The 70,582-nt window shown below is 46.3% G+C and overlaps 1 protein-coding gene across 1 annotated transcript; it reads right to left on the reverse strand.

Annotated features, from left to right (window-relative positions):
* Positions 1 to 17,708: 17,708 nt before the first annotated feature.
* LOC130493991 (E3 ubiquitin-protein ligase TRIM7-like) lies at positions 17,709 to 58,833 on the reverse strand. Its single transcript, XM_056867625.1, has 8 exons — positions 58,414 to 58,833; positions 48,107 to 48,271; positions 40,574 to 40,669; positions 39,389 to 39,619; positions 37,904 to 37,926; positions 34,960 to 35,078; positions 23,298 to 23,330; positions 17,709 to 18,229 (listed from the first exon to the last, which is right to left on the reverse strand). The coding sequence occupies exons 1-8, from the start codon at positions 58,831 to 58,833 to the stop codon at positions 17,709 to 17,711; spliced, it is 1,608 nt and encodes a 535-aa protein (XP_056723603.1).
* Between the last annotated feature and the right edge of the window lie 11,749 nt (positions 58,834 to 70,582).

Here is a 70,582-nt window from a genome sequence, read left to right on the forward strand (position 1 = left end):
ACCCACCAGGGTAAGGCTCTTTTAATCTGTGGGGGGGCATAAGCTATCCCTTTGCTTAGCCCTTGCTGCAAAGTCTCTGCTAGGGGGTTCTGAGTTATATCCTTGGCTCAGCCCTAGAGACTATTTCCTTGGCACCTAGCCAGCACAAAACAGAACAACTACTCAGGCTCTCTGGCAGTTTAAAAGGGGTAGCCTTGCCTATCTCCTTCAGCTAAGGGTCCCTGACAATTCAAACTGCTCTCCTGGCTCTCCTGGCCAGTTTGAAATGGACTCCTGCTTTATTTACTAAGCAGGCTTCCACTGGGCAGATTCTGTGCTGTTTAGAATCTGGGCTCTCCTGGCCGCTTAAAAGAAACTGGGGGCAGGTATTTTAACCCTAGCAAAATGCGGGGGGAGGTTTTTCCTATCAAGCGATCTTCCAGGAAGGGGATATTATATTTGCCTACGTGTAGGTGCAGAATGTCTACGTGCAAAACCTACTCTGCAGTAACCCATCCCAGATAGCCATTCAAAATGGGGAATCTCAAGAAAGAGATGCGGTTTCCAGGGCGACACACACCCGTCTCCATGGCATTGCTGGGAAGGTGGCCCGGCGGGCGGCTGAGACGAGTGGTGGGCAGAGATGAAGGGGGGAAAAGTCAACCCACAAAATAGTGCTCTCTAGAGCCACACACACATACACACACACGCTTCCTTGCCAAATTTACAAGGTCATGGACTTTCTCCTACGTCTGTGTGCCTGAAATGCTTACAGGGTTGCCCCGCTTTCTCCACAAATAATCTGTTAGCCAAAATGCCCGGTTATGAATTGTTATATGGGGAAATTAGCGAATCAATAACCGGCAATGGGCATAACTTGAGCTGGGATGCAACCTTTATTTACCAGAGTCCATACCATGACCAGTAAAGAGGCGGAAGCAATGGAATTAGGTTAAAAATAATTTACTCAGATTATATGTTCACACGCACATACAAAACTACACATACACATCACACAACATACAGAGTCTAGGAATCAAAGAGAGGAATAAAGAGAGTTTTGCCATGTGGCAGGCAGAGGAGGAAATATACTGCACCTCTCTTCAGAGTAATTGTCCGTCCTGAATTCCATGCAGCTTTGGGGGATAAAAAGGGGACAGGGGGGGGGGGCTAGGTGTCCAAGCATGAACACCCACTCTGGCAGAGTGCCAGGCAGTATGGAGGGGAAGGCCCAAGGGAGCGAGAGAGCGAATGGGGTGGGAGCTCTCCAGTTATACTGTTTTTCTGGGGGCAGGGGGGGAAGGGTTTAACCCCTCCTAGGTTCCCAGGTGGCAAAAGGGTGACAACAGACTTAATCTGTGGGGTAGTGAGAATTTGGAAATCTATTATAATTCCAATGGCTTTTGCAATCCCAGGAGAAGTCAGGAGTCTCACTGATTGGCTTATTGGCTTGAAACAAAAGGTGCGATCACTGCTAATGTCTGGAGATCGTTGCTGAAGAGCGAGTCATTGTTATCTTAATGTCTGCTGAATGGCTTTGCTGAACTAGTCCGGATGTTGCAAGAGGGGGGGGGGTGCTGCTGCAGGCTACATGCCTGGACATATTCCCTACAATATGGCTTTCACTAGAGCAGGATACACAGGAACATGGTTGCCCTCTGGTTTGCTGGAGGGACTGCTTTGGCTGCTGCTCTTTGACTGCTGGTTTCGAGGGATGAAGAGAAGTCCTTTCCATGGCGGCACAGGCTTGCCGCTTGGTCTGGAGAGGCTGCTGCACACATCTGCCGGGGTTGCCATGACAAGTCCAGGAGATTGGCAACCCGTTAGGCTACAGTGTTCTTAGGTGGTGATGACAGATCCCCAAGGGGAGTGAAAGCCTCTGGGACCCCCGGAAGTGTTCTTGGGTGAGGATGACAGCCCGTGGGACCCCTAGAAGTGTTCTTAGGTGGTGATGACAGATCGCCAAGGGGAATGAAAGCCTCTGGGACCCCCAGATGTCTTCTTGGGTGGGGATGACAGTTCCTGAGACCCCCAGAGGTGTTGTGAGGTAGTGATGACAGATCCCCAAGGGGAGTGAAAGCCTCTGGGACCCCCGGACGTCTTCTTAGGTGGGGATGACAGCCCCTGGGACCCCTAGAAGTGTTGTTAGGTGGTGATGACAGATCCCCAAGGGGAGTGAAAGCCTCTGGGAGCCCCAGAAGAGTTCTTGGGTGGGGATGACAGCCCCTGGGACCCCCAGAATTGTTCTTAGGTGTTGATGACAGATCCCCAAGGGGAGTGAAAGCCTCTGGGACCCCCAAAAGTGTTCTTGGGTGGGGATGACAGCCCCTGGGACCCCTAGAAATGTTCTTAGGTGGTGATGACGGATCCCCAAGGGGAGTGAAAGCCTCTGGGACCATAGGAAGTCTTCCTGGGTGGGGATGACAGACCTTGGGACCCCTAGAAGTGTTCTTAGGTGGTGATGACAGATCCCCAAGGGGAGTGAAAGCCTCTGGGACCCCAGGAAGTGTTTTAGAGTGGGGATGAAAGCCCCTGGGACCCCTAGACGTATTCTTAGGTGGTGATGACAGATCCCCAACGTGAGTGAAAGCCTCTGGGACCCCCAGAGGTGTTCTAAGGTGGGAATGACAGCCCCTGTGACGCCCAGAACTATTCTGAGGTGGTGATGACAGATCCCCAAGGGGAGTGAAAGCCTCTGGGACCCCCATAAGTCTTCTTGGGGGGATGACAGCCCCTGGGACCCCTAGAGGTGTTCTGTGGTGGTGATGACAGATCCCCAAGGGGAGTGAAAGCCTCTGGGACCCCCAGACGTCTTCTTGGGTGGGGATGACAGCCCCTGGGACCCCTAGAAGTTTTCTTAGGTGGTGATGACAGATCCCCAAGGGGAGTGAAAGCCTCTGGGACCTCCAGAAGAGTTTTTTGGTGGGGATGACAGCCCCTGGGACCCCCAGAAGTGTTCTTAGGTGGTGATGGCAGATCCCCAAGGGGAGTGAAAGCCTCTGGGACCCCCGGAAGTGTTCTTGGGTGGGGATGACAGCCCCTGGGACCCCTAGAAATGTTCTTAGGTGGTGATGATGGATCCCCAAGGGGAGTGAAAGCCTCTGGGACCCCAGGAAGTCGTCCTGGGTGGGGATGACAGCCTCTGGGACCCCTAGAAGTGTTCTTAGGTGGTAATGACAGATCCCCAAGGGGAGTGAAAGCCTCTGGGAACCCCAGAAGTGTTCTTGGGTGGGGATGACAGCCCCTGGGACCCCCAGAAGTGTTCTTAGGTGGTGATGACAGATCCCCAAGGGGAGTGAAAGCCTCTGGGACCCACAGAAGTGTTCTTGGGTGGGGATGATAGCCCCTGGGACCCCTAGAAATGTTCTTAGGTGGTGATGACGGATCCCCAAGGGGAGTGAAAGCCTATGGGAGCCCCAGAAGAGTTCTTGGGTAGGGTTGAAAGCCCCTGGGACCCCTAGAAGTGTTCTTAGGTGCTGATGACGGATCCCCCAGGGGAGTGAAAGCCTCCGGGACCCCCAAAACAGTTGTTGGGTGGGGATGACAGAGCCTGGGACCCCTTGAAGTTTTCATAGGTGGTGATGACAGATCCCCAACGGGAGTGAAAGCCTCTGGGACCCCAGGAAGTGTTTTAGGGTGGGGATGAAAGCCCCTGGGACCCCTAGAAGTGTTCTTAGGTGCTGATGACGGATCCCCCAGGGAAGTGAAAGCCTCCGGGACCCCCAAAACAGTTGTTGGGTGGGGATGACAGCCCCTGGGACCCCTTGAAGTGTTCATAGGTGGTGATGACAGATCCCCAAGGGGAGTGAAAGCCTTTGGGACCCCCAGAAGAGTTCTTCGGTGGGGATGACAGCCCCTGGGACCCCTAGAAGTGTTCTTAGGTGGTGATGACAGATCCCCAAGGGGAGTGAAAGCCTCCGGGACCCCCAGAAGTCGTCTTGGGTGGGGATGACAGTCCCTGGGACCCCTAGAAGTGTTCTTAGGTGGTGATGACTGATCCCCAAGGGGAGTGAAAGCCTCTGGGACCCCCAGAAGTGTTTTTGGGTGGGGATGACAGCCCCTGGGACCCCTAGAAGTGTTCTTAGGTGGTGATGACAGATCCCCAAGGGCAGTGAAAGCCTCTGGGACCCCCATAAGTCTTCTTGGGGGGATGACAGCACCTGGGACTCCTAGAGGTGTTCTTAGGTGGTGATGACAGATCCCCAAGGGGAGTGAAAGCCTCTGGGACCCCCAGACGTCTTCTTGGGTGGGGATGACAGCCCCTGGGACCCCTAGAAGTTTTCTTAGGTGGTGATGACAGATCCCCAAGGGGAGTGAAAGCCTCTGGGACCTCCAGAAGAGTTTTTTGGTGGGGATGACAGCCCCTGGGACCCCCAGAAGTGTTCTTAGGTGGTGATGGCAGATCCCCAAGGGGAGTGAAAGCCTCTGGGACCCCCGGAAGTGTTCTTGGGTGGGGATGACAGCCCCTGGGACCCCTAGAAATGTTCTTAGGTGGTGATGATGGATCCCCAAGGGGAGTGAAAGCCTCTGGGACCCCAGGAAGTCGTCCTGGGTGGAGATGACAGCCCCTGGGACCCCTAGAAGTGTTCTTAGGTGGTGATGACAGATCCCCAAGGGGAGTGAAAGCCTCTGGGAACCCCAGAAGTGTTCTTGGGTGGGGATGACAGCCCCTGGGACCCCCAGAAGTGTTCTTAGGTGGTGATGACAGATCCCCAAGGGGAGTGAAAGCCTCTGGGACCCACAGAAGTGTTCTTGGGTGGGGATGATAGCCCCTGGGACCCCTAGAAATGTTCTTAGGTGGTGATGACGGATCCCCAAGGGGAGTGAAAGCCTATGGGAGCCCCAGAAGAGTTCTTGGGTAGGGTTGAAAGCCCCTGGGACCCCTAGAAGTGTTCTTAGGTGCTGATGACGGATCCCCCAGGGGAGTGAAAGCCTCCGGGACCCCCAAAACAGTTGTTGTGTGGGGATGACAGAGCCTGGGACCCCTTGAAGTTTTCATAGGTGGTGATGACAGATCCCCAACGGGAGTGAAAGCCTCTGGGACCCCAGGAAGTGTTTTAGGGTGGGGATGAAAGCCCCTGGGACCCCTAGAAGTGTTCTTAGGTGCTGATGACGGATCGCCCAGGGAAGTGAAAGCCTCCGGGACCCCCAAAACAGTTGTTGGGTGGGGATGACAGCCCCTGGGATCCCTTGAAGTGTTCATAGGTGGTGATGACAGATCCCCAAGGGGAGTGAAAGCCTTTGGGACCCCCAGAAGAGTTCTTCGGTGGGGATGACAGCCCCTGGGACCCCTAGAAGTGTTCTTAGGTGGTGATGACAGATCCCCAAGGGGAGTGAAAGCCTCCGGGACCCCCAGAAGTCGTCTTGGGTGGGGATGACAGTCCCTGGGACCCCTAGAAGTGTTCTTAGGTTGTGATGACTGATCCCCAAGGGGAGTGAAAGCCTCTGGGACCCCCAGAAGTGTTCTTGGGTGGGGATGACAGCCCCTGGGACCCCTAGAAGTGTTCTTAGGTGGTGATGACAGATCCCCAAGGGCAGTGAAAGCCTCTGGGACCCCCAGACGTCTTCTTGGGTGGGGATGACAGCCCCTGGGACTCCTAGAGGTGTTCTTAGGTGGTGATGACAGATCCCCAAGGGGAGTGAAAGCCTCTGGGAACCCCAGAAGAGTTCTTGGGTGGGGATGACAGCCCCTGGGACACCCAGAAGTGTTCTTAGGTGGTGATGACAGATCCCCAAGGGGAGTGAACCCTCTGGGACCCCCGGAAGTGTTCTTGGGTGAGGATGACAGCCCCTGGGACCCCCAGAAGTGTTCTTTTTTTTTCTTTTCTTTATATCATTAAGGGTACAGGGAAGGAAAAGGGGAAGGGGTAAATGTTAACATAGTAAAAAACAAAACAGTATTATAAAATGATTTCTGAATAAAATATGGTTACAAAATGACTTTAGTTTGTTGTTCTTGCTTCTAAGTAGTCTCTGGTATTTAAAAAATTCTTGTTCTTTTTTTTTTTTTACAATTAACTAAGATAAAAAAGTTTAAAACAGGGTTGGTTATAATATTTTGGCATCCATTATTCGTGATAATTGGACTTCATATATGTATAAAAAGATGCCCACTTCTCCTGAAATTGCTCGGTGGATTCACTGGATTTAGGGTTTAGTTCATCTGTCATTTTTGCCATTGCTGCATATTCTAAAAGTTTTTCTTTCCAATCATCAATTTCAGGTATGTGGATTTGTTTCCATGTCCTTGCTAGAATTATTCTAGCGGCTGTTGTTCCATATTTAAAAACGTCATGCAGTTTTTGAGGTAGACTTAACGGTACTATAGTGAGTAGATAAAATTTTGGATCAAGTGTAAATTTCGTATCTAGCATCAATTGTAGTTCGCGATGAACTCTTTTCCAGTATAGTTGTAACTTTGGACAGGTCCACCAAACATGGAAATAGGAGCCGTCTGATTCTTGACATTTCCAACATGCACCTTTTTTCCCAGAAGTTGTCATCTGAGAGAGCATATTTGGAGTCAGGTACCATCTATAGAAGGTCTTGTACCAATTTTCTTTCACTTCTTGAGAAACTGTATATTTCAATTCGGAGGAACAAAGTTTTTCCCATGAGTCCATATTGATCATTTCTCCGAAATTTTGCATCCACTTTATCATGTTTGTTTTCACTTGTTCTTCTTCTGTGTCATATTTCAGGAGAAGCTTATATATTTTTCCTAATATGTGTGAGTCATTTTTAGATATTAGCTGCTCAAATTCAGTTGGTTCACGAAATGGTTGTGGATATAAGCAATCTTTTTGCAAATTGTAAAAAAGTTAACCAATTCAACTTTTGAAATTTTTATTGAAGTTTAATCATATCCTTGATTTCTCCCGTAGGCTCTATCATATCTCTGTAAGTAAAATGAACACCCGGTTTTAGTTTAACATTGTCATGATAGGCTTCAATTGGTGACATTATAGAAGGTGGAGAAGGACTTATTCTCTTTTTATATCTTTTCCAGACTTTCAGTAACGCTAATTTGACATCGCAATCTTCTTGTGCTTTATCTTTTTGAATTTTTGATTTAGAGTCCCACAGAACTTTATGAAAGCCCTGTCCCAAGTCCGCCCGTTCTAATATAATATGCTGACTTTTGGGTTGTTTTATCCATTCGGTTATCCAAGATAGGCAGGCTGCATGGTAGTATAATTTAAAGTTGGGCATTGCCAGCCCTCCTCTTTTCTTTTCATCTTGAAGGACTTTGAATCTTACTCTCGGTTTTTTTCCGTTCCAGACAAATCGATTAATTTGTTTTTGCCAATTTTCTAATATCCTTTCGGGAATGTCGATTGGCAAAAATTGAAATAAAAAATTTAGTCTTGGAAGAACATTCATCTTTATCGTCGATATCCTTCCTAACCATGAAATGTTCATCTTTGACCATAAATTCAGATCTCTTTCTATTTCACCCCAGATTTTTAAGTAGTTTGACCTTAAAAGTGTATTATTTTGTGAGGATATGTTAACACCCAGATATTTCACTGATTCTTTGGCAATTCGGCATCCGGTAATGTCTTCAATGTGCTTGTCTTCATCTGCTGTTAAATTGAAAGTCAAGATTTTCGTCTTTGTTTTGTTAAGTTTATACCCGGAATATTTTGCATATTCGATGAGGTGATTGTAAACGTACGGAAGTGTTTGCTCAGGATTTTGACAAATTAAAACGACGTCATCTGCATAACTTTTAATTTTATGTTCTTCATTACCTATTGTTAGACCTTTGATTTTTGGATCGTTTCTTATATAATTGGAGAGGACCTCCATTGATAAGTCGAATAAAAATGGAGAAAGAGGACAGCCTTGTCTAGTACCTTTTTTGATGTCCAATTCTGTGGACAGCTGACCGTTAATCAAGAGACGAGCTCTTTGCACCGAATATATCGAATTGAAAACTTTAAACAAGGTTTCTCCACAGTCCATTTGTTGTAGTGTTTTACCAATAAAGTGCCAGGAAACATTATCAAAAGCTTTTTCTGCATCCAAAAATATCATTGCTGTTTTTAATGATTTTGACTTTGCATATTTTATTGCACTGAGAACCAGTCTCACATTATCTCTCATGAGTCTTTTAGGAATGAAACCTGTTTGGTCTGGGTGTACTAAATTTCCGATATATTTCTGAAATCTTTTAGTGATTATAGAAGCAAAAATTTTGTAATCAATGTTCAATAATGATATTGGTCTGTAAGCTTGGGGATAACATTGGTCTGCAGCTTCTTTTGGGATTAATGAGATATGTGCTTCTTGCCATGACGAAGGAATCTTGCCGTGTTCGATTACCTCGTTGTAAAGAGAGAGTAAGACCAGAGTTAATTGATGTTCTAACAGTTTATAATATTGTGGTGTTAAACCGTCAGGTCCGGGTGCTTTGTCTAATTTTAAATTATTAATGGCATCTACAATTTCTTGAGTTGTTATCTTCTGGTTAAGTATCTCTTGTTCATCTGATGAGAGTTTAGGTAGTTGTGCATGAACTAAATAAGTTGAAAGTCCTTGTTCTCGCAAATCGTCCTTCGAGTAGAGTTGCTTATAATATTCCAAAAATATTTTTTCGATTTCCTCTTGTTTATTATAAGTTATCCCGTCAGCTTTGGCACCGATTATCTTCCTTTTCTTCTCTTGTTGTCGAAGTTGATTGGCTAAAAAATGACCTGGCTTATTTGCTCTTTCAAAAAACCTTTGCTTGACATATTTAACTTTTATTCTGATTTCTTCTGTTTCTATCAACTCTATTTGGTGCTTGGTCGTCTTAATATCATGTAAAGTCATTTTATCTGGCTTGAGTTGAGCTTTCTTTTCCAATTTTCTTAATTGTTCTTGTAGTTCTTTGAGTTTCTTCTGTCTTTCTTTTTTTTTTGGAATTCAAGGCTATCATTTTCCCTCTTACAAAAGCTTTACTGGCATCCCATATAACAAGATCAGACATATCTTCTGTTTTATTTAAAGTAAAAAATTCTTTCAAATCATGCTTGCATTGTTCAAATATATGCTTATTCCGGAGTAATTGATCGTTCATCCGCCATCTTCTGATCCCTATTTTGCCTCTTGTTAAGGTCAGTTCGATTGGATTATGATCTGACAATATCCTAGGTGCTATAAGTATCTTCTCCACACTTGTTGTCATTGATCTGGAGGTCCAACACATATCAATTCTTGAATGTGATTTATGACGATTTGAATAGAAAGTGTAATCTTTTGTTTTTGGATTTTTCGTTCTCCATATGTCAATTAGATCAAATTCTTTCATTAATTTAAAGACACTCTTCGGAAACTTCCCAGATATGCTGCTGTGGGTCTTGTCAATCATAGGATTCACGATTGCGTTGAAATCTCCTATGATTATGATTTCTCCTTGATGATATTCTGCAAGATTCTTGAACAGTGTTTCATAAAAAGTTTCTTTTGCAGCATTCGGAGCATAGATATGTGCTATTGTAAAACAAACTCCATCTGATCCAAAAAGGATTAAAATCTGGTAACGTCCGTCCGAATCTGCTATATGGGTTTTTACCGTCAGAACTTTCTCATTGATGTAAGTTACAAGACCTCTCTTCTTCACCTTCGCCGATGCCAAATAAGGAGTTCCAAGGTAATTTATATGTAGAATTTTTTCATGATTTTTTTTTATATGGGTTTCTTGGAGACAGATGATATCTTTCTTTTGCTTTTTTAGGCTGTGAAAGACTCTTTTTCTTTTATTAGGAGAGTTAAGACCATTGATATTTAATGATGTTATCTGGAGATGATTCATGGTGGGATTAGGATTCTATTCTATAAGGCAGCTGCTTGATTTAATTTGTCTCCTTCGGAAGCCTTCTTGTTTTTTCTTAGTTCTCGCTTCTCAAGCGGTTGTTTTTTCCCCTTCTGAGTTGGTTGAGATTTGCTGGGGCCTTCTCCTGGGGAATCTTCGGAATCTTTTGGAGCTATGTCTCCTTGAGTTTTTATTTCTTGAAGTAATTCTTTTGCTTGGAGTTGATTGTGAATTATCCTTTTCCCTTGCGGCAAGGAGATCTCTAAAGAATATGGAATAAGCCAGCGGAACCTAATTTGTCGCTTGTCCAATTCTTGCTTCAGATCGTTATACTCTTTCCTTTTTGTTAGGACGCTTCTCGGAAGATCGGTTAAGATCTGTATTGAGTTCCCCTCCCAAATCAATGGGTCGTCTCTTTGTGTCTTCAACAGTAGGTCTCTAGTTCTTTTGTGGACGAACCTCACCAGTATATCTCTTGGTTTTTTATACTTGGTGGCATAAAATGAGTTTATTCTGTAGCAAAATTCCAGGAGAGTATCGTCTTCTCAGAAGTGTTCTTAGGTGGTGATGACATATCCCCAAGGGGAGTGAAAGCCTCTGGGACCCCCGGAAGTGTTCTTGGGTGAGGATGACAGCCCCTGGGACCCCCAGACGTGTTCTTAGGTGGTGATGACAGATCCCCAAGGGAGTGAAAGCCTCTGGGACCCCCAGAAGTGTTCTTGGCTGGGGATGAAAGCCTCTGGGACCCCTAGAAGTGTTCTTAGGTGGTGATGACAGATCCCCAAGGGGAGTGAAAGCCTCTGGGACGCCAGGGACCGCTTCCGGGGGTCCCGGAGGCTTTCACTCCCCTTGGGGATCTGTCATCACTACCTAAGAACACTTCTGGGGGTCCCAGGGGCTGTGATACTCACCCAAGAACACTTCCGGGGGTCCCAGAGGCTTTCAATCCCCTTGGGGATCTGTCATCACCACCTAAGAACACTTCTGGGGGTCAAAGGGGCTGTCATCCCCACCCAAGAACACTTCCGGGAGTCCCAGAGGCTTTCACTGCCCTTGGGGATCTGTCATCACCACCTAAGAACACTTCTAGGGGTCCCAGGGGCTGTCATCCCCACCCAAGAACTCTTCTGGGCCTCCCAGAGGCTTTCACTGCCCTTGGGGATCTGTCATCACCACCGAAGAACACTTCTTGGGGTCCCAGGGGCTGTCATCCCCATCCAAGAACACTTCTGTGAGTCCCAGAGGCTTTCACTGCCCTTGGGGATCTGTCATCACCACCTAAGAACACTTCTGGGGGTCCCAGGGGCTGTCATCCCCACCCCAGAACACTTCTGGGGGTCCCAGAGGCTTTCACTCTCCTTAGGGATCTGTCATCACCACCTAAGAACACTTCTGGGGGTCCAAGGGGCTGTCATCCCCACCCAAGAACTCTTCTGGGGGTCCCAGAGGTTTTCATTCCCCTTGGGGATCTGTCATTACCACCAAAAAAACTTCTAGGGGTCCCAGGGGCTGTCATCCCCACCCAAGAACACTTCCGGGGGTCCCAGAGGCTTTCACTCGCCTTGGGGATCTGTCATCACCACCTAAGAACACTTCTGGGGGTCCCAGGGGCTGTCATCCCCACCCAAGAACTCTTCTGGGACTCCCAGAGGCTTTCACTCCCCTTGGGCATCTGTCATCACCATTTAAGAACACTTCTAGCGGTCCCAGGGGCTTTCATCCCCAACCTAAAACACTTCCTGGGGTCCCAGAGTCTTTCACTCCCCTTGGGGATCTGTCATCACCACCTAAGAACACTTCTAGGGGTCCCAGGGACTGTCATCCCCACCCAGGAATACTTCCTGGGGTCCCAGAGGCTTTCACTCCCTTGGGGATCCGTCATCACCACCTAAGAACATTTCTAGGGGTCCCAGGGGCTGTCATCCCCACCTAAGAACACTTCTGTGGGTCCCAGAGGCTTTCACTCCCCTTGGGGATCTGTCAACTCCACCTAAGAACACTTCTGGGGGTCCCAGGGACTGTCATCCCCACCCAAGAACACTTCTGGGGGTCCCAGAGGCTATCACTCCCCTTGGGGATCTGTCATCACCACCTAAGACACTTCTGGGGGTCCCAGGGGCTGTCATCCCCATCGAAGAACACTTCTGGGGGTCCCTGAGGCTTTCACTGCCCTTGGGCATCTGTCATCACCACCTAAGACACTTCTGGGGGTCCCAGGGGCTGTCATGCCCACCCAAGAACACTTCTGGGGGTACCTGAGGCTTTCACTGCCCTTGGGGATCTGTCATCACCACCTAAGACACTTCTGGGGGTCCCAGGGGCTGTCATCCCCACTCAAGAACTCTTCTGGGGGTCCCAGAGGCTTTCATTCCCCTTGGGGATCTGTCATCACCACCTAAGAACACTTTTGGGGGTCCCATGGGCTGTCATCCCCACCTAAGAACACTTCCGGGGGTCCCAGAGGCTTTCACTCGCCTTGGGGATCTGTCATCACCATCTAAGAACACTTCTGGGGGTCCCAGGGGCTGTCATCACCACCCAAGACCTCTTCTGGGGGTCCCAGAGGCTTTCACTCCCCTTGGGAATCTGTCATCACCACCTAAGAAGACTTCTAGGGGTCCCAGGTGCTGTCATCCTCACCCTAAAACACTTCCTGGGGTCCCAGAGGCTTTTACTCCCCTTGGGGATCTGTCATCACCACCTAAGAACTCTTCTAGGGGTCCCAGGGGCTTCCACTCCCCTTGGGGATCTGTCATCACCACCTAAGAACATTTCTAGGGGTCCCAGGGGCTTTCACTCCCCTTGGGGATCTGTCATCACCACCTAGGAACATTTCTAGGGGTCCCAGGGGCTTTCACTCCCCTTGGGGATCTGTCATCCCACCTCAGAATGGTTTAGAAACCTTACTGCGAAATCCATTCCACGTTTTCTTTGCAACCGTTTTTGTGCTGTAATGTCTTTCAGTGGAGTCAATGCAAGTCAACCGACTTTTCCCATTATCTGCAATGGGCTGTGCAGCCTCTCCCATTGCTTCCAATGGGCTGTCTTGTCATTCGTAGAGGGGAGCAACCTCGTGCAGCATCTGCCCCTTTGCAAAACAACAGCCAGGCGCGGATCCCCCCACCCCTCTTACGGGGGGGGGGGGCAAGTGGCAGAAACTCTCCAATTTCCCCTGTGAAGCTGATTTTTTTAATTTTTTTTTAAAGGAACAAAGGTCTTTGCCCTTTTCTACACGATTGTTGTTCCCACAACAGAAATTGAAAATAATTCAGCAGCAACACAGCCACGTTCCCTGCAAACCGGGATCTGGATGCGGACGCCAGATCCGCAAGAGGGCGGAATGGGTGTGGGATGTGTAAGATTTTAATTAATTTAATTCTAGAATATTAGAAAAATGTTATTCTTCTATTATATTTGTAAGCTGTGGTTATTTATATAAGTCAGTAGAAAATAGTCCTGTCTAACTTAAACTGAACAGAGCAGGTGATTTTTCGTATCTGGAACAGGGTATCACCGAATAACAAGTGAGATCATATGCATGTGACCACGGAGATGAGATCAGAGTTAGGGTGGATTTGAGAGGAGGAGATATTCAAATCCTCTTGGAACAAAGAACTCTGGAAAAGTATAAATATGAGAAAAAGGCGAAGCTTGTTAGAGGAAGAGTTTCACTTTTGTGGCCTTTGGCTAAAATCTTTCCTGTCATTATTTTTGCTGCAAAAATAATTAAAAAATCTCTTGCTTTCAATCCTGAGGTTGGGTTTCTGTTATTCAGATCTAAATCTGTTAAAAGGAATAAATCTTTTTATGTCCAACATGGGGGGGCACCACTCCGGACGGTGAGAGAGGGGCGTCCCGTTTCTGAAAATCCCACGCAGACAGAAAAGCACTTCAAGGGGTCCCAGGGGATGTCATCCCCACCCAACAACTGTTTTGGGGGTCCCGGAGGGTTTCACTCTTCTGGGGGATCCATCATCAGCACCTAAGAACACTTCTAGGGGTCCCAGGGGCTTTCATCCCCACCCTAAAACACTTCCTGGGGTCCCAGAGGCTTTCACTCCCGTTGGGGATCTGTCATCACCACCTATGAAAACTTCAAGGGGTCCCAGGCTCTGTCATCCCCACACAACAACTGTTTTGGGGGTCCCGGAGGCTTTCACTCCCCTGGGGGATCCGTCATCAGCACCTAAGAACACTTCTAGGGGTCCCAGGGGCTTTCAACCCTACCCAAGAACTCTTCTGGGGCTCCCATAGGCTTTCACTCCCCTTGGGGATCCGTCATCACCACCTAAGAACATTTCTAGGGGTCCCAGGGGCTATCATCCCCACCCAAGAACACTTCTGTGGGTCCCAGAGGCGTTCACTCCCCTTGGGGATCTGTCATCACTACCTAACAACACTTCTGGGGGTCCCAGGGGCTGTCATCCCCACCCAAGAACTCTTCCTGGGGTCCCAGAGGCTTTCACTCCCCTTGGGCATCTGTCATCACCACCTAAGAACACTTCTAGGGGTCCCAGGGGCTATCATCCCCACCCAAGAACACTTCTGTGGGTCCCAGAGGCGTTCACTCCCCTTGGGGATCTGTCATCACCACCTAAGAAAACTTCTGGGGGTCCCAGGGGCTATCATCCCCACCCAAAAACACTTCTGTGGGTCCCAGAGGCTTTCACTCCCCTTGGGTATCTGTCATCACCTCCTAAGAACACTTTTAGGGGTCCCAGGGGCTGTCATCCCCACCCAGGACGACTTCCTGGGCTCCCAGAGGCTTTCACTCCCCTTGGGGATCCGTCATCACCACCTAAGAACATTTCTAGGGGTCCAGGGGCTGTCATCCCCACCCAAGAACACTTCCGGGGGTCCCAGAGGCTTTCACTCCCCTTGGGGATCTGCCATCACCACCTAAGAAAACTTCTAGGGGTCCCAGGGGCTGTCATCCCCACCCAGGACGACTTCCTGGGGTCCCAGAGGCTTTCACTCCCCTTGGGGATCCGTCATCACCACCTAAGAACATTTCTAGGGGTCTCAGGGGCTGTCATCCCCACCCAAGAACACTTCCGGGGGTCCCAGAGGCTTTCACTCCCCTTGGGGATCTGTCATCACCACCTAAGAAAACTTCTAGGGGTCCCAGGGGCTGTCATCCCCACCCAAGAAGACGTCTGGGGGTCCCAGAGGCTTTCACTCCCCTTGGGGATCTGTCATCACCACCACAGAACACCTCTAGGGGTCCCAGGGGCTGTCATCCCCCCAAGAAGACTTCTGGGGGTCCCAGAGGCTTTCACTCCCCTTGGGGATCTGTCATCACCACCTCAGAATAGTTCTGGGGTTCACAGGGGCTGTCATTCCCACCTTAGAACACCTCTGGGGGTCCCAGAGGCTTTCACTCCCCTTGGGGATCTGTCATCACCACCTAAGAATACGTCTAGGGGTCCCAGGGGCTTTCATCCCCACCCTAAAACACTTCCTGGGGTCCCAAAGGCTTTCACTCCCCTTGGGGATCTGTCATCACCACCTAAGAACACTTCTAGGGGTCCCAGGGGCTGTCATCCCCACCCAAGAAGACGTCTGGGGGTCCCAGAGGCTTTCACTCCCCTTGGGGTTCTGTCATCACCACCTGAGGACTCTTCTAGGGGTCCCAGGGGCTGTCTTCCCCACCCAAGAACACTTCTGGGGGTCCCAGAGGCTTTCCCTCCCCTTGGGGATCTGTCATCACCACCTAAGAACACTTCTAGGGGTCCCAGGGGCTGTCATCCCCACCCAAGAACACTTCTGGGGGTCCAAGAGGCTTTAACTCCCCTTGGTGATCTGTCATCACCACCTAAGAATACTTCTAGGGGTCCCAGGAACTGTCATCCCCACCTAAGAAGACGTCCGGGGGTCCCAGAGGCTTTCACTCCCCTTGGGGATCTGTCATCACCGCATTAGAACACTTCTAAGGGTCCCAGGGGCTGTCATCTCCACTCAAAAATACGTCTGCGGGTCCCATAGACTTTCACTCCCCTTGGGGATCTGTCATCACCACGTCAGAACATTTCTAGAGGTCCCAGGGGCTGTCATCCCCACCCAAGAAGACTTCCGGGGGTCCAAGAGGCTGTCACTCCCCTTGGGGATCTGACATCACCACCTAACAATAGTTCTGGGGGTCCCAGGGTCTGTCATCCCCACCCTAAAACACCTCTGGGGGTCCCAGGGGCTTTCAATCCCCTTGGGGGTCTGTCATCCCCACTTCAGGACGGTTTAGAAACATTACTGGGATATCCATTCCGCGTTTTCTTTGCAACCGTTTTTGTGCTATAATGTCTTTCAATTGAGTCAATGCAAGTCAACCGACACTCTCTTTCCCCATTATCTTCAATGGGCTGTGCAGCCTCTCCCATTGCTTCCAATGGGCAGACTTGTCATTCGTTTTAGTACATCCCCTTTTCTATACGAGAGTTGTTCCCACAACAGAAATCGAAAATAATTCAGCAGCAACACAGCCACGTTCCCTGCAAACCGGGATCTGGATGCGGACGCCAGATCCGCAAGAGGGCGGAATGGGGGGGGCACCACTCCGGACGGTGAGAGAGGGGCGTCCCGTTTCTGAAAATCCCACGCAGACAGAAAAGCAGCACAGCAAAGACAGGGCTGAGGATGTCACCTTGCTCCTTGAGCTGCTACTTTTCTACTGGAAGAGGGGCAACGTGTGTGTGTGTGTGTGTGGTACAGCCAGCCTTTAGAGGAGGAGTTATGCAAAGCAGGGACCCGCCCATATTGACCTTGGAGTGGGTGGATAGGCCAGCTTCACCCTCATACCCTTTTCTGCTGCATTGTTTACATTGCCAAGTTTAATATTTATACTGTGTTTGAGATTTATGAAGTCCTAGGATTACATGGAGAGACGGCATGGTGTGGTGGTTAAGGTGCTGGACTGGGATCTGGAAAACCCGGATTCGAATCCCCACTCTGCCATGGAAACTTGCTGGGTGACCTTGGGCCAGTCACACACTCTCAGCATTGAGCCTGGCAAGAGTTTGGATGGGAGACCACCAAGGAATACCAGGGGCATGATGCAGAGGCAGGAAATGGCAAACCACCTCTGAACATCTCTCGTCTGGAAAACCCTGTGGGTTTGCCAAAGGCAAAAATTTTTTTAAAAAAATTATGTGGCTTGTTACGATCCTCATCCTGTCAATTGCATTGGTTTCCACTGTGTAATCTGCCTTGAGTCTCAGTGAGAAAGGTGGACCGTTAAATAAAATAACACTAAGTACCTGGTGTTGCTGTCCTGCCTCAGTGACTCAGCAGTAGGTCTAAGCACGAGTTTATTCATTCAGTAGTGGAAGAGCTTTTCCTGGGCATCCCGCAGGTAAGGCTTTTGCCTGTCTCTGAATACTTTCCTGTAGCTGAGTGTGTCTCAACCTTTCCTACCTTCGGACCCACGAATTACTCTTATGAAAGAACCTGGGTCCCACCAGGATGGAATTTTTTTAAAAACATCTTTTCTGAGAAAGACATTTATGTGTCTGTACTTGCAGGCATTATAACTGAACCACAACCGCCATGAATGGAGCAGCCTTGACAGGGAGAGGCAATTTCCCAACAGGTGCTGCTTCCCAGTGAAGCACAGAAAAGAGAAAGGCCAGAAGATCATCTCAGACTTGCAGGGGCCTCTTTCTTCCTCTCCACGGTCTTTGGTTGTTCCTCTTGCGCTTGAGAGGAATGGAGGCCAGAGGAGAATGGCGGGTGGGGGACACGAACTATTCACAGCTTTCCTTGACCACAAGCCAGTTACTCTTTATAAACTGAAATGTGTCACTGTTGCTTTAAGAAATGAGATACACATTTTAAAAAGGAATGTTTGGAAAATGTCTCCCTTTTATTCCAGTCAGTTTTGGGGTCTGGGAGCCCCGGGGAGGCCTCATTTGGTGCTCCTGGTGTGAAGAGAAGGGTCTTAAGAAGAAGAGATTTTGAGGTGGGCTTTTGAACACACCTCAAAGTAGGGCAGGAGGGTCTCTCCACGGAAGGGGGCTCCGGAGAACTCGTGGATCAGGGATCCTCGGTCAGCGTCCAAAAAGGCCACTCGGCCCCCAGCGTAGTTCACGCAGACTCGGATCCTCTTGGGCTCCCCGGTCAGGGTCAGGGGAGGGTGTTTGTCTTTTAAGGCAGCCCTGTAGCATCCACACCACTTCCCCACAGCCCAGATCCCTCCCTCAGGACTAAAAGATAAATCTCCCTTCCTCCCCACAGACTTTCTGGCCACCCCCACAGTCCATCCTTCCTCACTTCCCACAAGGACTTCCCAGAAATGGCGGCCTGCTGTAAATCCCTCACGGCCCAGCACAGCAGCATATGTGGAAAATCTCTCAGGATTGTCGGGCAGAGCTTGAGCTTTTTCTCCCCATCTCACGCTTTTCCGATCCTCAGACAGGACGAGTTCGGGATGGGCCGTGTCTGGATCCAGAGTCACACATGCTGTTGGGGGGGAAACGAGGAGACAAGAGGAGAAGCGTTTTCAGCCGGGAGATTTCTCCGCCTCTGCCCTGTTCTGCGTCCTCCTCCTGCTCCCAACTCTTCACAACCCTCTCCTGGATTCACAGACTCTCTCCTGCCTCCTCCTGACCTGCTAAAAGGCAGAGCAGCCTCCCACAGGTTGCCAACCTCCAGGTAGTAACTGGAGATCTCCTGCTATTACAGCCGATAGAGATCAGATCACCTGGAGAAAATGGCCGCTATGGCAATTGGACTCTATGGCATTGAAGTCCCTCCCTCCCAAAACCCCACCCTCCTCAGGCCCCGCCCCCCAAACCTCCCATCATTGGCAAAGAGGGACCTGGCAACCCTAAGTCTTCCTGTGTGCTTCAAGAAAAGGCAGGTAAAATCCACAATAAAACCCCACAGTAACGCAACCCATTTCTTCCCATATCCTGTCCCAAGCGGAGAACCTCGAGAGAGAAGAGAATCAGGGATATTTCAGTCACAGGATTTCCCCCCCCCCTCAAGAAATCACACGAGAGAGCATTTACAGAAAACCCAAATCACATGAAAACGAGCAGAGGCACAGAATGGGTTGAACACATCTCAAAACAGGGAATACCACTGAATTTGTCTTTCATTGACTCTGAACAAAACACAGAGACTGGAAGGGGGTTCCCATTGCTTTCAGCTTGCCAGGGAGATGCGTTTCTCAATTGGCATTTGGGACCATTTTGGCAGGACTTGGGGTGGTTTCTATATTCCAGTGAAAGAACAAAGACTGGACTGAATGCAGCTTCTCAGGGAATGTCCTGTATGGTTACGTTACGTCAGCAATAAAGTGGAGCTGATGTCCTGCCTGCACCCCTCAGAGGATGGATACGAGATCAGACCCTCACTCCACAGCCTGAACAACCTGCCTTCTACCCTTCTGTCTTTTAAAAGGTTGCAACATCCAGCCTGATGAAGACCTCTGCTGTGCTTGAAAGCTTACACAACATTTTGTGCCAATTTAAATAATAAATAATGAATTGATTTGCTCTTGTTTGCATGGACCACTACAGCTGTACAAGTTTTCCCTGGATCCCAAGGATGACATTTCTACCCAACCCAGCAGCCGCCACCCCCCTCCATCTCATTCTAGTGATGCCTTTCCCTGTATATTGTCACAACAGAAAGGTCTAGAGACTTACTCTTTAATGAAGGCTGGGAATTCAGAGAACCAGGTACACGTATTGGTAAAATGTTATATATCTATATAATGATAATACAATTGCCTATTTAAAAAAAACTAAAAATCTCCCCAGAGGTGAGGGAAGTAAATGATCACTACAAGGAAAGGGTCAGGAAAATGGATGCCACATAGGTGGGGAAATCTAGATGTTCCCACCCACATAGCCATCCAGGCTTTCCTGCAAACCAGGTTTAAGAAAGATCAGAGAAAATTTGGGAAACCCCAGCAGGTGTACAAATGTGGTGATGAAGCAGGAGGGGGTATCAGTTCCCACAACGGTTAAACTCAGGGCTAATAACCTGTGAGAAGATGGCCAGGATCAAGCTAGAAATTACAGGAATATCCTTGTATTTGAATTCCTGTCCCCTCCCTGCTCCTGTGGAAGCAACTTATTGACAGCTCTGCAAAAACTAAGCCAGTTTGAAAAGAGCTGCAATATTACCAATTGGAAGCCTTTCTGCACTAGAGTTACCATCACAAAGCTATCAAACCTCAAGCATGACCTACCCTGGGCTGGAAAAACAGATGCCTCAATAGCCAACTTTGGCAGAAGAATGCTTATTTTATGGAACTCAACCAAGCAACAAACGTCCTTCGGCATCAAGAACGGGTTTCCTTGCCTCACATATATTTTGCAGAGCGTTGAAAACACTATTCGGATGCTTGCAAATTTGTCAGCACCAAAGAATAACATTTTTTAAAAGAAGACATAACTTTTCAGTAAGGAAGAACTGGTTTGAAAGAAACTTTGCTGCCCTGAACACGCACATACATCTAATATCCAGGAGATACCTCTCCAAAAACCAGTTCTGCAACTTTACTGAAAGCTTTGGTAAAGGACTGATATGTTGTGATACACCATCAATGCTGTTTGAAAATGTATTAATTTAAAACAGCCAATAACGGACCCTACACAAAAGGGAGAAAAACAGAGCTAAGCCAGCATCCGACCTGCAAACATCTGCCTTCCTTCTGTCTGAATTTCCTCTAAAATGTACTCAGGAGACAACCTCCTCCTGCCCAGAAGTGTGCATTCGAGTGACAGACAGGGAGGCGGAAGACCAAGTTGAAGAGGAGGCTTGTGAGTGATAGGCACGTCGTTCCAGTTCTTTTCCCAAACATTAAACACAAATTATGTGTGAACAACTAGAACAGAAGCACCAGGGCAGGCTGGTCTTCTGCATTTATATACTGCCTTCCCCTCCCCTCCCCCCCCCTGTGAGGTAGGTGGGGCTGAGAGAGCTCTTAAGAGAGCTGTGACTAGCCCAAGGTCACTCAGCTGGCTTCGTATGTAGGAGTGGGGAAAACAGTTGGGTTCACCCGATGAGGTCTGCCGCTCATGTGGAGGAGTGGGGAATCAAACCCAGTTCTCCAGATCAGAGTCCACCGCTACAAACCACCGCTTTTAACCACTACACCATGCTGGCTCCCATCTCTTTTCCAAAGGTTGGTAGGGACTACAGTTCTTTCTTTTGTTCATCATCCTGCTTATTGTGTACAACGCCTGACAGCTTTAGACTTCAGTTCTCACAACACCCTTGAAGGAACCATATTGTGTTATCAGGTCCAGAAAGAATCAAACCAGAGCCTGAATATTTGCATCTCACTCCACCCCCACGCCCCCGTCCATTATTCTGTCTGCTCCCTCCAAAGACAAAGCACACTTTAAAATTAGTGATCATCATTTGTATAACAGCAGGAGAAATAGCAAGAAACATTCAGAGTGCATTTAATCCCCTGAGTAACTGCGGTTCTCATTAGATTCTCAAGATTGACACACGTTTATGCAAGTTTACAGAAGCCATTTAGGTCATTTAATAGCAGAGCAGAGGTTAAGAAAAAAGGTATATGAAACTCTTGATTTGTTGACTGATATTGAGCCTTTGAAACTCTAAATTTTCCTATCCCACCCAGTGTCATGCGAGTATTAATTAATCAAGTAATTAACATTAATTTAAGCCAGGCTTGTGCTGGAGAATTGTCTTATGGTTGTGCTGGCATATGTTTCAGGAGGGCAGGCATGTTAGTCTGCAGTTGAGGAGCGAGACTTGAGTCCTGTGGCCCTATAAAGACCAACAAAATTTCCGGGCTAGTAGCTTTTGAGAGTCAGATTTGACAAAGGGAGCTTTGGGGAGGGGCCGTGGCTCAGTGGTCGAGCATCTGCTTGGCATGCAGAAGGTCCCAGGTTCAATCCTCTGCATCTCCAGTTAAAGGGACCAGGCAAGTCGGTGATGTGAAAGACCTCCACCTGAGACCCTGGAGAGCCACTGCTGGTCTGAGTAGACAATACTGACTTTGATGGACTGAGGGTCTGATTCAGTATAGCATAGCTTCATGTATGTTCATGTATGCCATTCCACAAAGGCAACTTTAAAGAAAGAAAAACATGGCTCAAATACACAATTTGTAGCACCTTGAAAATGAGGGAAATCTGGAAAGCAGGTAGGGAAATCCACGTAGAGAAATGGGATTCCCAATCTAGTCTGCGCCTCTCATGGGGAGGATTCTGAAAGGCCCTCAAGGGCTGATGCCCAGCAACGCTTCTTCCATCCTTTCAATATGGCGGCAGGTAGGTGAAAGGAGGCAGTTCATCCCCTCAAGAGTCCACCTGCTCTTTCACCCTGACAGACCTCCTCTCCAAGTCAAGGAGTTTGTTTACCTTGGCATTCTGTTTTCCCATAACCTAAATTGGAATGCCCATCAAAAAGCAGTGTCCAACAAAATTAAACCTGGGGTTGGTGCTATTGTCAATATATTGGCAAATATATTCCAGGGGCTATTCAGGTTTTTAACCTGAAAATTACCCCAATTATCCTCTTTGGTGTTGCCATCTGGATTACAGTCATCAATGAATCTATAGATCGTCCACTGCTTCAGTTCTTACGAAAACTCCTAAATGCCCCTCGATGTGTTGCTGGCGTTTCTCTTCGTTCTGAGTTTGGCCAAATGTCACTTGAAGCTAGGGCGTGGTTGGCCGCCTTTAAACTACACCTTAAACTGTGCTTTAGCACTGAGGGGTTCCTAGCTTCTCTGAAGCATGACCCTTTCAAATCCTCATGGCAAAAAATCTTAGATGAGAAACTGGCGTTGTTGGGCTTCTCGCAGGATATGTTATCAGATCTTGGGAAAACTGAAGCTTTTGCCAAAATTAAAAAGCGCATTAAAAAGCTCGATTATAACAGCACTACTTTTCGTGCTCGTCGCGTCTGTTCATCCCAGTTCTTCGGAATACCCCCTCCACATGGTCTGCCTGCCTATACATATTATCTGACAACTCCTCGTCTATGTAGAGCTTTTTGCTTGGCTAGATTGAATGCTAACTCTTCTATGGTAATGCAGGACAGAATTCTGAATATACCATACTCAGACAGGATCTGCCCTTGCTCTTCTGGCTCTATTGACACATTAGCCCATGCCCATTTGGAATGCCGCTTTTACGAGGAACTTTGATCACACTATATTTCCCCCCTTTTAATATACAAATCCAATGCCTCTGTGACTGACATAATGCCTTTTTTACTAAGCGACAGGGACCCCAAGGCTACATTGTCAGTGGCAAGATTTGTTTCAGTCCTTATATCCCCCCAACACTAGATATATGCTGCTCAAGATCAATTGATCAAGGAGCTTCTAAGGGATAAAAGGAAAGGAAAAGGACAGACCTCCTCAGAACAAGAAGGAACTGGCTGTGGCAGGGAGGGAGAGAGGTTGAGGAACAAAACAAGAGTGTCCAGTAATATTATCTCTGGAAAAACACTAAGCAGAACAACACAAATTGTAAGGTGAAGCTTTTAAGTTAAGAAATAATTGAATGATGTATGAAGAAAAAATTACCTTTCTGCAGGTGAAGTCCAGAATCCAGAGTGTCTGAGGAAGGAAAAGAAACAAAAGTGAGAAGCAGACCCTTGTGCCTATACCAATCTTGTGACAAAAACATCCATTAATTATATGGTCTCTTTTTCTCTTGGGGAGGGTGTCAAGAAATGCAAGCCTAGTATATTAGAGTTTGACAGTTCAGGACTAGATCTCAAGCATCTTGATGGATAGAAAACAGCCAAGAACCAGCCTGAACAGGTTCTGACCATAGCTGATGCAATGAGGAGTAATGGGTGCAATGACTTCAACAATGACTCAGCAGTTAGCTGATTGGTAGCTGGTGGTTGGAAAATGTATAAATGTATATATCTCTGTAACCAAGGTGTGGGAGATAATAGTGGATGTGATTTGTGTTGGAGATTGCTGTAAGTCTGAACACTGTAATATAAAACAAGCACTGTTTTATGTTGCCTGGCTTTACTGGTGGTTATTTCTGGGATTCTGCCTAATCCGCTGGCTCCTGCGACAGGGTTATGGGCCCAGTCCGCTACGCTGTACAGGTCTAAGTGTGGTGGTAGCATTGAAGAGTCCAGAAGTCCAGGAGGCTACTAAAGCAGTAAGAGTCTGAGTGGAGTTATGGCTCAGTCTCTGATTCCGGTGGAAAAGCTGACCTCAGAGAATTACCACTTCTGGTTGGTGAGGTTGGAGCAATAACTCAAGCGTGAGTCTCAGTGGGATGCTGTGGAACAGGTGCCTGTTACCCAAGTTAAGAGGGACCGGGACTGAAAGGCTCTGGCAAATATCATTCTATCAGCGGATGACAGCCAGCTAATATATGTTGCTGGGAAAGACAGCGCCAAGGCGGCGTGGGAGGCGTTGAAGGCAGTTCACCTTTGCACCTCAGCCGGGACCATCCTTTTGCTAACAAGGAGGCTGTATAGATGCCATAAATCATCTCAGACATCAACTGCCAAACACCTCAAAGCTCTAGCAGAGTTATTTTGGCAATTAGCGCTACGAGGAAAAACCTACTCTCAGGAAGACCGAGTCTACATATTGCTCGGGTCCCTGGATGAGAGTTTCCATGTGCTCATCACCTCATTGGAGTGCATGACGGCAGCACAGCTCACGGAGGAATATGTGGCCGGGAGGATTCTGGAGGACGAGTCCCGATGCCAGGAGAGCCGGCGTGAGATGACTTCAGCCCAGCTGAGAGAGCAGCCGAGAGAAGGAGCAGCTCTGCATTCTTCCCAGATGACTTCAGCCCAGCTGAGATTTGAGCCGAGAGAAGGAGCAGCCCTGCATTCTTCACAGATGATGCAGAAGCAAGTGCCAAAAGCAGATGGCCGAGGGAGTGGAATTCTCAAGCAGGAAGTGGAGGAGTATGTGTTCAACGTTTGCTGGTGCTACAGCTGTGGGTCGACGCAACATATTTGCAGAGACTGTCCTGAAAGAAGTCGTAAAAGGCAGCAGAGCGAGAAGCAAAGGAAGCCGTTTATTACGCACACGTTTTGGCAGAAGCGGGAGAAGACACTGATTTGTGGTTATTGGACAGTGGTGCCAATCAGGTATTCATTAACAAGTCTTGTAATTTGGCCAGTAAAAAAGACTCAGCCAGGACTCATGTAAGTCTTGCTGATGGCAAGAAACTTAAGGTGGAGTGTGAGGGTGAATTGTATTTTCCTGCCCTAGGTCACACTTTCCCTAATGTATTATGTGTGCAATCAGTAGAAAATAATCTATTGAGTGTGTCAGCCCTCGCCAAAGCTGGTTTTACTGTAATGTTCAAGGATGAAACATGCAATGTCAGCAAGGAGGGGAATGTGCTGTTAAAAGGGCAACTAAACCAAAATGCCTATGTGTTGCATAGTGGGTCCCCAAAGGCCAAAAATGTGGTAGAGGTAACTAATATACATCCTCATAATAATTGTGTACACCTATTGCATAGAACAGTGGTTGGCAAACCGCGGCTCGCGAGCCGCAAGTGGCTCTTTGGCCCCTTGAGTGCGGCTCTCTGCATCCCCACACCCAGCCAGGCAGAGGCGTTGGGCTCCCGCCCGGCTCCAACACGCCCCAGGCGGGAGGAGCCAGCAAGCGAGCGAGAGGCGGCACCCCTCCCCCAGCCTCCCCTCCTCTCTCTCTCTCTGTCTCTCTCTCCCCCCCTCCGGCGGGGAGGGATCAGAGGTGGCGGGGAGAGGCAGCGGCCAGACGCCCAGGCTGCTGCTGCAAGGGGGAGAGGCAGGCTCCGCCTCACGCTGGGCAGGAGCGGGCTTCCTTTCCATGCTTCCTTTGGCTGGCTGGAGATAAATCCCACGGAGGCAGCAAAGCGAAGGGGGAGGGGGAGGCAGCCGGAGCACTCCCCGCGCAGGCGGGCAGGCAGGCTCACGTGCATTCCGCGGGCAGGTGAGTGGCAGCGGCCGCCACAGCGACTTTACCCTTTTCAATCAGTCTCCAAAGCCGATTATGGTTGATTCCCCCCCACACATGATAGTTCTCCTTCTGGCACCTGCTGGTGTGGGGAGAGGGGGGGGCAGAAACCTGGAACGGCTGTGCTGGGCGGCAGCCTGCCCAAAAGCACGCCATGAAGAACTTTTCCCGGTGTGCGTTCTTCACAAGGAGGCCGGCATGTGCCTGGCACCCGAGAGTGGGCTGAGGAGCTCGGGGCCCATCGGGGCCCAAGCGGCAGAGCCTGGCGACAACCCTCGTGGAAAGGAGCGCCCCGTGCACTCCCGCCGCCGCCTCACCCAGCCGGCCCGGGAAGGAGGGGAGGGTGGCGGGAGTGCCCAGAGGGGGGGCAGCGCCACCCAAGGCAGAGGAGAGGTCTCCTCAGCAGCGCACCACAGCTGCCAGCAACCAGCTCGCCCTCGCCGCACTCATGAGGCGCTGCAGCCGCCGCCGCTGCTCGACGACAGCTGCCCGCTGAGAGAAGGCAACCGCGGGGTGTCGGTGACCCGGGGGCGGGGTGGGGGCAGCGGCAGTGGGGCATGGGGGGAATCCCTCCTGGAGTCCAAATGGGACGGTCCCCGAATTTCTCCTCTCCTTGGACCTTTCAAGCCGACCGCCTGCCAATGCCCAGCGCCAGGGATGCTGGGGGGCAGGCAGAGAGGAGCCCCCTTCCTGGGGGAGGCAGCGGGGGGGCATCCGAGGGTTGGGCAGCCAGCCTCGGTTGCCGTTTTATTTGGGGGGGCTTGGGAACCAGGAGGGGGGGAAGTCTGCACTTGCACCGTTTGGGAGGGGCTGTGGGTCAGTGGTGGAGCATCTGCTTGGCATGCAGAAGGTCCCAGGTTCAATCCCTGGCTTCTCCAGTTAGGTGGCTCTCAAAAGAAATCTCAGTCATTGTACTGTTGATATTTGGCTCTGTTGACTGAGTTTGCCGACCACTGGCATAGAAGGTTAGGACATGCAAGTTTTGCAATCATACAGAAGACCCTGAATTCGCTGGGAAGTGATGTGAAGTTAAACAAGTGCGATTCTTATTTAGACTGCACAGTATGTAAGTCTGTGAAAAGCAGAAGGTGCCCTGTGGCCAATTCAAGCAATAGAGTGACCAGCAGACCACTCGCCCTCATACATGCAGATATTTGTGGACCTTTCACTGAAAGTGTTTCTAAAAATAGATACGTTTTGGTTCTGACAGATGACTATTCAGGTTTTTGCTGGGTCTATTTACTGAAACAAAAGAGTGATGCATGTCAAACAATAAAGTACTGGGTTGCCAAAGTGGAAAGGCAATTAGGACTACAAGTCACCAGTATACAAAGTGACAGAGGTTGGGAATTTATGTCTCAAGCAATGGCTTGAGAGCAAAGGAATAGAACACCGTTTAGCAAACCCTTGTGTGTCCCAGGAGAATGGTGTAGCAGAAAGAAGGGGTGGCTATTTGCAAGCAATGATGCAGGGACTACTTGAGGATGCCCAATTGAAACCCTCATATTGGGCTGAGGCCATAAAGGTAGTCTGTTAGCTAACAAATAGACTGTGGACTTCCAGTCTGTATGACATCCCTTACAGAGTGTTATATGAGAAAAACCCTTCCTTAAGACACCTGAGACTGTTTGGTACTAAGGCATGGGTGAATATTCCACTCGAACACAGAAGGAAGGGAGGCAAAAAATCAAAACCAATGTTGTTTCTGGGTTATCAGAATGCAGCAAAGTCTTATAGGTTTGCGAATGACAATAATCAGATAACTTTCAGTCGGTCAGCCAATTTTTGGGAGTCTTATAATTGGCCAAGGCTTCATGGCAGAGAAAAGGAAACTGAAAAAGTGTCTTTGCCTATTTCTGAAAAGCCTGAATTAAAAACAGAAAGCATTTCCCCGCAAAGGTCTCCTAGCAGAGAAGCTGAGACATTTGAGGCTTCAGAAGGAGAGGGGTCTGTCAGAGTAACAAGTTGCCCATAATAATCTGACAGAGACAGCTGACAGGTAGCTGTCAGATCAGAGGCATCTAGGATGATGCAAGAGGCAGCAATAGCCTTGCAGGTTCTAGGGTGAACTGCAACTAACCGGTTTAAAGCAGTAAGGATGATGTAATACTGTGGCCAGGTCTGCAGGTGGCCTTATTGGCTTCAGGTGGTGTTCTGTATATAAGCCTATGTAACTGTAACTCTTTGTTGGGACATTTGGTAGAGATAGTGTACGTGACGGTTTGTCTTTTATCTGTGCACTGTAAATTAAACAACACTGTTTTCTATAAAGCAAGGAGTTCTGGTGGTGTGTCTTGGATAACTGCTAATCCGCCTGCTTCCACGTCAGGGCTATGGGCCCAGATTCGCTACACTGCGCAGGTTACGTGTAGTGGTAGCACAATTAAGTTTCCAAGACGTCCAGAGGCTTTTGGAACAGTGAGTGATTGAGTGGAGAGATGGCTCAATCTGCAATCCCAGTGGAGAAGCTCAACGCTGACAATTATGGCATTTGGTCGGTGAGAATTGAGCATTATCTTAAGAGAGAAGGTTTATGGGATGTTGTGCTGCAAGCCCCCACTGATGATGATAATGAAGGACAAGAGAAAGATAAGAAGGCGCTTGCCAATATAATTTTGACTGTGGGGGATAGCCAGCTTGTATATGTTGCCAGCAAAACGTTCGCAAAGGATGCGTGGGTGTCTTTGCAAGCTGTTTATCGCAGAGACTCGGCTGGAACTATACTAGCACTAATGAGGAGGCTGTACAGGACTAATAAATCCCCTCACATGCCTGCCTCAGAGCATTTGAGAACTCTGGGAGAATTGTTTCGGCAGCTAGAGTTGAGAGGAAAAAATGTCTCAGACGAGGATAAAGTATACATCATGCTGGGTTCCTTTGATGCAAGCTTTGATGTGTTGGTGGCATCTCTGGAATGCATGGCTGTGGAGCAGCTTACGTGTGATTATGTGACCGGCAAAATCCTGGAAGACGAGGAGCGTCGGCAGGAGGGACAGATTCAGAGGACAACAGCCCAGCTGAGAATGAGTCACCCCATGATGGATAGAGCAGCGTCTCGTCCATCTTTGGAGACTTCAGCCCAGGAGTTTAACAACCCGGATTTTCACCCCTGGCAGTGAGGTAATTTACAGTCAACACCGAAGACCTCAGCCCAGCGACGGATTCAGCCTGTAAGTGGGAGTGAAGTCTACTCTGCGCAGAAGTTGTTGAAGCAGGGTCGTGGAACAGACTGGAGGAGTGACATCTTCAATCAAGAGGGAGAGGACTGTGTGCTCTTTGTTAGGAAATGTTATTCCTGTGGCAGCACTCAGCACCTCAGAAGGGATTGCCCTTAATTAAAGAAGAAGACGGCTAAGAAACATTTCCAGACTGCCACACACACAGCTGTAGTGCTGGCAGAGACTAATAAGGGTGAGGATTTAAGGCTGGTTAATAGCAGGGGTAGCAAGATTTTTGTTAAAGATAGCTCCTTACTGTCAAACACAAAGCAGTCTGCTAGAATGCATGTCAGCTTGGCAGACGGGAAACGTTTAGAGGTCCAGTATGAGGGCAGCCTAAACTTTCCAGAATTAAGCAATACGTTCCAGAATGTGCTCTGTGTACCTCTCCAGGAAAATTATTTGCTAAGCATATCTGCTTTGACCAGGGCTGGTTTTTCTGTGCAGTTTAAAGGAAACTCCTGCCAGATAAGCAGAGAGGGAGAAACGCTGTTGCAAGGGCAGTTAAAGCAGGATGTTTATGTTGTGAGCAGAGGGGCTGGGGAAGCCACAAGCACAGTGGGAACTTTAAACAAAAATCCTCATTCAGAGTGTGTGCATTCGTTACACCAGTGTTTAGGCCACGCCTCATTTTCAACAATACAGAAATCCCTGAGCTTGCTAGGGGAAAATGAGGTGAGGCTAAACAAATGTAATAATTTTCTTGATTGTACAGTATGTTAATCAGTAAAGAGCGTGTCAGATTCGTATTTGTTTTCTAAATGCTCAGGACAGAAGGAGGTCTTTGTAATGATGTAAGTTGATGACTTGTGTCTGATGGCTAATAATAAAGGTGGCATAGAACAGTTTGAAAAGCAATTAGGAGAACGCTTTAAACTGAAATGTCTAGGTAAAATCAGTAATTACCTAGGAGTAAAAATAAGCAGAGATGAAGATGGGATGTTTTCTTTGTCTCAGCCTGACAAAATACAACAGCTACTGGAAAAGTTTAAAATGTTGTGGATTCTCCTATGGTAACAGGATATGTGAGTGGTGAAACAGAAGCACAGGAAGAATGTGACAAGACTATGTATCAGTCTTTGGTGGGAAGCCTGCTGTATCTCACAACGTGGTCTAGACCAGAAATTCATCAGGCTGTGCATTGCCTGAGTAAGAAATGTGTATCACCAACAGTAACTGATTGGAAGGCAGCAAAAAGGGTGCTAAGATACCTGAAAGGATCTATGCACAGGAAGCTGTGCCTGAGAGTTCGTGATAGGGAGCTGGTTGCCTATTCTGACGCATCGTGGGCGGATCAGGGAAAAGCAAGGTCTACCACAGGGTATGCGCTGTATTTGGGCAGAGCTCTTATTCACTGGAAATCAGTTACTCGATCATTTGTTGCAATGAGTACTTGTGAAGCTGAGTACAGCGCAATAAATGAAACAATAATACGGTTGGAATGGTTCATGTATTTGTTAAAAGAACTGAATGTAACTGTACCTGTACCTGTAAAGATATATACAGACAATACTGCAGCAATGCAATTGGGAAACGAGCAATGTTTCAGAAGCAAAAGCAGACATATCCGGATTAGATATCAGAATGTGGCGGTTACGATAAACAGAAATCAAGTATATATTGAAAAGTGTGCAGGTGACGAAAACATAGCTGATCTGTTTACTAAGACAGTAGATATTAACAGATTTCAACAGTTGGTAAAATTATTATGACAACTTGAGAAGGAGTGTCAGAGTAACAAGTTGCCCATAATAATCTGACAGAGACAGCTGACAGGTAGCTGTCAGATCAGAGGCATCTAGGATGATGCAAGAGGCAGCAATAGTCTTGCAGGTTCTAGGGTGAACTGCAACTAACAGGTTTGAAGCAGTAAGGATGATGTAATACTGTGGCCAGGTCTGCAGGTGGCCTTATTGGCTTCAGGTGGTGTTCTGTATATAAGCCTATGTAACTGTAACTCTTTGTTGGGAAGTTTGGTGGAGAGAGTGTACGTGACGGTTTGTCTTTTATCTGTGCACTGTAAATTAAACAACACTGTTTTCTATAAAGCAAGGAGTTCTGGTGGTGTGTCTTGGATAACTGCTAATCCACCTGCTTCCACGTCAGGGTCTAGTGACATATTTGTCCAGCGTTCTGAAAGAAGCACGAAAGGTGTTGCACCTAAGAAATATGGTTTTGATGAATGTGACTGTATATACAATGTAAATGTTTGTGAACCCACAAGTTATGAACAAGTGTTAACTCTAAATGGAAAGGAAAAAGATTTGTGGTTTAAAGCAATGGGAGCTGAGATGTCAGCATTATCTGAACACCAGATGTTCACTCCCACAAATCTTCCGCAAGGTCAGCCGGTAATTGGCTGTAGATGGGTTTACAAGGTAAAAAGACTCACTGATGGAACTTTGCAAAGAAAAACAAGGCTTGTTTGCAAAGGGTATGCACAGAGGAAATGGCTTAATTATGATAAAACTTTCTCACCTACTGTAAAATGTGAGTTCATCAAAGCAGCTCTAGCAATTGCAGGTCTGAAAAAGTTAACAGTGTTTCATTATGATATTCAGACTGCTTATCTGAATGCTAATTTGACAGAAACTGTTTATATGGAACAAATACCAGGTTTTGACCTTGCAGACGGAGCAAAAGTCCTGAAGCTAAATAAAGCTCTTTATGGGCTACATCAGTCAGCAAGGGAATGGCACTTGTGTTTAGACAGAGCCATAAAACAATTAGGTTTTAAGCAGAGTGTGGTTGACGCGTGTCTTTACTCAAGGTGCAAGGATCAAAAGGAATGCTATCTTTTGATTTATGTTGATGACCTGTGTGTGCTGACTAATAATGAAGATGACCAGATACAATTTCAGAAGGAGCTGAGTGAGAAATTTAAGCTAAAGTGTCTAGGACAGATAACCAACTATCTGGGAGTTGAAATTACTAGAGATGCAGAGGGAATGTTCTCATTGTCTCAAAAGGGTAAAATACTACTGCTGTTAGAGAAATTTGGGATGGAGGATACAAATACTGCAGACTCTCCCATGATTTTAGGATATGCCAAGGATGAGACAGAAGGACAGGATTGTGATAGAACAATTTATCAATCCTCAGTTGGAAGTCTATTGTATCTAGCCTGCTGGTCAACGCCAGATATATACCAATCAATACACTGTATCGGTAAACAAAACATGACTCCAAAGCAAAAGGACTGGAAGGCAGCTAAACGTGTGCTGAGATATTTAAAAGGCACATTAGACAAAAAGCTGTGTTTAAAAGCCACAAATGGGAGCCTTAAAGCCTATGCTGATGCATCATAGGCAGATCAGGATCATGCAAGGTCAACTACTGGATATACAATTTACTTAGACCAGGCTCCAATTCACTGGAAATGACTAAAGCAATCTTTTGTGGCAACAAGTTCGTGTGAAGCTGAATTTAGTGCAATAAGTGAATGTACTAATCAATTAGAATGGTTTGTTTATTTGTTCAAGGAACTTAATGTAAATGTACCATTGCCTGTTAAGGTCTACTCTGACAATGAAGCTGCAAAACAACTAGCAAATGAACAAAGTTTCAGAGGGAAAAGCAAACGTATCAGGATAAGATATGAGAATGTATCAGATGCGGTAAACAAAAACCTTGTGCACATACAGAAATGTGCTGGAACTGTAAACATTGCTGATATATTTACAAAGGTAGTAGATAGTCAAAGGTTTGTGAAACTGTCAAATATGATATACAAGACTTGAGAAGGAGAGTCAAGAAATGCAAGCCTAGTATATTAGAGTTTGACCGTTCAGGACTAGATCTCAAGCATCTTGATAGATAGAAGACAGCCAAGAACCAGCCTGAACAGGTTCTGACCATAGCTGATGCAATGAGGAGTAATGGGTGCAATGATTCAGTTAGCTGATTGGTGGTTGGAAAATGTATAAATGCATATATCTCTGTAACCAAGATAATAGTGGATGTGGTTCATGTTGGAGATTGCTGTAAGTCTGAACACTAATATAAAACAAGCACTGTTTTATGTAGCCTGGCTTTACTGGTGGTTATTTCAGGGATTCTACCTAATCCGCTAGCTCCCGCAACAGAGGGAAGGTGCCATGGCCTGAATTTGTTTTGCTTATGACCAGTTGGTCCACAAGCATAAAGAATGGAATAAAGGAATAAAGGTGCCATGGTACCTCATCAGATCTTGAAATATCAGCAGGGTTGGTACTTGGATGGGAGACCAAAGAAGATTCTATAAATTAAGGCGATGGCAAAGAAATCCCTGCTTCTCACTTGCTTTGAAAACCTTTCTGGGGTCACCATAGATTGGTTGTGACTTGATGGCACATGCGTACATATTTCTTCTGAGTTTTGGCTGAAAGGTTAAGTACAACCTACTTCTTGGGGGAGAGATTCTTCACAAATTTCATTTATGTGGAAATATTCACATTTCTTTTCACTAGTCACTTGGAGTGACTGGCGATTCAATTCGTAGAAAGTATGCTAAGGTCTGCGGGCCAAGGGTCCGCTCCAGCTAAACTTCACTTCCTTCCAAACAGATGTTCCACAGTTCTACCATATTACCCCCTTCTAACTCTGCTGATTTCAGTGGGCTTAGAAGGGTGTAAATCTGCTTGAGACACCACCCTCCATCCCCCTGAGACTACTCTGTGGCCTCAGCTATGACAGACTCAATCAGACACACACAGTGAAGGGGGACAGTTTTGATAGGTCCAATTTGGCCATAGACACACTGCAATGAGAACGGGGGTAGGTGTTCCTGAAAGGGATGGGGTGGGGGTCGCCATTAAATGAGGATGCCCTGAAGGCAGTTTCCTTCCCCTCCCTTTCATTTTAGCTGTTTGTTCTACAATTACATCCCAATTTGCCAGTTCATGGGCACAACTGGAAAGAAGCAACAGAGAATAATTTTCAGGAAATCCACATAGTGCAATTCTGAACTAAAATTGTGGGAGAATTCAGACCTCAAAACTTTCCATGGTGAACTCAAAAACCCTTGTGAATTGGTACATACAATTCTCACATTCCTGGGTCCGCTAATGATATAAGTCAAGGGTCCCCAACATGGTGCCCATGGGCACTGTGGTGCCACCAATACCTTTCCTGGTGCCCACCAAGTATTTTACGAAGTGGCCAGGGCAAGGTGGGACTTTTGCCAAGTCAGCTTCTGATTGGCTGTGCAGCTTTTAACAAATGTTGTTTGGGCAGCATCTGCCACTACAGCATAAGGATCTTCACTGTGTGACTGAAGGTGTGCTGCATGTACCTCTCTCCTTTTGGAAGCATCCAAATAAAAAAAAAAGTGAGGAATGTTGTGCCTGAGTAATCATACCTGCTTCAGACATACACGCAAGCTACACGCATAAGCTGCTTACAAACAGAACCACAGAAGCCACTCCCCAGTGCCCCCCCTATTCTTTAGCACCAAGCTCGTAGGCACATACACAGTCCAAAGGCTGGAAACTTTCCTCCAACAGCCTCCCTCCCACCTATTCCTCCTTTTTGATACATTCGCTTCACTCTGCAAGGGAACACTCTGAACTGCTCAATAAGATAGGCTCCATTCATTAATGTAGCAAGGCTCACGCACGCGCTGTAGAAACTGATGACGTTGCATTGACAAGCTAACCGGATGTTAAGAAAATGTATCATTGTTGTATTGGAATGTCAAATGTCTATAAAACCTATTGCATTTGCCCTGCTTCGGTGTGACAGGATCGCGGAGCTGTTTGTCTGGATCCTGACTCACCCGGTTATGACTCCTTGGCCAATAAAGCAAGCCGTAAGCTCAAACCAACCTCCTGCCCTCATTGATCTCATTGGACTCTATGATAATGGGGGGAGCACTTCACTAGCTCTACCTCCAGTAGCAGCTTTTTTGAGGCATTCATTTTGAGGCTGCTGCAGCAGTCATCCTGTTTGTGGGCTATCTAGAAGCGCCTGGTTGGTCACTGTGTGAACAGACTGCTGGACTTGATTGATCTTGATCTGATCCAGCATGGCCTTTCTTATATTCTTATGGTCATTACCTTTGAATTGCTTCTTGATGCCCTCCAAAAGGGGATTTAAGTCCGTGAGTTCCCAGATCCGCCACTTCAGTGCAAGAGGAAAAGCCGCTGGATCCTCAAACGCCTCCTTTTCTTCATACCTGGGGAAAATCATGTCAAGGTACCATCCATCCAATTCAGAATCCCCCCTGCCCCTGGCAGATCAGAGAAACAGAGGAAGGAATTGGCAGAAAGCCGAGAGACAGAGGCTGAGAGAGGAGCAAGATGGGAGGCTCTTCAGAGAGCAACATCCACCTCACTGTAGCTCCTGAGACCCCAAAGCCACACAGGAGGTCTGGGGAATGGCTATTAGAAATAAAACAGAGCCTGTTTGGGCTCAGACCACCACCACAGGAGGAGGAAGGGCTCCTGTCAGTCTCCCAGCCATTTTCCTGTTCTGAAACTGCACTGGGGTGGGGTGGGGGAGTTATTTCTCCATTTTTGCGGCTCCGCATGGACTATTCTGTGCATAAGAAGCAGCAAAACTAGGGAAGTCACTCACCTCGCGGGGGTTGTTTCAACATGAACAATGGCTGGAGAGGGAGGCAGGAGCCCTTCCACTCCTACAGCAGCATTCGGAGAACAAATGGGCCCTGCTTTCTTTTTTAACTGCCACATTCCCCACAGTTGCTGTGTGGCTGAGGGGAACCCAGACCTCACTCTGAAAAAAGCAAACATCAAGTTTGGCCTTCAGAACCCCAACCCCACATCCCCTGCCCAGATTTGCCCTGCAAATGTCCAGTGAAAGAAAAAGAAAGCTGGGGTGGTTAGAGCTCTGCACTTTAGGGTTAGAGTTAGGGGAGGGTCTGTGGCTCAGAGGAAGAGCATCTGCTTGACATGCGGAAGGTCTCAGGTTCAATACCCACCATCTCCAGGTCAAAGGATCTAGATGGGTTGAAAGACCTCTAGCAGGGACCCTGGAGAGCCACTGCCACTCTGAGTAGACAGTACTGACTTTGAGGGACCAATGGTCTGATTCAGTATACGGCAGCTTCCTGTGTCCTGTGACTAGGACTGTAGGTTCAACCCCACATTCAGCGTTGCGGGTCACTGGGTGACCTTAGACAGAGTTGTTGTGAGGATAAAATGGAGGCGGGCAGAATTAGGCTCATGTCTTCACATCTTTTTCTCCATCTCCCATAATACTAGAACTCAGGGGCACCCAATGAAGTTGCTGAGAAATAGGTTTGGGACAGACAAAGGACATAACTTTTACTCAACCAGTAATGAATCTGTTGTATTCATTGCTGGTTGAGGTAATGATGGCCAAAAAAGCATGGTCCCTTAACCCACTTTATTCCCCGTTTCAGCCAGGATCAAATTGACCCGGGCTGGGGGGAAACTGTACGCATTACCTTAAAAAGCAAGGACAAAGCTGTGCGCAAATCCATCCATGTAAACAGAAAGTGTGGGAGACGTGCACAGTTCCTGTTTAGCTTGCAACACCCCCGTTTCTGGTGACTGGTCATTTCCCGGGGCCGGGAAGGCCCTCATTGGTCAATTTGAAATGACCAATCACTGCGTGTGTGTGTGTGTGTGTGTGTGTGTGTGTGTGCCAAACTAAACAGGAACTTCATGTCTCCCGCACTTTCTGTTTACATGGATCGATTGGCACAGTTTCGTCCCTGCTTTTCAAGGTAATGCATACAGTTCCCCCCACCCCAACCCAGGTAAATTTGATCCTGGCTGAAATGGGGAATAGTGGGTTAAGGGACCATGCGTTTTTGGCCGATGGCGACGAGCATAGATAGCTTTAAAAGAGGATTCGACATTCAGGGAGGAGAGGTCCAGCAGTGGCCGCTAGACTTGGTGACTGAAGGGAGCCTCCATAGCCAGAGGCAGCAAACCTCTGAATAACACTGCTAGGAGGTAGCAGCAGAGGAGGGCCTCGGCCTCTGTGCCTTGTTTGTGGGTCATCCAGGGGCATCCCTTGGCCACTGTGTGAAACATAGGATGCTGGACTAAATGGACCACAGGTCACGCGACATCACCACACCCAGAAGGGTGTTTCCTTCTGTCCCTTTTGAATCATTTGCCCCTGGAGGGAGGCGTGGAAACTTCGAGCCCAGTAATGTCACAATGACAATTCTTCCTCTTAATCTACTTGGGGAGACTTACAGCAGAAGCCTGAATTTTCTGGTCACCAGCTGTATATTGCCCATAATGGGCTGCTCAGCATGACAAAGGCTTTATTTTGGAAGCCCTGTTGTTACCACATGGCAGCCAGTGTGGAAACAGCCAAGAAGTAATCTGAGTAGGAGAAGCGCATTTAAGTGCTATGTGGTTGCAGAAACAGTGATGGAGACATGGCACACACACACACACACCAACCTCTGCTTCCTCATGTGTACCCTCACCCTACTCTCCTTAACAAACGGAGCACATTGGATTTGGCTGGGTGGTCATACCCTTGTTCAACTCTAAAAGGCCCCATAGTCAGCCCCGAGGCCAACCAAGGTATTAAAGTTTTCAAACTGCCATTTTGTGGAAAGAATTTAGCTGAGGAGGCTCAAACCCTGAGGTAGATTTTAAAACGTTGCTTTTGAAGCAGCTGCCACCACAACAAAAATATCTTCACCTGCAATAGCCATTTTGTGGCTGGCTCCGCCTCCTGTGGCAGCCATTTTGTGCCAGCCATTCCTTAACTGCCCCCACCACACCAGGGCAGAATTCCAAATAGGTTGGGGACCCCTCTTCTAGAGATTTTTCAGCTAGGTGTCAACCCAGATCCTCCCAATACTATTTCACAATTTCCTGTTGACGAGGCTCTGTGTTTTAGCTGTTTGCCGCTGACGGATGGATGGAGCTCCACGATCTTAATTCCACCTGATGTGGCCCTCAGCCACCATCCTGAAGGACCACGTTCTTCACAGGATGCCCAGACCCCTCCCAGTGTTGAGAAGGTTAATGAGAAGGATCCATTTACCTCTGCAAGGTGCTTCTGGCATCCTAAAGAAAAATGGCAGAGAGAGAGAAAGAAGGGAGACCTCAATGGTTGCTAAAAAGGCCACACCAGGAAGACCCCTCAGACCCTGGGAGATTCTGCACTCTGGCCCTTCTACTGTGTCCAGCTAGCAGACTCCACTCAAAGACTGGGGGGTGCATCTCCATACAGTGGGAGAAAATCTTTGAGAGATTAATATTACCAGACAAAGTGGAGCCATTTCAGAGGAGAGTTGGTGATCTGCTTTGGCAATTCAACAGTGGCTACTTTCACAAAAGGAGTTTTCCTCACATGGAAGGCAGGAAGCCCTCCAAGTAGCTCCTGTGGCCACGTGTGGACGCAGAGGCATTCCCAGCAACATTCCTTGCATCAGCCCCGTGTCGCTGTTATTTCCCTTCTGGCCACTGGAGAGCTTTTCCCAGGCTTTAAAAAAATGCTAAATTACAGTAGAATTGTAACAACATGATGGTCCCCGGTTTTCATTGTTTTATAAATAAAGTCCTGGTTGCAGAGTTATAACTGGAAATGAGCAGCCTACACTTTACTTTAAAAAATCTAGATATTAGCGCAACAGATCATTATAATGTTACAATACTAGAACAATTAAGCCGTTGCCCTTTTCTTTAAAGCCTGAGAAAAGCCTCTGATTGGGCGAGGAGGGGAATGGTGGTCACAGGGACTGAGAGCAGAAGAGCCAAACTCTGTCACCTTTCAGCCCTTTAAAGGGCTTTCCCTGCAGCGTTGTAACACGGCTCAGCAGGGTAAGGCACACATGCCATCACATCTGCACATAAGTGATGGGTTGGCATCAGCAGGCACAGCACTGCCAGCAACAGGTGTGCGGATGCCATTCCCCTACCACTTGTTGCTGCCGTTGTGTGTGTGTGTTCATTTTTGTGCACCAATCTGTATGCAACAAGTATGAGCTACATTCACCCCAACATACACAACCTCCTGTTAAATCTTGCTGTTAAATCCTCCTGTTAAATCTTGCGGTTGGACTGGATGGACCTTGTGGTCTCTTCCAACCTTGTGTCGTTTTCTGTTTTTTTTGTGAAAATCTTGCCTATGACCCTCGTTCCTGGGGTTGGGAAAGAGCTGCCTGTGAACCTGGTTTGACAGGCATGTAGTTCCCCAGACTGTTGGTTGACACACAAACACACTTCTGCTTCTGAGATGGAAGCCAAGTGGCCTCAGTTTATCAGGGAGGGGCCGGGGGCTCGGGGGGGGGGCTCCATTTCCAGGGGGTGGAGTTTAGCAGGGTGTTTTTGATCATTTTTTGTAGCCTGCCCCTGGTTGGAGATGTAATGGGGCAGAGGAGAAAGCAGCCCATGTATAGAGATGAAAACTTGCTAGCAACAAAAACTGGGCTCATTTGCTTTCTGCCTAAGTGAAGGAGGCACAGAAAGGGTTTGGGGGCAGCCTTCTCCCGAAGGGGAGCCTGGGCTGTTCCTGCCACACTCTTACCTGCAGGAGTTCACTGGCCGGCTGCTGACACTTCTCCTCCATCTCCTGGATGAGGCTATCCAGAGAGGAGAGCTCCTCAGAGAGTGCGGCCAGGTGCTGGTCCCTGTTTCTTGCCACCTCCTTCTCCACCTCTTCCATCTGGGCCAGGAGACATTTCTCTTGCTCCTCCAGAAATGAGTGTAGTTGTCTGAACTTGGCTGCCGTCTCTTGCTTCTCTCCTGAGGTTTGCTCCTGAAATGGAAAGAGAAGGAAATCAGGTCAACGGGACACAGTTCGTCTTTTCAGTGGGAAAAGGTTCAGAAAACTCCTGTCGAAAGGGCACTTTGGCCTTTCATAGAGATCACATCAACATTCTGCAGGGAAAAAGACAGATATCCATGGATCCATGCTGAGGGCCAAAGTACATCACTCTCAAATTCCTGGAGGGGTTATTTCAGCCACAGAGGATGATGTCTGCAGCACAAGACCCAGAGAGTAGAAGGGACTTCTTGAGTCCATTTGTTTCCCCAGTAAAATACCCTCCATATGCTGACCCCTCCACTTCCATCAGCCAAAAAGGTACGATGTTTGAATAGAAATAACACTGGGGAGAAAAGAGCTAAGAAGCCTCTTCCCCTCACTTGGTCTCCCTGGATGCATTTTGGGCAAGAAAAAACTGCAGGGGAAAAGATCAACGCGCGGCTGAGTATTACAAGTACTTTCCCCCCTTAGAATCAGCAATGGCAGAACAACCCTTGGCCCAGTTCAGGATAGGTGGAAAATCTATCAGCATTTCCACCCAGCATTTCTTTAGAGGTGGGACACCCTTATCTCTCTTGAGAGACTTCTCCTGGCTTGCAGTGTGTTGGAGCATGAACACAAATAGGTAGTCAACACATATGTTCATCTGCCCATGGCTCATCCCAGAGCACAGAGCACCTTGGAAAGTCAAGTGATTCTGCCCCAAACAAAATCACCCAAGAACACAAAAAAGGAGGGGGGGTCTAGATCTGGATGAACAACCAGGGGCAGCCCCACCCACTAGGCAGCCCCAGGTGACCATCCAGGGTGCCAGGGGCACCAAGAGGGTGCAGTTCCCCAACATCTGCCTCATACAGTCGACTGACTCTTCTGCTATTTTCTGCCATTCCCCCCCTCAATTCAAGTTTTAGAATCTGTTCACTTCCCAGCCATAGTGACACTTACGAGCAGGTCTTGGCTTTCCTTCACTACCTCTGCTTTATATGCCACAATTCTTTCTCTCTCCTTCTTCAGCACCTCCAGGCGGTTGCAGAACTTATCCTGGGGGAGGAGAGACACTTTTTTAGAAGTTTATTATAAAACATAAGAGAAGCATAAGTGCAGTGAAAGGCCAAACTAGATATAACTGTCCTATTTATGTAATTATTTTTTTTTAGTGAAATACAAGATCTAGAAATTTAGCCACTTATCACAGCAATTGATCTGCTTCAGTCTGACTCAGAATAAGGCAGCTTTATGCATAACTCTCCCACCCACCCAAAAAGTTCTTCTTCTAATTTAAACTGCTGCCTCACAGCTACTGGGTGCAAGTGGGGGACACAGGCAGGTACCAAACATGCACGCTTTCTCTCACAGGCTAACAACAATTCAAGGACAGCAACTGAAGTTGAGAAAGCAGTATGTGTGTGAGTGTGTGTGGGGGGGTTAAAACTAGGAGTCAGGCGGCTGCCCCCTCATAGCTCAGCCTTGCAATGGGCTGCCCAGACCTCAACACAGCCAGACAGGAAGAGAGTCAATCTCCCCATTTTATCATATCACCCCACTTTAGCCTCAGCAGGGGGCAAGAGGCAATGCCCTTGGGAGCCATGAAACCAGGAAGGAGGAAGCAAAGAGGTGTTTTCACTCCCCAATTTGGGCCCAGAGGCTAGGGTTGCCAGGTCCCTCTTTGCCACCGGCAGGAGATTTTGGGGGCGGACCCTGAAGAGGGTGGGGTTTTGAAGGGGAGGGTCTTCAATGTCATAGAGTTCAATTGGCACAGCAGCCATTTTTCTACAGGTGATCTTTTTTTTTATATATATAATAATTTTATTGGTTTTTATAATACACATTTTCCATGATAATAAACAACAATAAAGGCAATATGAAATTCAAAATTCTAACTCTATGTTGTTATGGTTTCTTAAATTCATAACAAAAAGAAAACAATTAAAGGAAAATTTATGACTTCCCCATCACCTCTCTCCGCCTCTTAATAAAGTATTCATCCCATCGTAATTGGTCTGATCTTAACTATCATAAATTCATTTAACTTTCATAAAACATCTTCTATTAATATAAATAATTATAACTCTTAATATTAATTGTGTCCTCTAGATCAGATTAATAAGTATTCTTCCATTTTCCCCAGTTTTAATTCATATTCACAATATTTCATCTAGTCCTCCTAAAAAAAATTCCCCTAAAAATCGAACATTGTCTTTTTCATTTAAAATGGCTGTAAGTTTTGCCATTTCCACCAATTCAAACATTTTCCCAATCCAGTCTTTTTTCCCAGGAGTTTCTGCCCCTTTCCATTTTGCTGCATAAAGCAGTCTCGCAGCTGTTGTAGCATAGATCAAAAAAGTTCTTTGTGTTAACAAATCGTCAGGTATCATACCTAGTAGCATCATTTCTGGTGTTTTGGGTATATTTTTTGTACTATTAGTCTCAATTCATTGTAGATCATATCCCAGAAATCTTTAGCTTTATCACAAGTCCACCACATATGATAGAAGGAACCGATTTCCTTGTTACATTTCCAACACTTAGGGGATGTCACTTTGTATATCTTTGCAATCTTCTTAGGTGTTAAATGCCATCTATACATCATTTTATAAATGTTTTCTCGAATTGATTGCGCATTTATTCCTTTCAAATCTTTTGACCATAGTCTTTCCCATTTATTTAAAGCAATATCATGTCCCATATTTTGAGCCCAGTCAATCATAGTTGGTTTAATTGTCTCCTGCTCACAGTATATTGTTAAAAGTAGATTGTACATTTTCGAGATCAGTTTCAAATTATTATCTAATAACATCTTGTGGAAAGGGGACTTTTCTTTAGAAAATCCATTTTTCATATCTTGTACAAAAACTGATTTAATCTGACAGTATTGCAACCATTGTAGATCCTCTCTAAAAGATTGAAATTCCTTTAATGAACATTTTTTCCCCTCCCATTTAATTAATTCCTGGTAGATTATAAATTTGTCCGGTCTAAGTGGACGTAGTGTTAACATTTCTTGTGGTGAAATCCACATCGGTGTTGCTGGTTCCAAAATATGTTTATATTTCATCCAAATACGCAGTAGAGAGGACCTGATTATATGATTCCTAAATGATGCTTGTATCTTGATTTTGTCATACCATAAATAGCCATGCCATCCACTAATATTGTTAAAGCCTTCAAGCTCCAGCAAACGTGTATTTGATAAGGTTATCCAGTCTTTTAGCCATGTTAAGGCTACCGCTTCAGCGTAAAGTTGAAAATTTGGTAATGCTAAACCTCCTCTGACTTTAAGGTCCACCAAATATTTATAAGCAATCCTCGGTTTTTTCCCTTGCCAGATGAAGTTTAAAATGTCCTTCCTCCAAATATCAAAGTATTTAACATGTGATATTATAGGCGAGTTTTGGAATAAGAAGAGCATCCTTGGTAGCACATTCATTTGAATTATTGAAATACGTCCCAGTAGTGACAACTTTTTATTTGACCAAATGATCATATCAGTTTTTATTTTACCCCATAGTTTAAAGTAGTTGTTAATTAACAATTCTTTGTTCTTCGCTGAGATCCAGATTCCCAAATATTTAACTTTGTTGGCCTTCTCCCAACCTGTAAACGAGATGAATTCCTGTTGCTCTATTTCTGGTAAATTCTTGAATATTGTCTTTGTTTTTTCTTGATTAACTTTAAATCCCGATATCTCCCCAAAGTCGTCCAGAGTTTCTTGTAGTATCTTCATTGATTGTGTTGGGTTTTCTAGAATTAACAGGAGGTCATCCGCGAATGCTCTCAACTTAAATTCATGTTTTTTAATTTTTAAACTGCGAATGTCCTCCATGCTCCTTAGTTTACAGCATAATGTTTCCAACACCAACAAAAATAATAACGGAGACAAAGGACAACCTTGTCTAGTTCCTTTCTTAATTTGACAATTTTCCGACATTGATTCATTCACCAAAATTTTCGCTTGTTGGGATGTGTAAATAGCCGATATAACTTTCAAAAAACGGTCTCCAAAATTTAATTTTTCCAATGTTTTTCCCATAAAGTCCCATGAGACCATATCAAAGGCTTTTTCCGCATCCAAAAATACAAAGGCGGCTGATCGTTGAATATTCTGATCATAATATTCTAATGAGTCCAATAAGATTCTTATATTGTCTTTAATTTGCCTTCCTGGAACAAAGCCCGCCTGATCTTCATGTATAAGGTCTTTAATAAATTTTCTTATCCTATTCGATAAGACCGAGGCATAAATCTTATAGTCCACATTTAGCAACGAAATAGGTCTGTAGTTTGATGTTTTTTCTGGATCTCTTCCTTCCTTGGGTATCAACGATATATATGCATGCGACCAAGTCTCTGGGGCTACTCCCTTGTCCAAAATTGTATTGCAAAGTAATACATAAAAGTCTGCTAAGTTGTCACTAAATGTTCTATAAAATAGTGCAGTAATTCCATCTGGTCCAGGTGTCTTGTCCGGTTTTTGTTTCATTATTGCTTCTTGTATTTCTTCCCTTGTAATTGGAGCATCTATCCATTCTCGTTGGTCTATTGAAAGAACATTCATCTGTATTGAACTTAAGAACTTATCTATTTTCTGTTTTGAAATATTTTCTTTCTGATACAGTTTAGTGTAAAATGAAACAAATTCTTTTTGTATATCTGTAGTTGAATGAACTGGTCCTTTAGCAGTTTGAATTTTTGTTATAATCTTCTTCTGAAATGAGTCTTTCAGTTGTATTGCTAAAAATTTCCCAGGTTTATTAGCATGTTCAAAATATTTCTGTTTGGCAAATTTTAAATTTTTGTTCATTTCCTCCATTATAACCAAATTTAATTGGTGTTTAGATACAGAAATCTTCATTTGTATTTCGTTTTTCTCTTCTTCTTGTAACGCCATAACAAGTTTTTGCTCCAAATTTTGTAAATCCCAAAGTATATTATTGGTAAATTGTAGTTGAGTTTTCCTCCATGCTGCATGTTTCTGTATCATAAATCCTCTTAGAACTGCTTTAAATGCATCCCACACTATATTTAGTGTAGTTTCTCCATTAAGATTAACTTCAAAGAAGTCTTTAATCAAATCATATAATTCTTTTTGAATCTTATTTTCCTTTAAAAGTTTATCATTCAATCGCCATCTAAATGCTTGTTTATTGTTCCACTCAAATGTAACCGGATTGTGATCAGAAAAAGTTCTTGGTAAAATATGTATTTTACGTAGTTGCGTAAAAATTGATTTACTAGCCCAAATCATGTCTATTCTGGAGTGTGAGTCATGTCTCGCTGAATAAAAGGTATATTCTTTGGCTGTAGTATTCATTGTTCTCCAGATGTCTTGTAATTCCAATTCTGTAGCCATGGTGAAGAAGGTTTTAGGTAAACATCCTTCATTTTCGTCTTTTGCTTTTGATTTTTTATCCAAAATTGGGAGAGTAACGCCATTTAAGTCACCCATCAATAGAATCTGGTCATTGGCATACTGAGAGATCAGTTCATGCAATTGTCCATAAAATTTTGTTTTTCCTTCATTGGGAGCATATATTCCTACCACAATCGTCTTTTGCCCCAATATTTTGGTTTTTATAATTACAATTCTCCCTTCGTTGTCTTTATATAGTAATTCAGGACTAAGGCTAGAATGAGCATATATTACTACTCCCTTAGTTTTTGTTTTGGCCGATGCAACAAATGCTTGTCCAAGCATTTGCCTATCCAAATATTTTTTGTGCTTTGTTGCTATATGAGTCTCTTGCAAACAAATTAGGGAGTATTTGTATTTCTGTAGATATTTGAAAATTCTAGCCCTTTTAGTTTTTTCATTCAAACCGTTCACATTCCAAGAAATTACTTTTGCCATGGTACAATAATTATTGAAGCAAAATATGCAGTCTATAATTTAGTTCCTCCTACTGCTCCCTGTGATTCTTCTTCTTGTTGTTGTTCTTCTTCCTCTTCCTTTTGATCCCCAGTTAATCCTTTAAGATCTGATTTATATTTCCTCAGAAATTTTCCCACATCTGCTGTAGATGTAATTGTCATTTTCATTTCTTTGTAGGTAAAAGCCAAGCCTTGTGGCATAATCCAGCGATATTTGATACCATTAGCTTTCAAAACAGACACAAATTCTTTGTAATTATTCCTCTGTGAGAGTAGATGTCTTGGTATGTCCTTTAGTAAAATTAGAGGAGTGTCTCCTGCTGACACCGGGTTGTCATAATGCATCTTCATGATCTTATCCTTAATCCTAGTGTCATAGAACACTATCATCAGGTCTCTTGGCTTAGACCTTTTCATTCTAGCAGGTAATGGTATTCTGTATACTCTGTTAATAGCTTGGTTCAATTCTTGTTCATCCATTTGAAACAGATAGGCCAGATTTGGAACTGCAGTTTCTTTGTTATCTCCCATCATATCTGGAAAATTGCGCAGACGAAGGTTGGTCTCTCTCACTCTCATCTCCATCATGGCTATTTGATCTTTTACAGCTGTCTGATTTAATTGTATTGTTTCAATCTGTTTTTCTTGGCTTGCTAATTTTTTCTTTGTATCCTTATGCTCTTCCATCACTTTCTTTATTGATAAATCCATTGCTTGCATATCTGACTTCATAGTACTCATTTGAGTTTTTACTTCTTTAAGGTCTCCTGTTACCACATCCAATTTGTGGTTAATGGCTTGAGATGCTTGGCCAAGATTTGTCATCATAGAAGTTAGCTGTGCCATCTGTGTAGACATCTGTTCAAACTGCTTGGTTGTTGCCTCTGTTTGTTTGGCTAACATGTCCTGTAATTTCTTATCCATAGTTGAAACTTGTGCTGTCTCTTTCAGTTTAGTATAGGCAGGGCTATGCAGTGAGCCAGATCGGGGCCGAGTTCCAGACAATTACATTGGAATAAAGCTGGTAAAAGTCATGACCTCAGACAGGGCCCTCCAGATGGTGATTAATAGAGGGTAATTCAATGATCAGCTTAATAATTTTTTCGGGTTGAAAAGAGCCAAATTTGGCTTTAAAACAGCTTGATAAAGTTTTAAAATACCAACGAGTTTTACTGGACGCTCTAGGTCGGATCTACCAGGAAGTATTCCGGAAGTTGAATTTGCCGCGGACCTTCTACCGCCTCATCTCGATGGTTATTTCCTTCAGGAATTGTTTCTGTGTTACTCAAGTGCGACGCGTATCCGGTCCTACGACTTGTTTCCTGTTGTTGTAACTCAGATGATAGAGAGGATGGTATAGAGGGGCTTCTGGTCTGATGAATCCCTTGCTGCTAACGTGGCAGGAAATTCTTTTTCACCAGAGAATCAGGAAGAAATTCACCCTCCCCTTCCCTCAAAGTTGCTTCTCATTGGTGGAAATTTTAGTCCGTCATCTAAGCGTCCTTCCAACTCTTTGTTTTGATTTAAGCTGATCTATTTGATAAGGCTCCTGCCGCTAATCCTGATGGAATTTACGAATCAAACTTTCCCGATTCAAATAAGGGAGGAGCAGAGGTACTGGGAATATCTTCATCTACCCCCCGGTTATTCGGTAATGCCAGTAAGAGACGAAGGGTTCTTTGTACTCACTTAGGCATCGAGAGGTGAGGTTCTTTTCTTAAAATAGTCCTTATGTTGGTATTAAGGTGGTGGAGGGTAGAGCCTTATGCCAAAGTTGCGTTTTGGCGATTCCTTTCCCTAAGTGCCCTCGCAGGACCGGCGTCCAAAGCTCCGGGGGACTTATAAAAGCTCCCTCAGAGTCTTTGGGAGGTCAAACTGCGTTTGCGGGCTGCAGGGAATTCCTGCTTTCCGACCCACTTGCAAGGGTCGGATTGGGGTGCATATATCACCCCTAAATTAGCGCAAACTTGGATTTCCCCCAGGACAACCTGAGGGAATGTCGTACTCGTCCCAGCGCACCACCGGAAGCCCCCAGGTGATCTGATCTCTATCAGCTGGAGATCAGTCGAATTAGTCGGTGAGGATACGGCCGTTTCAAATTCTTAATTTTAAATTCTTCATCAGTCCTTCGAAGACTGATGAAAAATTTAAAATTAAGAATTTGAAACGGCCGTATCCTCACAGTGACCTGTGCTTCTTTTAAAAACTACTTGACATTAACTTATTCCATCATGGTATATGTACTCTACCATTGAGACTCTTCCTGAGACTTTTTTTCTTGATTTTGAGAACTGTACAATTTTCCCCCTGTGTTTACTGTATTGTGGGTTGTTTTGTTGCATGTTACCTTGTTGTATATATTGATGTGTTTATAGTAGTAGCTCACTGATAAACTTTTTGCACTTTGTTAATATACTTCGCTCCTGTACTGATTATCCTATCTACTTGATACTAGTACAGTGGTGCCTTATTTTCATCCACTACCTGGCAGTTGGCAACCCTACCAGAGGCTGAGGCAGAACCTGCAGGGAGTTCCTGCACAAAGAGACCATGGAGAAGGGAGGGATCCATGGCTCTTCCTCACCAATCTCCATGTTGTTGATTTCCTACCTTGTACTCTTTGGAGGCCTCCTCAAGAGGAAGGGCTTCATGATCTCTGTGCTCCTTGGATCGGTGACAGACCACACAGATGAGGGCTTCGTCGTCCTTGCAGAAGAGATTCAATGGCTCCAGGTGCTTCTGGCAATCTCTCTCTCTTGTAGCAGCCACGATTGCCTGATACAGAAAACAAAGAAACAGAATTTGTTTCATCCCCCCCAGGGTTGCCAACCTCCAGGGACTAGCTGGAGATCTCCTGCTATTACCACTGATCTCCAGCCAATAGAGATCAGTTCCCCTGGAGAAAATTGCCACTTTGGCCATTGGACTCTATGGCACTGAAGCCCCTCCCCTCCCCAAACCCCACCCTCCTCAGGCTCCACCTCAAAAACCTCCTGCCGTTGGCAAAGAGGGACCTGACAACCCCCACCCCCTGAACTGTATCTCTCGTTGTAAGGGCTGGATGTAATTAGTGCCTTGTTCAGTTTTTTTTGGGGGGGGGCATTGTTATACAAAACCAGATGTAACCCAAAGTAACCTTTCAGTTGGAGTTGGGGGGAGTTGTTCTGGACAGGGAGCTTTGTGGGTGGGGGGAGAAGATACTGAAGGAAAAGAGAGTTCTGAAGGAAAGGAGAGAGAGAGAAGCCATCTGGGTCCAAGTGCAGAGAAGTGGGAAGCCTGACAAGGAGCCTCCCGGTGATCTGCAGCAGCAACAAGAGCCCCAAGATCAGCCCCATCTCCAGCATGGCTGAGGGCCGGTCAATCCACAGCAGCAAAGACAGGGGGAGAGACCTGAAGGAGGCCTCACAGAGACAGGATAAGACTCCCATCATCTCTCTGGTTTCCATTCTAAGCTGTGTTTACTATACGAGTGTCCTGATTTGACTCCCCGCCCCTCTTTGTTGGAGTAAATCCTACTTGTATATTAAGTTCTACTTGTAAATGGTTATGGGTGACTGGACGGTCTGGGAATTGTTTTTGAATTTTTCCTTTTCTGCCTCCTGGCCATCCTGCATGTTAGGCAGTGGAGGCCAGTGGGCTGGAGGCACCCCTGCTTTCTTTTTCTTCTTTGTCACACACACTCCCTCCACTAATAAACCAGATCCCATAAGGTCTCCCTTCAGCTGGGGTTGGTAGAAGAAACAGGTTTTTTCTAACCCTCAAATTCCTCTGGAAATCAATGAACGAATCACAACTCCTGGTTCCAGGTGTGAAGGAAAAGCACCCTGCTTTCCTTCTATGAAACACCGGTTCAGGCTTCAGGCCTGGTATTCTCTGATATTAACCTTTGGAGCATTAAACATTGAGGGGCCTGGAATAACAAGCAGGCTTCTCACAAATCACAGTGGAATGTACTTTCGTTTTTAGAAGTACTCCTTAAAGGTCTCAAGGTTGGAGATAAACAGCTGCCCTGATTTTACAGCCATCGGGGGCAGCACCAACGATTTATCTCCTTGACAACGAATGGGCCCATTAAGCGTTATCTCTCAGTTGGAGTCTTCCCAGGTGTCTCGCATAACTGCAGAATGCGGGTCAGCGGTAACACTCGTGACTGAGAGATGACCTGACAAATTAATTCAGGGCTAATTGAGATTCTCGCCATTTTATTGGCTAAGATGGCCATAGGCCGCTAAGATGGAGGGAATAAAATGAGCCCTGTTTGGACTTAGAAGCATGGAGGCTTTTGGGATGCGCGGGCGCATCCTGGAGTCTTTCATCATCTTTTGCTTTGTCCCATAGAACGAATCTATGCTTGACTGAGGAGACCAGCATGCTGACACCCAGATGCTAACTCTTGGACTGTGGTAACTCTTTTGCATATCCAAAAGCTTTGCCAATTTGCCTGATTGCCTAAACCTAAGCCAATTGCCTTTCTGATGAAATGTGTAGTTAGATTATTGAAGCTTTCTTGTTTTATATGCTAACCTGCCTCACGTTTGTCTTTCTGTAACGAGCACAAACTTTTGAATAAACTTCTAGTTTATTATATTTGATGTGTCTAGTGGTTTCTGTGGTTTCCCCAAGCCTGAATCCTAGTGCCTAGACTGGCTTTGCCCATGCTATCTTTTGTGTAAACCTTTTGGACAGTGTGAACCACTCTGACCAAGTCTCAGCTTGGCAGAGGAGACTCACCCTGTATTTGGAGCTTGGCAAGGGTTGCTCTGAGCCCTTTGCCTCTTTTGACTCAGAGCTGGTGGCAGCGACCCGTTCAGCTCAAGGCGGAAGCCTGGAGTTGAACGTTTTGTTTTGTAGATTACCCCAAACCTAAACAAAGTGAGCCCAGCTGGTGGAGACCGGGTGGCGCTCTCTCTGACATGGTGGCGTAGCGGTTGGATTCGAACTGGGAACCCAGAGATTGCTTTACACCTATTTTGTGCTGAGGATTACAGTGTGAGGTGGCTGGCAAGTGTTTGTTATTTTGTGAGGTGTGAGTTAGGAATTTGGCAATGGCAACAGGTAGGCTGTCTTTTGAAAACCAGAATGAGAGCAGCCTAACGACGGTTGACCAGACTGGTCTCTTGGACACTTCCTACCGGATGGGGGAAGAGGGGGGAGAACCCCAGAGACCTTTGCTTGACAGAAAGGGCCGAATTATTAAACCTCTGACTGAAGTGGGATTGCGAGACCTCGTGGAGCTCTCGGAGGATGAGTGGGACCTGGTAAGGCCAGACCCACAACCGTGTTGGAAGCCTATCATTGGTGAGCCGGCAGTACGCTCTAAACAACCTGCCCCCCCAACTGTTGGGAATTTGGCAACAACTGCTCGACCTGGCAGCTCGACCCAGCTTGCGGCTATGGAGGAAGAACTCCGAAGTGCCCAGCAGAGAGAGGAGGAGATGTGGCAGGAGATGAGACGGAAATGGGAGAGAGAGTGGGGCCAACCAAGGAAGCCGACGGCAGCTTTTTACAGCTCTGCAAACCACCTCGGTGAGTCTGGGGAAAGGAGGGGAGAGCCAGAGAGAGCGAAGTCCCCAAACATCCAACCTCGAGACCGAGAGGCAAGGAGATGGGAGCTGGAATGCTGTGTGCCCCGGGAGCCAAAGCTGACGACTTACAGCCCGGAAGACTACATGGGTGAGATTGGGGAAAGGGGGGAAAAGACTTTTCGAGCTAATTCCCCAGTACCCCCACCCCGAGACTCAGAGGAGAGGGGAAGGTCCAGGCAAAGAGACTGGGAGAGACGGGAGGAAGAGCAGAGGAAGTTTTCCCTGTGGGACACCCGAGAGAGATCCCGTCCCCTCGAACCTAGAGCCAAGCCAGAAGTCCCCTACAGCAGCCCATCCCCAGCGGAGCGGAAGTTTACCTGGCAGGGAGATGGTGGGGCAGACGAGCTGACGGACCATAGACCCCTAAGGCAGCGGCAGCCGAGCCGGGAGAGGAGGAGAAGCAAGTGGAGAGATTACTATACCTCCGATGAGGAAGAAGACTGTTCCCCACACCGTGGCCGAGGCCAGAGAGATCCTCTCGCTACATGGCGAGCCAATAGACATTTGCTACCGCCATACTCAGAGTCTTGTGATCTTGTGGCATATTTTTCACTTTTCGAATTGGCATGTCTGGATTTTAATATCCCGACTAATCATTGGATGAGAGTTTTGAGGGCCCAGATATCGGGGAGCCTACTTGACTTGATGGGGAACCTCCCCCTTAGCGCGAGTAATGATTATATGGCATTTAAGCAGCTAGCTCAGCAGCACTTCGCTTTGTCTGCTGAATCCTATCGTAGAGCCTTTAGAAAGATTGACCGAAATACCACTGAGGGCTACCCAGCCATTGCGTCCCGTTTGAATCGCAATTTTGAAAGGTGGCTAGCCTCAGAGAACATCCATACTTTCCAAGACTTGAAAGAGCTTATGCTTCTGGAACAATTTTTTCGGCTTCTCCCGGAGGATCTGGTGGCCCTTGTCAAGGATAAAAGCCCAGGGACTTTGACCAGTGCAGCTAGTTGTGCAGAGCAGCTGCAATTGAACAGGCAGAAGGGCTTTGGAAAACCAAGCAGCATGGGAGGGCCGCCACGAAACCCTGCTCCAACTCACAGTAAGAAGTCGGGAGGGGAAGAGAGACGTGGGGGAAAGCCAGCAGAAACCTCCCCTACAGCTACAGTACATCCCCATGTGTCCATCGAGTCTGGCCTATGCTTCTTCTGTAAGAAGAAAGGGCACAAAAGACAGGACTGCCCGGCATTAAAGGAGAGGGAGAAGAAAAAATCAAACCCCCCCCCCACTCCTGCTCCAAGAGTGCGGCTTGTGACTACAACTCAGCAGCCTGCAGCTGAAAATTGGGAAGAGGAAATCAGCATAACTGAGGGTGAGCCAGCGGCGGCAGTTTCAACTCCTCCAGCCGGAATGCAGACAGCCGGGAGGGAGCCGAGAGAAGCAGCCCCAGCCCAGCCTGATGCAAGCCTGCAGCCTGTGAGGATGGCCTTCATTGACCCGAGGCAACCCTGCTGGTCCAATATGACTTTTAGCTGCGAACTTCAGGTGAATAATAAAAAAGTGTTAGGGTTAAGGGACACCGGTTCAGAAATAAGCAGTATAAATGAGAATTTGTTAGAACCGGGACAGTTGAAAGAGGGACAACAAATGTGGGTGACCCCTTATGCCAGTGATCCAATTTCAATGAGGGTTGCTTTTGTAAAAATTGCTTATAAAGATGTGAATGAGGTTATGCCTGTCTTAGTCCACTCAAACAATTGTGGGCATCAGTGTCTTGTGGGAAATGATGTAGCATATAAGCAATATTTGATTGATAAAATGAATTTTGAAAAGGAGGAAGAGGGGGAAGGGGAAATTCCTTTACCTGTCTTGATTGCTAAGCCTCTCTTGCCAGAGAGCAGCTCCACGAATTCCTCCCCTTCAGATGTAAATGAGCCTGAGAGTGAGGGAAGGGGACCAGGAGAGCCTTTGCCTCTCACAATAGAAAATGTTAGCTTTGCAAATGAGCAGCAACAAGATGAGACTCTTGAAAGGTGCCGAGAACAGGCCCAGACAGAGCCAAGGGCCTCTGGAGACAGAAGGGTACGCTTTTATTTTGAAAATGAGTTGCTCTATAGAGAATTTCATCCCAAGGACTTAGCTCCTGAGTGTGCCCCTAGAAAACAGTTGGTTGTGCCAAAATCTCAGAGAGGCAGTGTGCTTCAGATGGCACATGAATGTGCTTTTAGTGGGCATTTTGGAGTGAAAAGGACTTTAGAGAAGATCTCCAGACAGTTCTATTGGCCGGATGTGTATGAGGATGTTAAAAATTATGTGAGGACTTGTGATGTGTGCCAGAGGGTGGGGTATGAGCGAGACCATGCAAGGTACCCCCTGCAGCCCTCTGCCATAGAGGGAGAGCCTTTTGCAAAATGGGGAATTGATCTGGTAGGGCCCTTTCCGACCCCCACCAGAACTGGGAAGAAATATATACTGACAATGATTGATTTTTGTACCCACTTTTGTGAAGCCATTCCCCTTGCTAGTATCTCAGCTCCTAGCATTGCTAAAGCTTTGTTAACCCTTGTGTGCTCCTATGGAATTCCTAAGACCATAGCCAGCGATCTTGGGGGTAGTTTCCTGTCCAACCTGGTACAACAGGTGTTCAAGTTGGCTAACATAGAACACCGAGTCAGCGTCGCGTATTGTCACTGGTCAAATGGTCAGATAGAGAGGTTGAATAAAACAATTGGGACCATGCTGAAAAAATACGCTGTGACTCACCCAGCTGACTGGGATCAGAATTTGCTGTTTCTTGTGTGTGCCTACCGTGATACGATTCAGGAAAGCCTGGGGTTTTCCCCAAATGAGTTGGCTTTGGGCAGATCTGTACGTAGCCCCCTGAACTTGTTAAAACAACAGTGGGAAGGGACCCTAGAGGTTGGGCCCAGATCTGTGTGTGAATACATGACTAAGCTGAAGGAAACTCTGAGTGGTGTGTGGAAAATAGCCCAGCAGAACATGAAGAAGGCTCAAACAGTACAGAAAAAATACTATGATAAAAAAGCTGTGGTCCGAGAATTTGAGGCTGGGGATAAAGTGTTGATTCTCAGGCATATCAGGCCTAATAAGCAAACTCTGGCCTGGTTAGGACCTGGTGAAGTTCTGAGGAGGGAAAATGAAGTGAATTATTTGGTATCTTGCCCCCAGGAACACCCCAAGCCTCGCCTTTATCATGTGAACACCCTTAAGAAGTACCATGAGCGAGCTCCTGGCATGTTTGCAGTAAAAGCAGAGCTGGAGGAACAGCCATTTGATCTGCTTTCAGACTGCCAGCAACCTGGAGGGTTGAGTGAGCTAATGTTGAGTCCTGCTCTGAGTGTTTCACAGGCGGAACAATTGTATGGTGTCTTGAGCAAGTTTGAAACAACTTTCTCTAGTTTACCGGGAAAGACCAGCATGGCTAAACATGCAATTGATACTGGAACTGCAGCTCCAATAGCTGTACATCCTTATAGAGTGTCACCCCAGCAAGGGAAAGCCATTGCAGAGGAAGTAAAAGCTATGCTGGAGATGGGGGTGATTAGGCCAAGTAATTCCCCCTGGTGTTCCCCTGTGGTGTTGGTGAATAAACCTGATGGTTCTATTAGATTTTGTGTAGACTATAGGAAGCTGAATGCTGTGACAGTGGCAGACCATTTCCCAATGCCACGGATAGATGACTTGATTGAAAGGTTGGGGCGGGCACAGTATGTCAGCTGTATAGATTTGACCAAAGGGTACTGGCAGATCCCTGTGGAGCCCGAGTCCATTCAGAAAACTGCATTTTCTACTCCTATGGGACTCTATGAGTTTGTTACTCTCCCTTTTGGTCTTCGAAATGCCCCGGCGACCTTTCAAAGGTTGATTAATTCCCTGTTAAATGGTCTTAATGAGTTCTCCTGTGCGTACTTAGATGATGTGGCGATCCATAGTGACAGTTGGGAAGAACATTTGGTTCATTTGGAAAAGGTTTTGGAGAGACTGAAGTCTGCAGGCCTAACTGTGAAAGCCCCAAAGTGTCAATTTGGGCTAGGATCTGTTCAGTACTTGGGCTATGTCGTGGGCAAGGGCCTGATTCAGCCTTTAGAGGCCAAGGTGCAAAGTATCCAAGAGTGGCCTAGGCCCAAAACCAAACGTCAATTGCAGGCCTTCCTGGGCCTTATAGGATTTTATAGGAGGTTTATAGCCCACTTCTCTACCCTGGCCACTCCGCTGACGGAGTTATGCAGGAAAAGACAACCCATTAGGCTCGTTTGGACTGAAGAGTGTCAAACAGCATTTGCGGCGTTAAAGCAGGCTCTTTTGCAATCACAGGTGCTAATTGCCCCTGATCCCAATGAACAGTTTGTAGTCCAGACGGATGCGTCTGATTTTGGCCTAGGAGCTGCCCTGCTTCAGAAGGATCCTCAGGGAGAACTGAGGCCTGTGGTATTTTTGAGCAAAAAGTTGCTGCCACGAGAAAGGAACCTGGCAGTAATTGAACGGGAGTGTCTAGCTATTTTTTGGGCATTAAATAAATTGAGACCTTACCTATGGGGACAACAATTTGAATTGCAAACTGATCACTCACCTTTATGCTGGCTGGATAGAGTTAAAAATACCAACCAAAAGCTTTTGAGGTGGAGCCTTGCTTTGCAAGATTTTGATTTTAAAATAGTCCACATCAAAGGGAGGGACAACAAGGTTGCTGATCACCTCTCTCGAGCTTATGTGGACTCTGATTTGGTTTAGGTTAAGCTGTTTTAACCCTGTTTTCTCTTCTGTATTTGTGTAGTTATTGGGATATAGCCATTTTTGCACAATGCTGCTAGTAAAACCTAATCTACCTCATATATGTTTAGTTTCTGTATTAAACTGTGTAGGTTGTTGTGTGATTTTAATTGACTATGGTAGATTAGTTTTATGGTAAGATAAAAATAAGCGAACCGCGTATTTTCATCTCCCCGAAGGGAAGGATGTGAAGGAAAAGCACCCTGCTTTCCTTCTATGAAACACCGGTTCAGGCTTCAGGCCTGGTATTCTCTGATATTAACCTTTGGAGCATTAAACATTGAGGGGCCTGGAATAACAAGCAGGCTTCTCACAAATCACAGTGGAATGTACTTTCGTTTTTAGAAGTACTCCTTAAAGGTCTCAAGGTTGGAGATAAACAGCTGCCCTGATTTTACAGCCATCGGGGGCAGCACCAACGATTTATCTCCTTGACAACGAATGGGCCCATTAAGCGTTATCTCTCAGTTGGAGTCTTCCCAGGTGTCTCGCATAACTGCAGAATGCGGGTCAGCGGTAACACTCGTGACTGAGAGATGACCTGACAAATTAATTCAGGGCTAATTGAGATTCTCGCCATTTTATTGGCTAAGATGGCCATAGGCCGCTAAGATGGAGGGAATAAAATGAGCCCTGTTTGGACTTAGAAGCATGGAGGCTTTTGGGATGCGCGGGCGCATCCTGGAGTCTTTCATCATCTTTTGCTTTGTCCCATAGAACGAATCTATGCTTGACTGAGGAGACCAGCATGCTGACACCCAGATGCTAACTCTTGGACTGTGGTAACTCTTTTGCATATCCAAAAGCTTTGCCAATTTGCCTGATTGCCTAAACCTAAGCCAATTGCCTTTCTGATGAAATGTGTAGTTAGATTATTGAAGCTTTCTTGTTTTATATGCTAACCTGCCTCACGTTTGTCTTTCTGTAACGAGCACAAACTTTTGAATAAACTTCTAGTTTATTATATTTGATGTGTCTAGTGGTTTCTGTGGTTTCCCCAAGCCTGAATCCTAGTGCCTAGACTGGCTTTGCCCATGCTATCTTTTGTGTAAACCTTTTGGACAGTGTGAACCACTCTGACCAAGTCTCAGCTTGGCAGAGGAGACTCACCCTGTATTTGGAGCTTGGCAAGGGTTGCTCTGAGCCCTTTGCCTGGAGGCTCAACCTTTTGACTCAGAGCTGGTGGCAGCGACCCGTTCAGCTCAAGGCGGAAGCCTGGAGTTGAACGTTTTGTTTTGTAGATTACCCCAAACCTAAACAAAGTGAGCCCAGCTGGTGGAGACCGGGTGGCGCTCTCTTTGACACCAGGTAAACCACATTCTCCCTCCACCAGCTTTGAGCTGTATTTTGCAATGTGCCTGAGGAGCCCCCAAACACCACCCCCTTCCTTTCTTGCAGGGCACGTTCCTGGTGGGGTATTATGACAAACCTCCAAAAGTTGGTCCAAATCATGCAAGGAGGTGAAGCTGGAACTGCAGGAATACGGATGGACCCTGATGGATTTTTAAGCCACCTATCAAGATATAACTCCAAACCAGCCCATCCGCCCTCTCACAGACAGCATCTCCTCCCAGGTGGCCCTTTGGATAACACCATGAACGTTACAAATGAATGACAATTCTGATACTGGCCCAACAAGCGGATATTCATTCTGGTGTGAATTGACTTGAGTTTGATTGGGGTGGGGGGGCTGCAATCCCTGTATCTCAATTTTTTCATGTTTTTAAATGCAATAATAATAGTAATAAAATGAGACATTCCATCACATTCTGGTCCCGTAAGGGCATAAATATATGGGGCACCTATGGGTTCCTAGTCTTATTGTATGGAAACCCCATAATGAGTTCTAAACTCTGAGAAGTAATCTCACAGTCCCCCCCACCCACCCGCCCTGCCCCATTAACTCCTTTGGGGTCATTTGCCCTCAGTGAAGCCTTTGTGCCAAAAGACCAACAGGCAACATCCTGCTCTGAGTTTTGGCCATCTTGATCATGAGGGACTTCTCCATTTGTCCTGGTGCTGAGAACGGATTTAGGGCCCAGACTGAGATGTAGCAAAAAGTTAGGCCAGAGCCAGTGAGCCTGGCTAGTTGCATAGTGCTCGGTTTCTGAGAATGACATGCATATTTCTTGCCTTCATGCCGTATTCACAATGACCTTGCCACAGCATTGGAAGCCCCACTTCATCAGAGGCCTGCACGTGGGGAGGGGACTGGACAGGACCCCGTTTGGGCAGTGAAACCTCTTGGGCTGGCCACGCAGCTCCATCTTACTATGGGAGGGCCAAGGAAGTAATCATTGTAAATAATTGTCAGACTACCGTTAAAGGAAATGGCTGTGCGTGGGGAGGATCTGCCTGCCCTTTTCTTTAGTTCCTCATGTCCAGCCTTTTTCACTGACAAAAATGGCTGGGGGGGGGGGGGGGAGAAGCCTGCTGCTCTGCCTCCCGCTTTGCAGTGTTTGGAACCCACAGGAGCAACACAAAGCTTTCAAGGTAACTTACAGAGACCAAACGTCTGACTCTGCGTCGGTCAGGCACCTTTGTCCCCACTTCAGGTCAGACGTATCCTCTATTTCAGCTCTTCCTTCATACCTTAGCTAGGTCAGCAGCCTCTTTCAGGTGAAGTAAAGAGTGACCTTTGTGTTCTGGGGATTGCTTACAAATGCGACACACGAGTTTTTCATCATCCTTGCAGAAGAAAAGGAGTTTCTGCCCGTGTGTTGGACACAGATCTTCTGTTCCTGGATTTCTCGCACAAAATCTCTTCTCTTTTATTTTTTCTACCAAGTTTGCCAGCTGCCAGTTTGAGCGGAAATTCCCTTTCTGGATCTCAGCTTTGCAGACAGGACACTCCAGGTCCCCCAGTCCTTCCCATTTATCACAGTAGTCAGTGATGCAACCCCGACAGAAATTGTGGCCACAGTCCAGGGTAACAGGTTCTGTTAGGCACTCCAGGCAGATGGGACAGATGACTTCCACTTCCAGATCTGTGGATGGTGACCCTGAGGCCATGTTGGATGCAGTTTATGTCTCTTGGCAAGTAGAAAAGGGAGCTTTGTGAGACCTGTAAAAAGGACAGCAGAAGGACAATGAGCTGGAGAAGGGGTGGGTTTTAGGCAGGAGATATATTTTTCAACAGATAAATACGTAGTATTTTACTCTGGGATTTTTTTTTATAAATCTAATAGGTGGCACAGAACTTTCCATTAACAAATGATTGATGAAATATAGGTGTGGATAGACGTTGATTTGATACTGGTAGGACAATTCAACAGAGTAATCAGGGTTGCCAATCTCCAGATGGAGGCTGGAGATCTCCTGGAATCACAACTGATCTCCAGACTTCCAAGATCAGTTCCTCTAAAGCACTGGTTCCCAACCAGGGGTCCGTGGACCCCCAGGGGTCCGCGAGAACTAAATTAAGGTCCACGAAACAAAGTTATAAACCCATAATAAATTAATATTTTCAATTAAAAGTTCTCTATTATAAATATATATATATTCAAATATTATTCTAAGTGTAATGTTTAACTAACAGTTATGATTAAAGTTTATTTTCAAATTCTCGGAATTTTTATTTTGAACCTTGGGGTCCCTGCACCGAACAAAAATGTCCTAGTGGTCCCTGGTCAAAAAAAGGTTGGGAACCACTGCTCTAAAGAAACTGACAGCTTGCAGGGTAAACTGGATGGTGTCATACTCTGCTGAGATCTCTCCTCTGCCCAAACCCCACACTCTCCAGGCTCCACCCCCATCTCCAGGAATTTCTCAACCCAGAGATGGCAACCATAAGTGATAGATCCATAGAAGGACAGATCTAGTAGCAAACCAACTCAGACAGTTCCACCAGTATTTACAGTGACTGACTTATTCAAGAGGGATCAAGCAATAGGGTTGCACTGTACAAAATGATTCACAAAGCTACTTGGATAAATTATTGGGGACTGTGGTCTATACTAACGTGCATAATTTTCTGTAAATTGGATCCTACTGTGTAATTTTACTTTATCGAATGTGTCATGCTAACAATTTGCCTTGCTTCAGTTCTGTTTTTAACAGTTCTGGTTGGTTCTACAACCCAAATCCTATTTTATTGTTTATTGAATGTCCCATCCTGTTGATAGTATTGCCTTACTCTGTGTAATGCTTCTTGAGTCCCAAAGTAAAAGACAGATTATAAATAACAAATAAATAACAGGATGTCTCTATCCTGAGAGAAAATACTTCACTTTTTATTTGCACAGACATCAAATCTATTCAGGAATAGATTATATTTTCGCACTAGCAAAATTATGACAAACACAAAGGTATAGTCTGTATTTGAGCAATAATCATGCAGATCTTGCCCCACTTAAATTTAACTATTATATAAGTGCATTTGGGAGGGTTGCCAACCTCCAGTAGAGGTCTGGAAATCTCTGGAATTACAAACAACAGAGATCAATTCCCTTGACAAAAAATGACTGTTTTGGAGGATAGGCACTCTGGCATTATATACCTCTGAGGCTCCTCCTCTCCCCAAACCCCAACCTTCCCAGGCTCCACCCCCAAAATCTCCAGGGATTTCCCAAGCCAGAACTTGCAACCCTAGAGGGGCTGTAGAATTTGGAGATGAAATGATCTGTTGTTAAAAGATGAACAGATAATGAAGAAACTAAAAGAAAAGCGCAAGTTCTTCTTTAGTATTAATGAATCAAAAGAGATACCATTTGTTATAATCTGGGAATCCTTTAAAGCATATTTTAGAGGCATTGTTATGTTGATAGAGAGCCATTTGACCAAAAGGGTAGGGGGGACATTAGTCTTGGAAGTAGAAAATGAGGAATCCCCCCCCAAATAGTGTCTCCAAGAAACTAAGCTAGTTTTGGAAATGACAAGAGACAAGTTAAAATTACAAAGCACTCACCAGACACCAAAATCCCTATTGTATGCTAGACAGTCAATCTTTAACAAGCCAATAAACCAGGAAAATATTTGGCACATTTACTAACCAAAGAATGGGGCCAAATAGAATTATTGAAATCAAGGACAAAATAGGAAACCGGCTTAAACCGTCTTTACAACAGCTCTCAGAAAACGAATGAAGACGCTTAATGGCAAATTCTCTGCCAGACGTAGGGGGCATGAGCTACAGACAAAATATCAGCATTCAATGAGACCACCTTAGAAGTCTCCTCTTCATAACATCTTGATAGGATGTCTGTTCCCCTCTACACACAAACATATGCATGCTGATCCCTCTTCTGTCTTGTGCTGCAGTTACCAACTACTTCCGCAGTTTCAATTTATCTTCTCTGCTTCCTTTATCCTTCAAAATGCCATTTATTAACTGAACTCCCGAATTGTTCCTTCTCTCATAAGCTGTTTCCACATGGGTTATTTGCCCGGGGTTTAATGCTGTTGGAAAGTGGGGTTTTCCTTGCTTCCTCACAGTATTGAGGTGTACCTCCTGCATTTTCACAGGCTTTTCTTCAGTCTTTCCCTAACCGGTTTGCTGCAAAGATTTTGGAAGAGATTGCAGCAAAGTCCAGAATGCTGTTGAGTGAGGGGGTGAAAAAGTTTGGCTATTCGTGGTCCTGCCCACATGGCAGCCATTTTCCCTGCCCCTCAGGCTGCCTTTTCCTCCCACCACCTCCGGGGGATCTTTGTCAAAAAAAACCAAACTGCAATAGAACATTGTTACATCATTTTGACGATATAACCATCTGTGAATCGATTTCTTTGAATTTCCAGTTTTCGGTTTTTTAAAGACTCTAGCCCCTTTTGTTGTGGAGATATAAAGGGAAATAAATATCTATGTAACAAAAGGGCTAGGGACTTTAAAAAAAATCTGGGAATGATATTCAATTACTGATTTTAAAAAAAGAAAGAAAAAAGCCCTGATGGTCCAGTGGAGGGTGGTGGCAGCTGCTGCCAGGGGACTGAGACAAGAAAACTATGGGAAACCTTTCTTGTGAAAGCCCTGTTGTCACTGTGATGTATTGGCAGCTGCAGCAGCAACAGGAAAAGTAGAAAAGCCTGTGACTGTGTGGGGAAAACACTTTTGTTGCTATTGTTGTTGCTGTCAAGTCACAGCTGACTTAGGTGACCCCCGTCAGGTTTTCAAGGTAAGAGATGTTCAAAGGTGGTTTGCCATGGCCTTCCTCTGCGTAACAACCCTGGACTTCCTTGGTGGTCTCCAGTTCAAGTACTAACCATGGCCGACCCTGCGTAGCTTCTGAGATCTCGCAAGACTGGGCTAGTCTGGGCCATCCATGACAGGATGGAAAACATCATACACAACTAATAAAATCCCTGGTGTGTAGCTCTGTTACTGCTGTTGCCCAACTAGGTCAGAGGGGTGGTGTAAAGAGAGCAGGGCCAAGAGGCGAAGGTCTCCAGTACAGCCACTGAGGGCTCAGTCTGAATCCCCCCCATCCTCCATCCACTAGGCTACCCAGCCATTATGCCAGCCTTACCTGCCAGTTGTCTCAAGGGGAAATCCAGAACCGGTTCTGTGGGACACACAATACAGCCTTCCCCTTTCTTGGGATTTCCCACTCTTCATTCACCTCAGTAGGGTCACAGGGGTACAGAGAGGGCAAATTTGAAGTCCCCTCAACAGCTGGAACCCCCCACTCTGGTTGCTGCAATTCCCTTTGGCTTCTTCAGGGAAAAAAGCCAGGAAATGCACCTCAGTCCCTTTCACTGCAGAGAAACAGGAGCTGATCAGCAACAACCTTTGAACAGAGAGCCCAACCCATATCTCCTAAAATAGGCAATATATTAACTAGTCCATTAATATATGGATTCTAAAGTCCCAGCCATATCAAAATGGTCTTTGTACAGAAATGTCACAGCTTGGATGTCTGCATTTCATGACCCGTTGACTCCACTTTTCCTCCATATCTGGGTGTGCCTGTATACACATGCATATACCGATAAGAATACATTTCGTCCATTTTATGAAGAGGACTGTAGGCTGCTGGGGACAGAATCAATTTGTTCCTATGGATGAAATACAAGACTCCTTTTTGGTTTTCCTGCAACAGACTAAGCTTCACCTTCCCCACACCTAGATGCTGCCAACACTTCCCACGAGATGCTTCTGGTCACACAACTGCTTGCTCCCCAGGTCAGCGGAAGGAAATGTGTGCGTTTTTGTTGGCTTCTTTTCGCCTAGTGAGAGGGTGGGCCACAAACAAAAGAGAGTCAAGCGCAAACAAATGTAACACAAATGTTGTAACAGCAACAAAAATAATTTGATGCCTCCTTTCCTACAAATTTAACCTTCCAAGGTAGCAATCAGTTAAAAAACATTAAAAATAAACTTTGAAAACAATGCATATCTATATATATATATATGGAAAACAACAATTGAAAACATAAACAGGAAGGAGAGTCAATAAGGGATAGAAACATGAAACAAAAAAGTCTTCATATGCTGACGGAATATAACAATAGAGGGAGACAGATGACTCCACAATTTGGTGGCACAATCAAGAAGCCCTTTCATGGGATGTTACCCAATTCCCCTCAGATGACGGTGCAAATGAAGCACGCCCCCCTCAAATGACCAGAATTGGTAACTTCATGTGGCAGTGGGTGGTCCTTAATGCATTTCAGCTCTAGCCATATAGTCAATACCAGCACATTGAATTGGGCCCAGAAGCAAATTGGAAGCCAGTGAAGCAAGACTGGGGTTATATGGTCCTTACCACCCACTCTGGACAGCATTCTCACTTCAGCATTCTGTACCAATTGTAGCTTCCACACACTCTTCAAGGGCAGCCACACAGAGAGCACAATGCAGTAGTCTAATCTGGATACCAGGCATGCAACACAGTGGCCAGATCTTTTCTGCACAGTAAGGGCTGCAGATAGGGCTGAAGCTGCTGAAGGGGAACCCTGGTCACTGCTGCCACCCGTTTCTCCAACAGGAAGCCCTGGTTCAGAAGCACCCCCAAGCTATGAACTGCTCCTTTAGAGGGAGTTCAACCCCATCCAGAACTGGAGGTATCCAAATACCTGGGTCAGACCTTCCTCCCCTCCCCCTACACACACACACCAGTACCATCTCTGTTTTGTTGGGATTAAGTTTCCGCTTGTTAGCTCTCATCAACCCAAAAACTGCCTTAAGGCACCTGTTCAGTTTCCATGGCCTCCCTGGAATCTGCTGGAAATGCAAGAATGAGCTAAGTGTCATCCGCAGACTGGTGGCAATTCAACCTCAATCTCCAGATGACCTCTCCCAGTGGCTTCATAGAGATGTTGAAAAGCAGAGGGTGGAAACATTGAACCTTCCAGGACCACATAGGTCAAAGGCCAAGAAGCTGAGCAGCAGCCCCCCAGCACCACACTTTGAAACCGACCTTTGAAGTAGGACTGAAACCACTGCAGAAAAGGGCTTCCCAGTCCCAACCCCGAAAGGCGATCCAGAAGGATACCATGATTGATGATATAAAAAATGGCTGAGAGGGCCATGAGAATCAACCAGGTCACTCTCCCCACATCCACCTCCCTCACAGATCATCCACCAGGGCAACCAAGGCCATTTGAATCCCATAACCAGGCTTGAAGCCAGATGTGAATTGATCCAAATAATCTGCTCCATTCTGGAATCACTGAAGTTGTCCAGCCACCCCTGGTTCAATCACCTTGCTCAAGAATGTCACATTTGATACTGGCTGATAGTGATCGAAATCTCCTGTGTCCAGGGGAGGTTCCTTTAGTAGTGGAAGTACCACTTCCTGCTTCAAGGCAGGGGCAACCACCCCCCACTCAGGTAGGCATTTGCTGTGTTCTGAACCCAGTCCCCCAGCCCCCCAATGGTAGATTTAAGCAGCCAGGAGGGACAAGGGTCAGATAAGTAGGAGGTAGTGGCCAGACTTCCCAAAATCCTGTTCACAGCCTCAGATTGAAGAATTATTGTTTCATGCATTCCAATGCCACCCTTTCCACCGATGGCGGGAAACAAGCTGAATCCCTGTGGAATACTGGTGCCCTCCTCGTCATGCCACCACAAGCAACTGCTGTGGTGGTTTGTCTGGAGAGGTAGCTGCTGTAGGGCTGTTGAATTAAAAAAAATTCGGTATAGTTCGGATTCGGCGGAATTCGGCCCGTTTAGATTCGGTTGGTTTTTATATGCCGACTTTCTCTACCACTTAAGGGAGAATCAAACGGGCTTACAATCACCTTCCCTTCCCCTCCCCACAACAGACACCCTATGAGGTAGATGGGGCTGAGAGAGCTCTAGGAGAACTGTGTCAGGCTGAAAGGGATCCGATGCAAGTAGGCAAGTCGGCACCCCAGGCCCATCCAATCCTGTCAGTGTGAATGTACAGTCCAAGTCGGAATGGATACAAGAGATTTTGTCTGCGAAGTGTTGAGCAAAATTATTGCAATGGGCTGTGGAAGAATCCACCCCCTCTCTAGTCCAGAGCCCCATAGGCCCCTCCCCACCCGAAAGAGTTCTGCAGGTCTATACTGTTCGGATACAACAATGGCAGAGAAATAGTGTTTCCTTGCAGTTGCCCCTACCATGGAGTGTCTAGCGTGATGTGAGTGGTTGAGCAGCTGTGGATTCACACACACCCTGTCACGTACACACAAATAGTTTTCTCTATAGACTCAGGAATAGTTGGACCTTCCGGTTTGCATCAGAAACAAGCTGGGCTCCGTGCTGACCGCCCTGTGCCTGCAGCATCAGATCCTCGTGTCTTCTCCATCTCTGGAGCCAATTGGACATACTTTTAATTAAAAAAAAATCATGTGAGAAACAATCTATTACTGTAAGGACGCAGAGAAGTCGTTGTTTTTGCCAAGAAGGGTGGAGTCGGTGAATGAAGGTTAGCAGCAGAGGGAGTTTGTTTGCTGTTGCAGTGAATAAGATTTTCTAGGCTCTCATCACCTTTTATAAGGTATTTGAAAATTATGTGAGGTGGAAAATTAATTGAGAAAAGGGGAGAGCTAGTACGACGGGCCTTATTATTGGAGTCATGTTATTATTGGAGTGATGTATTTTTCAAGCTGAGGACCAGTTTCTCTGATGCTGAGTTTGTTCCAAGAGGAAAGACATTGCAAGACTTTGGCACTTGTTGGAGCGGAAAAGCTGGACTCTGATAACCATAAAATATTATCAGGAAGAACCAGCAGCTTCACTGAAACGGAAGCAGGTGCCTCTAAGCCCAAAGCTCCATCATCTCAGGAGGTTTTAGAGGGACAATCCTGAGGAAAAGTCGGCAATCCCCGCACATCAGATAAGCACAGGAAACCAACAGGAAACCTGCTGAAAGTGGAGGGAGCCAATGAGGAAGAAGGTGCCTCTAGGTCCCCTCTCCTCCTCCATGCTCCGAAAATTAAGTTTTTGAGGGAAAATCCTGAGGAATCTTCGGGAGAGGGACAATTTTTCCTGTTGTTTCTTTGGGGGGAATACTATTTGCCTATTAACATCTAAACTTGTTTTGTTGTGTTAACAAGATAAAATGCACCAGTTGGCTTACTTATGGAATTTAAAAGTATGAATGCCTGAGAGAGCAATCCCAAACAGATCTACTCATAACCCTACTAAAGTCTATTCAGTGTGGCTTACTTCTATGAAAGTGTTATTAAAGTTAAAAGTGTCCCCTGTGCAAGCATGGGTCATTCCTGACCCATGGGGTGACGTCACATCCCAACGTTTCCTAGGCAGACTTTGTTTATGGGGTGGTTTGCCAGTGCCTTCCCCAGTCATCTTCCATTTACCCCCAGCAAGCTGGGTTATTGGGGAGGCACTATTAAGTTTTCTATATGCAAAACTGCAAATATGCCCAAATATTTGACAGCCACAAACTTGTGCCTCCTAAGCCATCTGAGTGGCAAGAAAAATAAAAGTAAAAATTAGAAAAAAATGTAGTAGGCAACATAAAATGTTTTTTTTTTTTTTTTACAGAAATAGCATCTAGTATTGGGGTGTATACGTCACAATAACCTAGTCTGATGGTCCGATGAATGGTGGGATGATAGCCAGGATGATAGCCAATGATAGTCTTCTGGACCTGCTGGGCTGGCCTCACCCGTTGGGGGTTCTAGACGGGTGTTCAGGATTGGAGGGGTAAGAAATTCTCTTCTAAATACCTCCCCTTTGATAGGGTGCCTTGTTTGTCGGCTGCAGCCGGGGATCCACAGCAACGGCATAATCAAACGGGTGATTTGCGGGAGATCCCGGGCAGTCCCTGGCCCCACCATGAACACGTGAAGCTGCCTTATACTGAACCAGACCCGTGGGTCCATCAAAGTCAGTATTGTCTACTCAGACCGGCAGCAGCTCTCCAGGGTCACAGGCAGGGGTCTTTCACATCCCCTACCTCACCTGCCTATTCCCTTTAAGTGGAGATGCTGGGGATTGAACCTGGGACCTTCTGAATGCCAAGCAGATGCTCTCCCGCTGAGCCATGGTCCCAACATGTTCTATGTTGTCTTGTATGTGTGTGCTGTTGTTGTTTTGAGTTAACCATTGGAAACAGACAAGACTGAGAAGTTGCTTGCAGCGTCTGGAGTGGGACAAGAACTTGAACAAGCGACCAGAAAGACTCTGAAAGAAAAGCAAAACCAAGGGCGCGGAGCAGTGGGAAAGGGAGGAGGAGGGAGACGGGAAGCTGAGCTCGGAGCAGGGGATGTGTTTTTCAAATATCAACCTCTCTTTACTAAGAACCCAGGTATTGAGGCTTTGGGGTGTTTGGGAAACTTAAAGAAAAGAGATCTGAAGAAAGTTTCACAAATCAAAAAAAGGAAAGCTTCAATAAATGAAAAGCGGAGGATTCCCCACCCCCCTCCTCTAAAAGCCACGGCTGTGAAATCGAAAGCGGGACCGACTGTGCCGGGACGGCGACCTTTGTTTTAGGGGTAGAGACGGACCCGAGCAGGTCTCAAATTGTTGGGGGGGGGGGGCTTCCTCCTCTCGTAATAACAGGCGTAGTTTACAAAACAGAAACAGCATAGAGCCTGAAGCACCGGGTTCTTGCATACAAATGCAGAGAGGGATCGTCTGTCTCTACGGGCAAAGCGACGAGCTTCAGAAAGCAGATCTTTCTTTGTTGTATAAGACTTCCGTCTACTGGAGCTAGAATAGAACTGCAGCTTTTGGGATGCTTTTTGTGTATGTGGGTTGGTGGCAACTGTAAAGCTTTGTTTAAGGAGTGAAGATGCCCCTCATCTTATGGGGATGTTTGGACTATAGACTGGTATTTGTGGGGCTGTTTTATTTTTGTGCTCCCTGTTCTCTGGTATATTCAGATTACATTTTCTTCTATGTTTTTGGACCTTGTATAGCTCAAGTTAAAGGATTACAAGATCAATTAGAGTATACTATTTTTTGGACTGTTTTTCTTCTGACATTTTTTTCTTTCCTTCCACCCTGAAGACCTCTGGTGTGCTTGAAAACTTACACTATGTTTTGTGCCCACTTAAACAGTAAAAGGTACTACACGGACTTTGTTCTTGTTTGGGGTTGTTGCATGGACCACTACGGCTGTACAAGTTTTTCCATATTCCAGGAATGATGGGGGGAAGTTTGGATAAGCCCAATTTGGCCATAGATACACTGCAATGCGAATGGGGGCAGGAGAGGTGTTTCTGAAAGGGATGGGGTGTGTGTATCCATTAAATGAGGATGCCCTGAAGGGCAGTTTCTTCCCCTCCCTTTCATTTTGGGTGCTTACTCTACCATCTACCTTCCAGTTTACCAGAGCACAGACACAAATGACTAGAAATGAACAACATAGAGCGAGGCAAATCTGAACTAAAGTTGTAGGACCATTCTGAACAGAAAACTTTCCATGGTAAACTAAAATGTCCTGAATCTGTATAAGTTCCCCACATTTCTGGGTCTGGTAATAATACAAGCAGCCTGGGACATACTAAAACACATCTGGCCCACTCTAAATCCCTGCAGCATTTCTTCATTACCTTTGAACTGCTTCTTGATGCCTTCCAAAAAAGGATTTAAATCCGAGAAGTCCCAGATGTGCCACTTCAGTGCAAGAGGAAAAGTCATTGGATTCCCAAATGCCTCCTTTTCTTCATACCTTGAAAAAAAATCATGTTAAAGTATCATCCATCCGATTCACAATATCCCCCCAGTGGATCAAGGAAACAGAGGAAGGAATTGGCAGAAAGCTTACAGCAGGGGTCCCCAACTTTTTTGAGCCTGCCAGCACATTTGTAATTCTGACACAGCATAATAGGCATAACATCAGAATAGCTACCACAAAAAGGCTACTGGAGGAGGAGGAGGAGGCCGCCACAACATGACTGCCAAAGCTTAATTTCCAGTAACACAGTGCAGATCCTTGTGCTGGCAGCTGCCAATCAAGTCTCCAGTAGTCAGTCAGAATCTTTTATAGAGAAAAGCTCTACCTGGTTCCACCCACTTCCAAAAAATATCTGGCAAGTGCCAGAAAAGGTGCTGCCAGGCACCGTGGTGCCCACGGGCACCACACTGGGGACCCCTGACTTGGAGACACAGGCTGAGGCTGAAAGCAGAAAAAGATGGAAGGAGAGCAACGTCCACCTCACTGTTGCTCCTGGGACCCAAGAGCCACAACAGCAGCTGGGAGGAATGGTTATTTAAAAATAAAACAGAGCCCATTTCGGCTCAGGACACCACCACAGGGGGAGGAAGGGCTCCTGTCTACCCCCCAGCCATTTTCCCTTGCAGAAACAGCACCTGAGGGGGGGTTATTTCTCTATTTTGCTACTCCTTGTGGACTATTCTGTGCATTTGAAGCAGCAAAAAAGGGGAAATAACTCCCTTCCCCAGTGTTGTTTAGGCATGGTTGTTGTGAGGATAAAATGGAAGAGAGCGGAATTAGGTTCAGCCGTAACGCCTTCATGTCTTTCTCTCCATCTCCCATAATACTAGAACTCAGAGGCACCCAATGAAGTTGCTGAGAAATAGGTTTGGGATAGACAAAAGGACTTTTTTTTTTACTCAATCAGTAATTAAACTGTTGAATTCATTGCTGATGATGACCATGAGCATAGCTAGCTTTAAAAGAGGACTAGACATATTCAAGGAGGAGAGGTCCAGCAGTGGCCACTAAACATGGTGACTGAAGTGAGCCTCCATAGCCAGAAGCAGCCAACCTCTAAATAACACTGCTGGGAGGCAGCAGCAGGGGAGCGTCTCGGCCTCTGTGCCGTGTTTGTTGACTGTCCAGGGGCATTCCTTGGCCACTGTGTAGAACAGGATGCTGGACTAAATGGACCACTGGTCCCACTCAGCGGGCTCTGCTTACGTTCTCAAGAGTGAGGCTGAGAGACGGTGGAAGGAAGCAGGTCACAATGACATCACCCTACCTGGACGTCTCCTTCCTTCTGTTCCTTTTAATTGTTGGCCCCGGTGGGAGGCGTGAAAACTTCAAACCCAATAATGTCCCATGACAATTCTTCCTCTAAATCTGCTTGGGGAGACTTACAGCAGAAGCCTGAATTTTCTGGTCACCAGCCATGTATTGCCCATAATGGGCTGCTCAGCATGACAAATGCTTCATTTCAGAAGCTTATACTCATCCGAAGAGTGGCACAAACACACAGAGAGACAAAAGAGAAATTTTAATAGAAGCTTAACCCAGCAGGACCCTGGTTACAGAAATCCCCCTCCTGATTTTCTTTATACAACTGGAGAGCTGGGGACAGTTCAAGTCAACAAATGAAAGCATCCTTGTGCCTTTTCTGGCACTTATGAAATCCCCCCCCCCAAAAAAAACCCCAACAATTCAAGACAGCACAGTTTTCAAATCAA

This window comes from Euleptes europaea, chromosome 1, assembly GCF_029931775.1.
Source record: "Euleptes europaea isolate rEulEur1 chromosome 1, rEulEur1.hap1, whole genome shotgun sequence".
NCBI lineage: Eukaryota > Metazoa > Chordata > Lepidosauria > Squamata > Sphaerodactylidae > Euleptes > Euleptes europaea.

Coding starts and splice junctions, on each gene's coding strand:
- LOC130493991 (XM_056867625.1), bottom strand. CDS start 58,833: ATGGCCTCAGGGTCACCATCCACAGATCTGGAAGTGGAAGTCATCTGT. Junction 39,620..40,573: donor AGGAAAGCCAAGACCTGCTC/GTAAGTGTCACT, acceptor TTTCCATTTCAG/GAGCAAACCTCAGGAGAGAA. Junction 18,230..23,297: donor TGGACTTCACCTGCAGAAAG/GTAATTTTTTCT, acceptor CCCCCCCAACAG/CATGTGTGACTCTGGATCCA.